This window comes from Rhea pennata, chromosome 1, assembly GCF_028389875.1.
Source record: "Rhea pennata isolate bPtePen1 chromosome 1, bPtePen1.pri, whole genome shotgun sequence".
Lineage (NCBI taxonomy): Eukaryota > Metazoa > Chordata > Aves > Rheiformes > Rheidae > Rhea > Rhea pennata.
The window spans coordinates 121,756,641-121,818,589 of NC_084663.1; the positions used below are offsets into that span (position 1 = coordinate 121,756,641).

The following is a 61,949-nucleotide window of genomic DNA, read 5'->3' on the forward strand; positions in this document are numbered from 1 at the left end:
TCCAGAGTGAATTGGAAGGAATCTCGGAGACTTACATTTCTCAAGATGCTACACAACAACAGTTGTGTGGGGCCAGATTTGGGTCCTTGCTTTGTCCTGCTGTAAAAACAAACAAACAAACAAAACCCCAAACCACATCTTGGAATGTTTCTTGGCCTCAGCTGTTTACTGTCAGTCTGTGATTTACAAGCCTCCTATGCGATTTTGTGTTGTATGCTATTGTTTGCCTGAAGAGTTAGACAAAAGGAGACGACGCACTCAGAGTATTACAGGCACATCAGTACAGGTTACCTCAAACTTTTGAGTGATTGACTTTACAAGCATCATGTTAATGAGGCTTTTTCTTTTGATCTTTTTGTTGTTGTTTTAATTTTATTCTTTAAGATAAACTCTCCTAAGCTCTGGATGATTTCAATTAAGCTCTTAAGAGTCTAAACAAAATTTCCTGACAGGTTTCTGAACTGTCCTTTTCCTTTCTTGTGCTTCTATTTCATGGAATTGGAAATATATATTTATATTGGTGTATGTATTTTATCTTGAGTGTTCATCTCAGGATGATACAACTCCCTATACAGTCTGTTTACCTTTTTTTAGAGCTCCCTCATTGTTCTTTTTTTGGCTACACACATTTAATAACATTTGGAAATTCATACCCACCTCTGAAAGTTTTGCAACACATGGCAGCTTTGAGAGAGAAAACAAGGTGTTAATGAATAGTTGGGGATATAAGTTCAAGCATATGTGTTTAGGATAATGAAATAGCCCCGAAAATTTGGATCAATGTATGGAGCCAGTGGGTTAGCTCTCAAAATGTCTTTTGGGCTGCCCTGTGCTTTCAACTATCTTTTAACTGCAAAATAGATTAACAGAAGCATGGTTCTGTAAATCATTCATTGTAGCCTCACAGAATACAGCCTACATGCATGTTAACTTCTAATACACGCAGAATCCATGCCATGCACGTTAGTCAAGATTAATGTTTACGGTTCTTAGCAGTCACCTTTTTTGTCTCCCCAGCCTGACATGAACTTCAGGTGGCAGTGCTCCTCTCCAAATCTGAGCGCTTTGTAGACAGTTCCTGAAGCAGTTTATATCCAGTAACATAAAAACTACCTAACTAAGATTATTTGCGCTTTCTGGTTTTGTTGGTTGGGTTCTGTAATTTGTCTTCTGTTTGTCTGTCGTATCTCTCCCCACAGTTAAAAGGTGCTCTTGGTATTCCATTCTGCCGTTTGCACGGTGGAGATGCGCATGGTTTTTAGTATCCATGACAGTGTTTATATAGCACTGGAGAGGGAACGTGCAAGCCACCACACAACTTGAGCAAGGCAAATGCTGATGTTCTGTATCAAAGAAGGGAACAATAGTTACTTTTCCCTGAAGGCCTGGAAAGGGGCTTGAAAGAGTCATGCTTTCATTTCTCATTTCCATGCACTCATTTGCCTAAAAGCATTTACTTTGCTTAATTTAAATTAAAATCAGGCAGGTTAGGCCATTCTAAGCTGTACTGATGTTTTACAAACTTTCCTAGAATATTCCTGAAAGTGCACTAACTTCAGTTGTTTGAGGACAGGGAGAAATGAGGGGAGGGAGAAAGAAACTCAGAATATAGAAAACAGAAGGATAATGTAGAAATTGAGAGCGAGGATGGTATTGGATTGGCTCTGGATTCATCTGTGAGCTGTAACCCAGGCTGTCTGCATAACCTTTGGCAAGTCGCATAGTTTTTTGTCTCTCGACCTCATTTTATAGTTGATGAGTTAATGGCCCCAACTTTCTCCTTGTACATCACGTCCAGTTAGAGAACAAGTCAGGAAGAAAAAAATAAGTAGTAAACAATAAAAAAGCTTTTTCTTACATCTTCCATGTTAAGCACACGTATCGTCTAGAAGTGCTGAGCTGGCTCTGGTTCTCCCAGGAGATGCAACAGTTATTAACACCACGACAAAAACTTCACATAGTCTGCACAGAAATGCCAGCACTTCTAAAATCACATTCAGGCAATGGCAAGGACATTTAGCTACAAAAAAAAATGCTTTACAACTGTTCCAAATACTTACTAGTGGAAGACTGTTAACAGACGGGAAAAAATGGGGAGGTATCCAAAACCAGCAATCCACCCTGGTGAGAAATCCAGCTGCTGGGAAGCGGAGTGGTGCTGGAATTCATACCAGGTTGTTGTCTCTGGACACTAGTCAATGGACGCCACCTTTTATATCACCCTCCCATCAGCAAGGAGGATTCAGGTTTTTTTAAGCACTTTTTCTCTTGGCTGCAGGGTAAGAGGAAGGAGCTTTCTTCTCTCAAGTCCTCGCTGAAGAACCTTTTCATAGTCGCTGTGCAGGGGAGGAACATCACTCCTCTAGCCCATTCCTGCCTCCTGGGGATCGCTGTCGGCCAGAGGAAAATCCACAAGTCCCCACTTCCTCCCGCTGCTTAGCTCCTGGTGTATGCTTGCTTACCGCTGGGCCCCGAACTGCTTATTTTCATAGTCTTCCTCCTCTATGAATAACTTTGGGATTTGCCTCTAGAATTAATTAATGCTTTCTTAGGCACAATGTTGGGAACGCAGCATGTTTCAACATCTCAGGGAAGACCCCCAGCCCCCCAAATTTGAGAGGACTATAAAAAGAGAGAACAACAGAAAAAATAATGAGGAGCACTCTCCTCGATGACAGTAGTACTTGTATGATTGTGGGTTTTTGAGATTTTGCACAATGCTTTGAGGAAAGGGGATGCTTCTTCTTCTTCTTCTTCTTTTTTTTTTTTTTTTTTTTTTTTTTTTTGGATGTTAATATTTCAGGTAACTGCTACAAGATTCCAGCTGCTTGGGCCTCGGGCTTTGTGATATTTACTGATTTACGTGCGCTGATGTTAACAGATTTGGCAGCACTTCAAGCAACAGAGTGAAAACAACGTGTTTATTCTAAGCTTCACTCTTGCCCTTTGACTCTGTAGTGGCTGCACAACTGTGACCTGTCTTCTCAGCTTCGCTCCGCCGTAGCATGGGAAAAGCAAGAGCAGCAGCAGCGGGGAGACAGCTGGCTGCCTGCTTAGAAACCTAGAAAGACATCGTTGCGTCACTTCATGCTCGGTAAGTTATCTTTGAAATCAGAAGGGTCAGGATTTTCCTTTTTTTTAATTGGAATGCGGATACTGCACACATTGATCACATAGGCTCTTCTGTATCGTCAAGCAAAACTTCCCATTCGTCAGTGGTGAGGTCATTTTTCAGCTCTAAAACTTGAAAAAGAAAGACAAAACCCACCTTTTTTAAAACTTAAAAAAGCCTAAAAAAAACAGGTCTAAAACCTTAAAAAAAGAAAAGACAACCTGTGCTGGATGCCTTTACAATCCTCCTTAAGAGGAACTGTTTGTAATCTTACTAGGATTTCTTATTTCATTTTTAATATGTATACTCTTTGAATGGAAATACTAAAACCAGGACAAATAATAAATATGGATTGCCAGAAAAATAAACAGTTTGGCCTCTGAGTGCACAGAGGAGGCAGACTGATTCAAGAAAATATTTTCTAAAAGTCAGCTTTCTAACTGTAAGAATATTCTGATAGTCGTTTCTTATTTAAAACCTGTACTATTTTGTGATTTGCTAATCCTCACATTCACCTCCATGTGAAAGTGCAAGTTAATTGACATTCTGCTTCCAAAGTGACACCGATACTAGGAAGGACACTGAAGCAATGTATGAAATATAGAGCAAAAGTGAATGGGAAGCCATAGGGGTGTATTTCTGAGGCTCCAAAGAGAGTCTTCCAACACTGGATAATGAAGTAACATGAAATAGTATTTACATGCACATGGGATGCTGGCAAAATTCTGGCCCTGATGGAGCTAATGGAAAAATTATGATAGGCTGCTGTCATGCCAGACTTTTGCCTTGTCTCTTTAAAACTCTTATGGTGAAACTCATGGGGAGGTATGTCTTGCCCAGTTCACATTTACTGTTGTAAAAGTATACATATGTGGAAGACTCACTGGTAGGGAGTCACATATGGGATTCTATCCTCGAAGTCACTAAGCCGGTGAGTGTATTTTTACACCTATTTACGTTGATTGTGCTCAGCAACTTGCATTAGGAATGTAATGTCTGTCCACAAGGGCTGACTTCATAATTTGCTGCTGTGTATATTTTTCCTTCCTTAAACTCCATCTCTGTTTCTTTATCATCGTTATTATTTTAAAGGTTTCATAACTCTTCACAGCTCCTGTTTCTTTTTCTATAAGCCCTGCTACCTCATCTTCAGTATTCTGACTTTTTAGATTTCAAATCTTGGCTGTGGTGTTGAGTATCAGGTTGCCATCTGGGGACATCTGGATAGGTTTGCGATCTGTGCGTATCCTAATCAAACAACTGTTAACTAACAAGTAACTCTTAACTATATATTTTGAGCCCATGTTTTCATTGTTCCTCTGTATTTTCCACAGTTTTGTATCCTCTGTTATTTTTATGAGTGTATTCAGTCTCATGCTATTACATAAAAAAGCATGGTGTGATTTTTTATAGTTTTTTATAGTTTTATATTCCCTTTCTTTCTTTCTTTTCATCATCCAATTTCGTGCTTAAAGAGGTAGAATAAGTTAGGTAACGTGTACACAGGACTGCTCCACCACAGAATGGAGCTTTAAGTATCTCTGTTAACACATACTGTAGCCAAAGAAGTTTACAGCATGCAGAGGGAAAAGGTTATTGTTAGTGTAACTGAATAAGTATTAGGGTTAATATATAATATATAGGTCTATGTAATGGATAGGTTTTTTTCATCATAAAATGTTCAAATGACTTGCAGATGTATGACTGCTGCAGCTGTTGCAGACCTTGTAATGGCATTAGGCTGTGACTCAGAAAGCAGCTCGTTTGCCAAAAGATTCTGGCAATGGCTACAGCTGTGATATTCCCATTGAAAAAACTGTTGTCAGCAGCAGAGATGGTGATACGAAACTGAGCCGGAGTTTGAGAAAGGGGCAAGGCTGGTGACAGGAAAATGTGGAAGTCGAAAGCTGCCACTTCTTCTTCTTCTTTTTTTTTTTTTTTTTTTTTTTTTTTGATGCTTAATTACATCAGTAGTGTCCTACTATCAAGTGGTCTGCTAGGAGAGTGGCTGTAATTTGTACAATCACTACACATTCTGGCTCCATGCAGTTTACATAGTATTTATGGGGGGGGAGGGAGCAAAACAGCAAACATGTGATAAAGCAAAACTTTGTGGTTGAGTTTTAAGAAGAGAAGGAGAGCTACAGTCCCCACAAGCAGAGAGAACTGAATCTCTGCACCAGCACAGTCTGTTGCACAAATTTTGCAGCACGTTGCATTAACTTTGCAGGCTACTTTCTGCCTTCGGAGACTATAATCAGGGTATATACATGCTTACTTAGCAGTGAGAAGAATTCCATCATCGTATGGATACACTACTGTGAAATAGTAATGTGGAAAAAAAAAAAAAAAAGAGGACATTTTGTGTTTATCTTCCTAAGTTTGATTCCAGTAAAGAAAATAATGAAGGTTGACAGCTGAAATGGACACACATTTTGTGTGAGGGATGTCATACTGAAATAGGCCTGCTGGGTCTGGTGCAGCTTTCTGACTGCTGGGCGAATGGAAAAGCAGATGCCTGATGATCATTTTCAGAAGAGAACTGGAGAAGGCAGCGCAAGAGAAAAGAGCAGTTTTGCCTGGGTTCAGTGCTAATGCTCAGAAAGCAGGGCTGAGTAAAGCAACCCCTGGAGACAGAGCTGAACTGTAAATCTCCGAAATGGCGAGGGAGCATAACACCACCAACCCCTGAATGAAGAGTGCATTTCACTGCTGCCTCTCCTCATGTTTTAAACTACTCAGGGAGTGTATCGGTTAGTTATGAAACTGACTGCCGCGGGGAGGACTCTGCTTTCTATGGAGCAGTTACAAAGCCATCGGCAATATTGTTTCTGGCACTTCTTGAAAGGTCTGTGGGATTCCAGTGTGTTCCTTCTGACACTGTTCAATGTCCTGTTTAGGAAATTAAAGCTACCAAAATACATAGAATATTATAAAAGGGATGCAATCTACATAAATGTCACTTACTATGTTAAAAAAAAAAAAAAAAAGTCAACCCTTACTCGTATGACTTATGCCTTATGCTATTAGAAGGGAATAAATTGCTAATAGCGCTCTTCTTCAGGGCCCAAAATTTCCTGGCTAGGCCAGAAAAAGCACGACAATAAAACTGTGTTGGCCACTGCCTGGGGCTGCGAGCTGAGACCTAGGTCTCCCCTCCCTCTAGTAAGCATGCTACTCACTAGATGAGGACTACTCATTCATTTCTCACTGAGATCCCCTCAGGGTGAAGCAGTGGGCAGTAGCAGTGGGCTGTTGGACCTGCCGAGAAGTGCACACCACCTCAGTAGTTGTGCACTGTAGCAACACGTTTCAGCTCCTTCGCAAGAGAATGGCTTAAGCGTGAGACTTTCTGCTGGATGCAGAATGTGATTCAGCTTGGATGTGAGGGATCTGTGGGATTACATGGACCACTTTTACGGGCTACAGTTGGGAGATTTTAAATTTCTCTCTGGGAATCTGTACCCGTTCTCAGAAATTAACAGAAATGAAAAGGATGGAGAAGTCACTGCCTTGCAGCTTCCTGGTTAGAGCCACAGGGGAGATGGGGCTGTATCCTCAGGCTACGCACAGCTTTGGGAGCGGGATGTGCCTCTCAGCACATGCCCGTGCAGCACAATGCAGCTCTGTGCTGTGCATCCCCAGCCCAGGTCTGGATGGGCCAATATTTCTCAGAGGAAGGAGCAGACCTTGGCAGGGATGCAAGCTTGAATCCCAGAGGCAGTACTGCCTTGTTAGCATAGCGCTCAGTCTCCAGCCAATTTGCCTTGCCTCTCAACTACCAACTAACCTGTGTGCAGCACGAGGCTGACGTAACTTCCACTGCTTCCACGTCCAAAGCTGTTTCACACAGAGCCAGTGTAGGGATCTCTGTGCCTTGTTGCACTGCAAGCTGTTAACATATTATCTCTTTCTCAGAATATTTTCTTACTAATAAATCTCAGAGAAAAAAAAATAGTCCCAAAAGCCTCCTGCATCTCCTCTGTCTTGTGAGTAAGGGCTGACTTAGGAATCTAAGTCCAGGAGCCACTTGCTGGCTGGCCAGAGGACATTATAGATTTCCAATTTGTAGATGGGTTCAAAACAAGGAATGGCTGTATTAATGGAGAATTCTGTCAGTGACCATTGAATAAGATGGTCTGATTGCAACTTCTGATTCAGAAAGGTGCTAAGCTGTTGATCCCCAGAAGCTCATAAGATACACTAGAAGGCAGCTGACTGCATGTTTCTGTATTTCTTATACTCATGCACTAAGCATTTGCTGTTGGCCGCTGATGGACTCAGAATCGTCTGACCCATGCAGTTGTTACGATGTAAATGTGAAAGGAAGCATTGCCCTGTGACTAAGAATTAACTACCTACTACCTCCAGACATCTACTACCTACTACATCCAGTCTGTCATGCATGCATATATTAGCTTTGTACTCAAGAAGACCCTGAAAGCATTGCTGGGAATGGTGCCCCAAACATTGGACACAAACCGAAACACAGAAAGTTCCACCTGAATATAAGGAAAAACTGAGAGTGACAGAGCACTGGAACAGGTCGCCCAGAGAGGTTGTGGAGTCTCTGGAGATACTCAAAACCCACCTGGATGCAATCCTGTGCAACATGCTCTAGGTGACCCTGCTTGAGTGCGGGGGGGGGGGGGGGGGGGGTTGGACTAGATGATCTCCAGAGGTCCCTTCCAACCTCAACCCTTCTGTGATTCTGAGATTAATAGTTGTCTCACAAGCAGAAATAGCTTATCTCACAGACACAGAGCCTGGTCCAAATGCATGACTGCCCAAAAGAGGAAGGGCTTCACCTAGATGTGGTAGTAGGCAGTCACATTTGGAATGGCAATGTGGATGTGGGCCTGGAGGATACGGTGCAAGTAATGCAGTGTGGATTATCAGGGACAGGCTTGTCTATTTCGAGCTTGTTTGTGTGTGTGTGTGTGTGTGTGTGTGTGTGTGCATATAGCAGTTTCCCCAATTCTAGACTTGGCTGGGAAGAGAAGAGGAGTGCTCGTGGAACGCCTCTGCCCTTGGCAGTTCCTGTTTGCTTTTTGATCGGCACTGTCATTTGTGCGGAGCTCAGGTTCTCTTTTGCTTTGTATTAGCAGTTCAGGTGCCTGGCTAGAGCATTGCATTAGGCAGCGAGGCACATAAACCCTTGCTGAAGGCCACCTAATCCTCTCTGCCTAACTGACTTCTACTCCTGCAGATATTCCCTTCTCTATCTTTTCCTCTGTTTCCTAAGTAATTGATTTCTTTCCTCTTCCAGTTGCAAAGCAGTGGCAGGAGCAGGCTGCCTGGCCAGCCATTCTCATCCCCTGCTACTAAATACTTTCAGATCTTCTAAGCTTCAAAATGCAGAAACCCACAAAGCAGCTGGAAGTAAATGAGTAATAGGGAGGAAAGACAGGTCTCTATGGACTGAATAAAGTGCTCTGTAGAAGCACTGTTTGAGAATCTCTTGTTAATGCTTCCTGGTTATTTTTCTCTGTGTTTCACTTTACCCAAATCAAATCTTACTCAAACCAGTGAGAATTGTTCCACTGACTTCTGTGAGAGTTGGATCTATCCCCTGGACTCGTCTCACTGATTTTCTTTTATTTCAGTTGGTTTCATTTTCTACTTCTCAGCTCCTAGAATAATGTGATTTCATTTGTAGTCCTCTACGGTGGATTCATATAAAATGTTTTCATTTCACCTTTTTTTTTAAAAAAAAATCACTAAGTGTATTGGTAATTCCTCCTCTATTCTTCTGACTATGATTTTCTACCTCTCGGTCTTCAGTCCTTTTTCCCCCCCTTTTTTTTTTTTTTTTTTGACCCTTTTTTGTGCAGTGAAGTAAATGAAAATGTCACTTTTTTTTAAGTATAACACATTTTGGAAGAAACTTTGCTGTCAAATGACAAGATACTCTCCATTTCTGGCATCATTAAAAACAGACAATTTGCCCTCAGAAGGTAATCTATTTTTACTATCTCAAGTGGAAAAAAGATACGCTGAGTTATGAAAGATGTTTGCTCCATTACTGTGGAATTCCTAGTGCAATTCCCAATGCAAAGTATTGCCTGTAGGAAAGTGATAGTGTATTTTTGCATCACAGTTCAGTCTTCAGGTTTTAACTGTATGCTGTATGTACTTTTATGACGAGCTCTTTCTTTTTTAATAGCTGTTTGTTCAAATTAACATCTCTGAGAGCAGAAAGTGAGTGATGTAGAGAATGATACTAGACAGCATGTAAAAGGGAACATTATCTTATAGAGGTTTGGGGTTTTATCCTCCAGATAGCCTAAAATTCTTTCCAAGTAACGTGTTAGATATTGGTAATGCAGTGACTCAACCATATAAACAGATGGAGCAAGTATTATGCAGCCAATGATTCAGCTAACTTACAGCTCTGGAAATTCAAATTTGATTTAACCAGAGGGTAAATGTTGAATAAGACATAGGATATACTCCTTTTTCTTTCTTTCTGTTTTTCTTTGAAGGAGCCTGTTTTTTTCTCCTGAACAGAGGTGGAGAAAAAAGCGTAGTACAATAATAGCTCATCAAAGGAACATCTTGATTACTACACAGAATCCCCTTGGAGCAGTACTGCACTGCAGTGCCAGCTCTTGGTCCAAGCCCAAATCCTGCTGTGGGACATGAGCTCTTAATTTCTCCAGAGGGAATGTTCCCAGCTGAGTTACACAGATCTGCATGATCTAGTTCGAGCAAAGCTTGGCATTTATTTAGACTGAGTTAACTCATTAATTTCAGCTTTAAAATCTTGAATGCCATATCTATTACAAAATAAATCTCACGTTTTTCTCAAGCTCCTTCTATACCATGTAAAGTTGTGGCTGTAGATGTGACTTGATGTGCATGCAAACAGAACATACAAAGGTTGCTTTTTGGAATGCTCTCCAAACAGCCAGAGGACATCTAAGTAGTTGATATGTCTTACTACATACTTTTTTTTCCCTAGGAGTGATGAAAAAAGACACTGGTTTGCTGTAGAAACTTTCCATTGTTAAGAGATCAGTGCTCAAAAACTCACCTGATTTCTACGGAAATCTGGGAAAACCCTGCTCTGTTTAGATTATTTCAATCTTATCACTGAAATTACACTCTTTATTCAGTAGGAGTTTTGAGTGCAGATGATTACTGCCACCTACATAGTCGCTAATCTCTTCACCTCTATGTAAGTGTTTCCTTTGAAAGCTTATTATGAAAGAGCTGCAAAGTATACAATCTAGAGTACTGCCAAATACCTAAAACAAGAAATCTCCTTTCTTTGGAGTAGGTTAAATGCATGTGAATGTTATATTATGCTTACAATTTTAACATTTAGAACTTGGAGACTACTAAAGGGTGTCATAATAACTCTAACTCATCTAGTAGCTGTATGTAGGATCTAGTTTTGCCCTCTAATACATTCGTGCAATCCTACTATGTGTAAATTGCAATTGAATGTGTGTTTCAGAGAACAGATTTGGGAGAGCGGCTTTTCTCATTTGGTGAGGCAAGACTTTAATAGCTTGGTATTTGCAAATACTTGGTCCAACTATGAGGAATTCTACCATATATTTGGATCTGTCTAAGTAGCCAAGGCTCTGACCCTACCAACATATCTTTATATATATATATATATATATATATATATATATATACACATATATATATATATAAAAAGCATATTATATATGCTTTATATAATAAGCTATACTTAATGAAGGCATGTCATATGTACAATGTGAAGCATGTAACAGTAATTTGAGAATCTGAGTATTTTATTATTGGCAGTTGCAAACTTAAATGTTACTGAACCTCATTTTTAAATACTTATAATTTGTAATTGTAAAGTATTAAGCTGGCATTTCATTCACATTTCCGTGCAGCTTTTTATTTATTTATTTAAGAAAAAAGCAGCCATCTCATCACTGCCTCTAAGTGAGCACAGCTATATCAATGGATACTTATAGCATAAAATCACATCAGTTGCATAATAATCCTTATAAAATGTGTATTATGGACAATTTCCTCATGATAACTGTCTTGAGATAGCCTCTGTTATAAGGATATGTTGTACTGAACACTGATCCTTTTGCAGAGTTGACAAGGGGCAACACAATATGTTTGGACAATTAGAAATAGAAAATAAAAGGGTACTTATCTTTTCCTATGATGTTTTTTTTTTTTGTTTGTTTTTTTCCCTTTGTATTATTTTTCTCATTTACTTCTTCATTCTTTTCTCCTGCTCCTCTCCTAGTTTCTTTCTATTTTTCTGAGTGTTGCAAGCTTCTCACAAAAGCCTTGTAACTTTTAATGCTTTTCTTAAATGTTCATCTCTTGGAGCCATTTCAGCCATCATATTTTTTAAAAGCAAGCTTCTTGGTTTTCAAGTCTACAGAGGCTGTATCAGGGAGAGCTGAAGATAAAACGAGAACCAGTGAACTCCTGACAGTGGTTGTGAACACTGCATTCAGTGAATTTAAAGATGGACAGCTGGAAGGCACAAGTTAGATCAAGAGTGATTTTTAGGTTACTTTCTTAATGGAACAAGATCATTGGTATGACCAGTGTGGTCATACCATGCAGGTATAAGTATATTTTGGGGTATACCCATGTGATTTAATTACATTTGAACCCACTGACTTACAGCAATACCACATTAAAGCTGTCAAAAATAATTTAGTTCCCATAACTTTCATGACAATAAGTAGTTGAGTAGAAAAGAGGTATTGTGCATCCATTGAATGATGGAAAGTCTGTATCATGAGCTTAGGCAACAGGGAGTTCACTGGCTGAAGAGACTCCTTATGGACACCACCACTTCAGAAGTTTCAGTCAAAGCCTGCACTTGCTTAGACCCCAAAATTAATCAAATATGAGGCACAAATCAGTAGGAAGCCAGGCTTTCTTAATTCCAGTGCTTGAGAATCGCATGCTTTAAGATTGAGGAAGCTAAAACATATTTATATTATGAAAAGAGAAAGAGACTGAGGAGAATAAAGGATGGAAGAAGTTATAAAGTTATAAAGCTGACCAAGAGGTAGGATTACTGGGGCCAAGGGAAGACAGCAGAAGAGAAATTTCTGCACCTGTTGTTGGGGAAGAAGCTGGGGAAGAAGCAAAAGAAGGAAAATCAAAGCAAAGAGAGAAAGGAAAAATCAAGCTGTGAAAGGCACCCAGAAAGGCTGTGAGGATAACTGAGAGAAGGGATTGAATAGGAACTAAATTAGTTTGAATTTAATCTCCTCTTTTACAGACAAAATCACTGAACGCCTGTCCAAAGAAGTGCAGGCAAGCCAGAAGGAGAACAAAGGGTTTGCAAAGTGAATCAAATTTGAGGAAGAGGCTGGTCCAGGCATGGGAACCAGTTAATATGAAGAACTGTTTAGTGAATGTGTCAGAGATAACGAGAAAAAAGTGGTAGTAGAAGTCTCTTTGACTATAGGTATTCTATTAGAGATGTTATATAGTACGAGAGCTGAAATAGAGAATCTTGTGAGTAAGACAAAGTAAGAATTGTATTATTCAATTTTTTTAAGTTATTCACAAGAACTTTCAGACCTGATCCACACATGTGAACACTTTGGACTGGCACAGTTCATTTTCTGTCCTATTCTCTTTGCAAGAGGTACAAGTTCTTTGCATACTCATGAGCCTTGTATCCATGTGGTTCTGACCGTGTAGGGGAAAATGGCTAGAAAAGGAACTCTTGAACAAGGCTTCAAGTGGTCCAGTGAGAGGATGAAATGACTGTTTGTGACTGGAGAAATGGTGGCAGTATGCACAGAGCGACTATATTCCTGGAAACCTAGAGCAACTGTACCAGCTAAGCAGGGTCTTGACACAGTAGTTATACCCAGAGGACTGAAGACAGACCTGGCTTGCAGTAACATTTATTTAGCCATTTGTTTTAATAGCAAGATCTTTTTCAAGTGGCCTGGTCCTGGAAAGTGTTATATAAAATAAATCAGAGAGTTTTCTGCTGTTAAACCAACAGAAAGACGGGGATGGATCTTGAAAAACACAAGGCATTTCTAGTATGTGGAGGCACAGGATAATCAAGTACATTTCCCACCTCTATTCTGCAGAAGGGCTACAAAGTCTGGAACAAAACCCATTTTTGTTTTGAGCTGAGTTTCCTAAGGAGAGGAGACTTTCTGTCCATCAGCTTCTTCATCCCCTTGATGCCTTTTGCATCAAAGCCTGCTTGGCAAAGAGGGGAGGCTGCTAAGATGTTAAGGTTCCTCCAGTGTCATGAGAACGGGCAGCAAAGAGATCATCTCAGTGAACCCACTGAAAGATGTAAATTCAAACCCTTTTTACACGCTACAGAATCTATAAAGAGGGAAACTCTAAATGCTCCACAAGACAAAAATCACAAAGCCACAAGGCAAACATCTGCCATAAATCACACTTTCCTACTGCCCTGCTTTTCTTACTACTTACTTAAGAATTCAGTTTAGGTAAACATACTTAATGCTAATGAAATGGGAGTAAAAGCTACCATGGAGTACTGCTTTACTGAATGAGATCTGTGACCAGCACCTTCTCCTTTACTATTTCTTGAGGGTGGTCAGCACTGGAAGGTGGGATCCTGCGGGGCTGTGGGCGTGCTGGCTCCGTCGCCCCATTAAGGGAGTCTGCAAAGGGACCCGTGTCAGGAGGAAACTTGGGAGCAGGAGGGCAGGCGAGGAAGGGGCATGCTTCAGGATCCCAGCAGCGGAAGGGGCCTGTGGGAGTCACGAAGGCCCGTCCATGTGCAAGCGCCGGGTGCTTGCCCCGGCCCCGGCCCGTGGGCAGGTGCAGGGCTTCCCTCCTCTGAACGCGAACTCCTCTGCCCAGCCTTAGGCGGGATATAATCCGCTCCCGGAGCTGCACCGCGACGCCGGCTCTTGGCTTGGGGACACCAGCTGCTGCCCTGCCACAAATGGCAAGCCTAAGGGGAAACCTCGCTCTGGCTCCCTCAGGAAGGGCTCTGGCGAGGGTCTCCGAGCCCTTCGGGGAGCCCTACCGGGATGACCGGGCCCCAGCTCGCGGGGTCCCCAAGGAGAAGGAGGCGGCTCGGGACCCCGTCACCCTCCAGGCCCCGGGGCCTTCCCGCCGGGCTGGGCGCCCGGCTGCGGCCTCGCTGGCCGAGGCCGGCCCCCCGCAGCCCCTGCGACCCTGCCCGTGTCCCCGGGGAAGGGCAGCACCCCGGCTGGGGGCCGCTGTGGGCGGTGCTGCGGCGCCGCCCGGCCCGGGGCACCGGGCGCCGGACGCGGCGAGGCGGCGGGGGGCGCCCCCGCGCCGCCTCCCCGCCCCCTCCTCCGCGGCTATCGCCGTCCCCCCCCTGCCGCGCCGCTTGGTATCTTCCTCCTCCCCTCCCCCCCCAGGAGGTGGTTTCACCCCCCCACCCCGAGCCGGGGGAGGGCCGCGCTCGGGAAGGCCCCGCCCCCTCGTGCATATTCATGAGGAGTGAGCCCGGGCGCGCGGACGTAAGGCGGTGGCGTGCGGCCGCCCCGCCCCGCCGCCTCGGCGGGCGCCGCGGTGGGCGTGCCCTGCGAAGGCGCGCGCCCCGCCCCCCGCGGTGAATATTGATGAGGCGTGATGCGCGGCGTGGTGTCGTATCGGGTGGCGCGGCCGGCGATTGGCCGGGTGCGTGTGTGCGCGGTGACGCGTGTCGCGGCGGTGCGGGTCCCGATTGCTGCAGCCGCTTGTCAGTGTGACGAAGATTGGCACCCAGGTAAGCGCTGTCACTCAAACCCGCTCCCAGCCAGCCAGCCAGCCATCCATCACGGCGCGCCCGCCGCCGCCGGCCGCCCGGGCCCGGCCGCACCACCAGACCGGGGGTGGCGGGGGGGCGAGCCCGGCACACGGAACAGCGGGGCGGGGGGGGGTACCCGCACTGCAACTAGCCCAGAGGGGGGTTAGGGGCGGCGGCGGGCAGGCGCGGGAAGGGGAGGGGAGGGGGAGCGAGGAAATTTCTGGAACAGCCGCCGTCTAACCGTTGTCTTTGTGGGCGCGCGGGCGGGCAGGCGGGGGCGCGCGCGCGCCGCGGGCCGGGCGCCGCGGGGCGCGCGCGGGCGCGCGTAGGAAAGGGAAGGGAGCCGGGGCGAGCGGGACAGCTGTTGGGCGCCGCGCGGAGGGGACGCGGCGGCGGCGGGGCGGGGGCGGGACGGGGGCGACGGGAGGGAGCCGGCGCGGTGTTTAAAGGGCCAGCGCCGCGCTCGGAGGCATTCGCGGAAGGGGTGGGGGAAGAAGGCAAGGCGGAGCGGAGAGCCCGGGTGGGCGATGGCGGCGGCGGCTCCGCGGAGTCCTCCTCGCCCCCTCCTCCCGCAGCTCCCCCCCACTCCCCGTGCCTCCGCGCTGCTTTGCCAGGCGCTGGCGACCCGGCTCTGCCCCGCGGAGCCCAGCCCAGCCCAGCCCGCGAAGCCCTCGGCTGTGGCGGAGATAAAACTGCCGCGGCAGCTGCTGCTGCCGCCGTTGCCGCCTCCCCTCCGCACCTGCCCCGGCCCCGCCGCGGGCGCGCGGCCATCGCCGCGGCCCGGCCCGGCCCGGGGTGGGGAGGGGGCGGTGGGCTGCAGACGGCCGTTGGCCGCTGCTGCGCGCAGACCTGGTGCCCGGCGGCGGGGGGGCGGTGCCGCCCGGCCCCGGGGTCGCCGCGACTCTGCTGCTTTTCCTCTCTTTCATAGAAAGCAAATTCTGTTAGTGGCAGGCGCTTGGGGCAGCGTGTGCAGTGCTCGTGCGGGGTGGTTCCTTTTTTTTTTCCAACAGCCCCCCATTTTTTTTTCTCTTTTATGATGTGACCTCATTGTCTCTTGGCTCGATTGAGTGTAGAAGCTTCTTGACACCTAGACCGAGGCTTCCTTAGTGTTTACGCTGCCGCAATTAGGAGCTGAAACTTGACATTGCCCAGAGGCCCTATTTATGATGTGTGTAAACAATAATAAATCAAGTACTGGTTTTATCCTGAAATATTGCCTCAATTAGCGACATGTCCAGGGTCTCCGTGGAGGAGTCGATAGCGTTCCCTCATTCCCATAACACCATCTGTATGGCCCAGAGTTCATCAATTAAAACTATAAGTGGTTAACGCTTCTGTGTGATACTTTTCTGTGTAGTTTATCTGTCCTGTTGTATTATTTTTTTTAATATTTTTGATGTAAGTGGGAATATACCATGTCATTTTGGATTTAACAGTATTCTTATCTGCAGCTGCAGTTTGTGACCCCTTTTTAGTTAGTTACGTCTAAGTAAATGATTAATGTGGTTTGGGGGAAGGAGAATGAATCTCTAGATCTGGTTAGATACGCTTATAAATTATGGTTTTGCTCTGCTATGAATTACTTTCTTGGTGTATGTAGTTAAGTGCTGTCCAGGCAAGATAAATTTTTGTCCTTGTTCCTATTTGGAACATGATGTGTATGTTCCATTTACTAGATCACTGAAATAGAGAGCATGGACCATATGTTCTGGTTTGTAGATGTTGAAGAACACTTGAGCCAGCATCCTGTGGAGAATAGGGGGGAGGGTTAAGGTCATTTTCTGTGTATGCTAAAAGTCTCAGCTGATTGAAGAAGTCTCTTCACAAAATCGTGCCAGTTTATAATGTGCCAGTTCATAATGCTGCTTAGAATATTCTTCAGGAGGAAGAAAATGGTCTGCACATTTTTTTTTTTTAACCAATTTAGTTTTCTGGATTAGGGAAACTGTAAAGACTCTAGCATAGTAAATGCGTGTATCTGACTCTCATCCATACTAGGAATACATCAAAGGTTTTTCCCTTTCCTGCATGGGGTATAAATTGTCCACAATTTGCGTATGCTTTGGTGTTGCATTGCTTTAATTATATATATGTGGTTAAAGTGATAAAGCTGCACATAGGGAAGTGCTGGAATCGTGTAATCCATGTTAGCTACATGTACATATTTTATGAATTATACTGAACTAGGAAGCAAATTGCTGTGATTGTGTCAGAAATCTTCCTATACATTTGTGGACTTTGTCATCACTAGGATATAAAGCAACAACAAATCTATTTTGGATGCTTTTTCTAGGTGGTTCTATAAAATAAATGTACAATTGCAGAATTACCGTTTCCTGAATTTGTGCCTTGCCATATAGAGTCATTAAGATTTCAAAAACTCTGGAGAAACAAAAAAATTCACGTGTATTCAGTCTGAAGGAACAATTGCATACTTTTTAGAGTGCTTTTTATTATTATTTTTATTATCCAAGTAAATGTATATTTTCAGTGTAGAGTGTTACCGATTTATGTATTTTTTTGTCATCTTATGATTAAAGTATCACATGAAAACTTCAGTGTAGGTTTCATGGTGATTTCTTAACATAAGCTTCAATTGTGTGAATAGCTAGATGCATAACCCCTTTTAGTTCACTTGCAGGATAAACACAGTATGGTTTAGAGGATATTTCGCTGCACTGAGACTTGAATGACTGATTTTATTCATTTTCATTGATCTGCTGAGTGATCTTTTTGGAGGGGAGCATGTATTTTGGCGGTACAAATTGAGTAAATATACGTGTCTCATCTGAAGTGGATCTTATTTTTTAGCTAAAGCGGTTTGTTGAACTGGAAGTGACCTTGTTACCATTTCATATGTCCTAATAAGAGATTTAAGAACTCTTAAAGTTCTATGTATGTTACCGCTACATGTTGTTTGTTTGTTTTTTAATTTGAAAGCTTCACTTTGGCATGTCAAAAGTTAGTTTACTTGTTTTCTGTAATATCAAAGACAGAACTTATAGCTTTTATTTGTATTGTTTTTCAAGCTAGATAGCACTTTAAAGATGTGGGTTCATTTTTTAAAGTATTCATATTTAAAAATAACATTTTAAAACTGAGCCTTTGCAGTTTTCCATTAGTGAAACAAAAAGGAGTTTAGCGTGAAGAAAATAGAAATCTTAATTCTAAATACTTGAGTCTTATAAAATGGATATGTATCTGTTAGATGCTGTATTTTATTTTTAAGTTTTGCTTTCAGACAGTATTTTTTTCCTGCCTTGCTTTATCTGTACTGTAAATGCAGTGCTGCAATGTAATAATTCTGATTGTGAGTATAGCAAAATTAGAAGTGTTTAAAAGCATTTTAATTTCTTGGAAGAGAATAATTCTTTCACTGTTACTAAATCACGTACTAGCAGCCAAGTGTGAATGATCCAGAGAACCAGTTTTGTGATAGTGGAACTGCTTGTTCTCATCGCCCTGTTAATGCTCTGAATGAAAGGAGATGTAGTCCAGAATGTCTTTCAGAATATTATTTAGTGATACGGTAACCAAATAATACTTTTGCAGAAAGCACATGTGAGAATTTACAATGAAGTTGGTTCATATCTTTACTTTGGTGTAAGTAAGACTGAATTTGTTTTGTTTTTTGTATAAAATGCAAAATTCCAGAAATGTTACTTCTCTCTTGCAACAGCTAGTTGTTTCAGTCTCGCTTGTTACAAGAGTCTGTGGATTTACAAATGCTAAGTCTTCCAGGGGATTATTTTACTACTGCTTATACTGTATAAAATGCAAATCAACTTACTGCTCTTCTAAGAAGAGAATTCCAAGAGCAAGAAAAGAGCTGCAGATAGAATTCTTTCCTTCACTTACTTGCTGCCAGATGTTACTAAAACATTTTACTCAGCCCATGATAGCTCTCCCTAACATAATTGCATGTTGCTAAAGTAGTGGAGTTTCTTCACTTCATTCAATAATACCATTATCTGTGATTACATAGTGTGTTACCATAGAAGTGACTTCATGTCATAACTATAGCATATTGATGTTGTCAGACACAACCAGAAGTGGGGGGTAGAAAATAAAAGTAATGATGCTAGGAATCTGGAAAGATCAATCTTCTGTTAATGGAGCATTGTCATGCTATTATAAAGTGAGTAAAGGGCAGTAGCTTGGTTTCTCTTCCAGCAGTTTGGAGATTACTAAGGTCATGTGTCTTACTGAAGAATAGAAAGGAAGTCAGTGTTAGAAGTGGAAATAAAACTTAGGCCTGCTTGCCTTCACATACTTGCTTATCAGTCTTCAAACAAGCACTTGGGTTTTGTTTTTATTTTTTTAGTGTAGCAACTACTCTAGGCCATGATGTTCTTACTTTATATACATATATGTATAAAACACCTATTTGCTTTAAAACAGGAAGGCCATTTAAATATATTAACTGTCAAAAGGTGATTTTAGAAAATGGGAGAGAAATGACTGATATAACTGCCCCTTAAGCTCATACACTGATAGTGCTGTACCTGTCATCTGCGCTTGGCAGTAAATTCAAGCAAAAAAAATAGAATATGGCAACATACTACTGGTGTACTAAAATAGGGGTCAATTTTTATACCACCAAATTTTATTTCGCTTTGTTTTGGAGTATTTGGAATTGTCTCTCTTTTTTTTTTCTTGAGGACATAGGGAATTAAAAACAAAATCTGTCTATACTTTACATCCTGCTTAACATTTTTCAAATTACGTAGTACAAGAAACAAAGGGAAAAGGGTATTGTAATATTTCCTTTTGCAAAATAAAGTCCAAGTCTTTCATATTTATTTTCCAAAGAAACAGAGGGGGATTATAAAACAAAAAAATGGAGCTTATACATGTATAAACATGCGTGGAGAATAGGAGGATGAAAATGTGTGTTGCTTTTTCTACGTATGTTTTATTACTGAATAAGCTGAACTTCCAGGTCAGTCTTTGATCACTAAATTCAAACATATTCTAGGCCATAAAAGTAGTAATACCAAGAGTAAGGTTACTTGGTTATTTTTTCTTTTAAGATGTTGTTTTCAGTTGCTTATATCTTACGCATCATGGCAAATTTCAGTATGACTATGCTTGAGCAGGGTTATTCCGGAAAGTTTAAGCTAAAATGATTCAGCATTTTGAAAATTGACATTAAGAGAAAGTAAATACGTTAATTTTAAGGGAGGAAAGATGTTTGATTGGTTTATTTAAAGAAATATCTGCACTTGAGATGTAGAACTTAGAAATGCAGAGAAGAGGAAGAGCATATGGCTGTTTCTAGAAAAACCTTAACAAATTAAAAACGCTTGAAAAACTGGTTCATGCATGTTACTAGGCAAATATTTATTAACTAAATTATCTGCATATTCCATATAACGTGAGTATCTTCCTGTCTGTTGGTCCTTGCATGTCACCTGACTGTGCAGTCATCATCTGGACCAAGTAGTTAAGCATGATGCATCACACAGAAGTAGGTGATGGGTAAGTGTAATCCTAAATAGTTTTTCTTTAGTTGTGCTTCTCCGCCAACCTGAGTGTTGGGATGAAGATGGATGTTGAGGGAAGAGGTGGGGATGGTAATTGAAGCTGTGTGGAAATGCAGTAGGTCCAGAAGCCTGAAAAAGATGGTACTAGCAAAATTAGTAACTGGTCAGAAGCAGAGGCAATGAGAGAAGGCAAGAGCTGAGAAGGAAAACAAGCTGAACATTCATGTGGAAGGAACAACAGGAAGGAATGGTGCAAGACTGAGCAGCACAAGGATATGGATAGGGAAAACGCGAGCATGAAGAGCAATGGCAGCAGGAACAGAAGAGTGTATAATGCAAAACATTTTCCATGCGAAAAATAATTGAAGTAATTGCTTCTGGTTCACCATTGCTTTACTGTTTACCAAATAACTGTGGACAATGTAGCAGGGGAAAGGAAGAATTTTTAATTAATTAAAAATTTTTTTGAAAAGAAAATTAAGAATTTGTGTTAAGGCCTAAACAGCACAGCAAAATAAAGTTTGTGTTTGACCGAATTGTAGAGTCAAAAAAAAGAAATGATGATGGAAAAGTCAGTCACCAAATGGAATCAGATTTCACAAAGGAGAGGTGTAGGAGCACCAATGCTTTGTCATTTTAGTTTATTTATTTAGTCCAAGTTAATGACTGGATAATTCAGAGGCTCCAAAGTCAATTCAAAAAGTATTCCGAAATTGAGAAGGTCATCAAAACAAAATCATTGACAACAAAACATATTAATCTTGATGAAATGTTTAAATATAGAGAGATTTTTTGTAAGTATTTGGCATCTTAAGCGTATTTTAAATGCAGGTATTAGTAGACTAAAACTGTTCTTTTTTCCTTTAATTGCTTGTTGATGTCATTAGGACAATTTGCCATAGAAAGAATCATTCAAAGTTTCTGAAATTTTTAAATAAAAATGTTGAAAGACATGAATATAAACAAATAATATTTTACGTAAACTATTTGCTAACACTGAATTATTTAATAACAATAAAGCCTAGGGAGATAGGTGCTCATTTGGTGTCTTCTTTATGAAAATAACTGCAAAATGTTAAGCACAAAACAAGATTCATTTTGATCACATTTTGTTGGGAGTTGATACAAATCAGATTAAAATTGAATTTCATGTTGCTTTGCTTAAATTCATTTGGAAGGGTAAGATAAAATGAGTGCCTCTCTCCCAGAATAAGAGATCCACATAGAAGTTTATGTGGACTTTCTTTAGGCTTAAATAGCAGAACAGAATCATGTGTCTAGCATACATACAAACCTGTTGTTTATCCACATGAAAAGTCTTGGGGAAATATGGGAGGAGAAGTTTAGGATTTTTTTTTATCTTGAACATTTTTTTATGAAATTTTATTTGAAAAAGTAATCAGGAAAGTCATACCAGAATGAATTCTAGCAATGCAATTGTTAATGTGTCCCCTCTGTTAATGTCTATTTTTTTTAATAATCTTTCTAATACAGTCCCTTTATCAGTATAATAGCAAGTTAAGTACTAAATAGTTTTTTTGATTTTTGGAGCCTATTGGTTAGATCGTGAGAAAAAATACTACTCTGTTCTGCCATAAGCAGGTATGTTTGAGGAATCATGATGTGTGTTCTAGGGTTCATAGGCAAGAACCGTAGAACTTCAGTTTGCAGTGTTGAGAATACAGGGAAAAAATAGCTAAAGGAATCTTCATTTACTGTGTGGGCATTGGGAATTGATGAGAGAGTGATGGGAAGTATTTCTGCTCCATAATACTCTAAAACCTTACCAGTTTTGGAGCAATTAGAGAATTGCTTTCTCCCATGTTTTGTTTTCCCTTTTTAACCAAAATTTCTTTCTAGTCCCTTTGTTCCTTACTACTACTTCATGGAGTTAATAAAGCAGCATCAGATTACTGAGGTGCTGTAGGAAGTTTCTTGAATTTGAGAATCTTTTGATGATTGCAAGAATGAGATTTTAATTCTCCAGATGGTAGGAAAACAACGTCAGGGTTTCCTTCTGCAGTGCTATGAGTTACCTGGAGCGCGGATATGAGGTGACATTCTTTTGTCACTAGATGGGCTAGGATTTCTCATCTTGATAAGGCTCTTTTTTGTTTTTAGATCTTTGGTTTGTAGGACAGGGTCTTTCTATAGCAGATGTCATCCATAAATCTTTTTGTTAAGAAGCACTGTGGTAAATTGGAGATTAAAGAAACATGATGATGCATGCTCTCCAAGAAATCCGTTGATGTAAGCAGAAAGCTATGATATGCATACTTTATATGGCTTCTTATCAAATGGAGTGGCTTGTAAAAAGGATGATAAAGATTAGTGTAATAACAAAACAATGCGTATAGCATTGGAGAGATCTTGCTGAGTAAGTCAGTGTCGCATAGTGTATGTTCAAAATTCCACTGGTAAAGAAAGTTAATGACAGGTATTAATGTAGCTTGTATATTTGAAGAAATTCAATGTTAGCAGTGGATTTTAATTTATTTTCAGTTTCTTTAATACGCAATTCTTTTTTAAATTTAATCTCATATTTGTCTTGATTAATTTATAAATTACTTGATTGCATCACCAAGCAGTAAAGGGAAAACACAAAGTAAATTTTACTCCAATAGAGTATCATGTTTGTGACTTTCTTAGGGCTTGTCTCCTAGGGAAGCTGACAGCATAGCTGTTATATAATAACTATTTAGCTCTGTCTGTGTAGTGTAACTCCTTGAGGCTGGTTTAATATTCCTAAATAAGAGCATCATGATTTTAAAAGTGTATTTCTAAATAATGACTGTACATCATAAGTACATAAGATAGAGGAAATGAAAGCCACTTTGATGCTGAATAAGAAGGATTGCATTCCCATTCAGCACAATTATGTGTATATCAACTTCACATTAGCTTATATGTCTTAATTTTACTGAATGTATCTTTGTAGGCAAGTTGGTGGAGATAGGCATCCATTGCAACAAATGTTGAATGAATCTCTGATGACATATTATCATATATACTCTACATATCGCTTCATTATTACTTTCTGAAGCCATGAAAATAGAATTTTTTTAAAGTAAATATTTGTATATATGAGCATGTGCGTAAGTCTCTCTCTTTTTTTTTTTTTTCTTAGAAGCTGACATGTGAAATGAGAGAATGACTGAACAGAGAGTTCCTTCTTATTTGACCAAACGAGGTCATATCTTACTTTATAGTGAAAACTTCAGTCGTTACTTCCAAGTAACGAAGAAAGCTGTCACTGGTTATGGTTTCATAGTTAGGTATCTTCTTCATGATGGAAACATGGCTTTAAAGCTTGTCTATAAGGGGGATAAAAGGAAAAAGAATTGGCAATATTAATTTCAAGTCTAGGCTCCACAGTGCCTTGGTAAAGATAATATCTCCATCCTTACATAGGTGTATCTGCTTCTCTTGACCCCCACTAAGGTATGTGGGAGGGCATAACCTGCAAAGTCAGATCTTTGTTTTCTTGTCTGATATGTTTTAGGGTAGACATTGTTGTGTTAATTGTGTCAGGTGTCTTTTGGAAGAAGGCATTGCACTTACTACAATGTCCTCTGGTTCCTTCTCAGCCAAAGCCTTTCCTTTGTAGCATCTTTCACATGGCCCTGCATTTCTTTAGTACTTCTCACTTTCTGCCCTTGGTGTCTCATACAACAAGGTCTAGAATTTAGCCTATTTCCAGAGCTTCTGGTGACGGCTTTTTAGGCAAGGGCTGTTTTCTTCTGTAGACCTGAAATATTTTGAGTAGTCGGAGCTGGCAGCAGTGGCACTCACTATCAGATCTTTCCTACAGCTGCTTCTGAATGAAGGAAATAGGTTTTTTCAGATTACAAAGACAAAGTAGTCATCCTTTATAGCAGTGATCTGAGCACAGGCAAGGAACGGACAACCTCTGTTTATCTGGATATGATTAATGTTTGGAAGATTTTGTGAAATGAGAGGTCCTTTATTTGGAAATTGCCCAGTAAGTTGAGGTAGGTGAAAATAAGTATCAAAATTAGAGATGATAAATAGTCTGGGAAGAAGGAAATAAGAGATATATCACCTCTTGGGAGAGAATTAAGAAGCTCCGAAAATGAGAGAGCTCATTCTTTGGGGACATAGATCTTTGACAGTTGAAGAGAAAATGGTAAGAACTAATGTGTCAACTTGAAGACTTTGAGGCTTCAAAACCAGATGTATCAGGTCAGACTGAAACTCCTTCTAGCTCAATATTACATCTCTAACCAATGACTAAAGCAATATACTGCCTGTAACTCTCCAAACTCTCTGCCAAACCCTCCAGCTTGAGGGTTTCATGAGCCTGAGATAGCACTGATGTGTAATATCCCTTAACATTTTGTTTCTCTGGGAGCTGGTCAAAAAAACTCCAAAAAACTCATTGCTTCTATACTACACATAGTTAAACTTTGGTTCTGAAATATAAGTGGCAACTTCATTTCACTTTTTAAAATGTTAATTTGGAGTTATTTTCATTCCATTTCTTATACAGTTGGCAAAACTGGAAACATAAGAGCTTTGTAAGAAATAATCAGATTAAAGATCTCGGCTGTGCATTTTATCCATAGTATCACTTGGGGTGACCTTTCTACAATGTTAGTGTCTGTAACCCACCCCCAAGCTAATTTTGCTTGCTGTAAACTTGGCTAAATACGTCCACCCAGATAATCGGCTCTTTGGCTAACTGCTGGGTTTAATGCTTTTTAGAAGTTGTGTTTTCTAAATGCATTTTCACAATCTTTGCATTACTATTCTTTAAAGTAGCTTTAGGACATCAAGCTATTGAATGTAATTTAAATTTTCAATGATAATTTTCGGAAAGCTTTTTAAAATGAGTGAATAATTCTGTAATAGTACCTGCCTTCTCAGAACGCATAATACCAATAATGGCTTACACTCCTCTCTATATTCCGTGGGATTCTTTCAAACATTTACTTGATCATATTGATAATTATGATACTTTCCATTGTTGCTATCAAAGCATGATTATGAAGGAGATTGAAATTAAAAAAATGACCTTTCTTGGCCCTATTTTTAATTTTTACCTTCCTTTTAAAAGGAAGGATTTCCTTTTAAGCACTCTTGAGTTGTTCTTATTTCATTTCATAGTTTTATTTTCAGATGTCTCTTTCTAGTCTAAGCAGACAGATGGTGAGCCAGAGAGTAAAATATAAAGGTTCTATATTCAACACAAAGCAATTCAGCAGTCCAAATGTTAGCCTTCTCTTGCAGGCATCAGCAAAGAAGACATAAATATGGAGAATAAATTGAATAAGAAAAGTGAAAGTGCAAACAAGAGCATGAGATAGAGAAGGCAAGGAACTAGAGAGTTAAAAATACAAATACCTTGTTTCAGTCACTTTACTTAAACTCTGAAATAAGAGCATAATAAAACTAAAGTCTTGTTTTAAATGGTAGTCAGTCTCAGGAAGTATGTTCTATATTGTTGTCTCCTTCTGAATCTTTCTCCGTTATTTCCTAGGTTTCTGTCCACTACCTTGTGCATCAGTGGAATTTCCTCTGCTGGAATGAGATAATGGCATCTTCAAGCTGTTGAAAGAAAGGGGTGAGTAGCTTTCTCACAGCCAGTATTTTGTCTCCTTTAGAAAATGGCTTGCAGTGGAAACATTACACCTTTTGATGAAAGTGAAGTCGATGTGTCAAACAGGCTGGTTCTGATTTTGTTTCTATTCTGTTTTGTGTGTGAATATAAGAATGTGCGTTATACAGCAAATGTCAGTACTCAAATAAATAAGAATGGACAAATAGCATTAACTACAGTTAGAGGAAAAACTGGTGATTGGAAGATTCAGTATGGCTAAGTACTTCAAAAGACAGTATATAGGGAAAAAGATTATAAGGAACAATTACATGTTAACAAGTCTGTTGGGTAGTTTCTTCACAACCCTAAGACAATTAGTTGTTGGTTTATACCCTGGGGCATAACTATTTATATTTCTTATAAACATCTGTTGTAGCTTGTATATCTTAAAAATGATAATACCGGATTCCAACATCTTACTTGCACCTTATGTTAACATTACTGGGTGGTCCCTTTGCTTTTAATTATGAAGGAATAAGTAGACCAACTGAGGAGTGATGTACGTTAAGTAATCACTTTGTGTACATGTTTCAGCTCACTGTTAATCTTTTTTTCTCAGATACTCTTAACTTGCCCAAAGTTTCTGTGTTTCTAATTGTGATTGCTCTCCTTAATTTAGCTTCTTCTTTCTACTGCATCTTACAGGTTTGTACTTATTTTTATTAAAAACTTGATTTTTTTTCCTTTGACTTTGTTTTGCAGAGTTGTAGTGCTTTTATGAATTCTTTTGCTACAGCTGTTAGTGGAACTTCTGAATGCAATTCATGTATCAGCTTCCAGTTTACATGACTTTAAACATTCCTTTGGATTTTCCTCGCATGTTGTTTACAAAATAAATAAAATGAGAGTTAATTTTGCTCTGCATGAAGCAAGCTGGCTGACTCTCTCAGCCTCAGTTTCTTTTTGTTTTTTGTAACTCTTTGAATTAAATACAAATGCACTGTTTTCCTTCTACTCTCAATTTCTCTCAGGAAGAATAATTGGAATTTTTAAAGCAAAGTTATCCAGAAACCCTGTGTACTTAGGTCTACTACAGATACCTTAAGCCATATAGTATTAGATATAGCTGCTCTGGTTAAAGATGGTCCTGCTGTGAGTTGATAATCGCCATGCATGAACCAGAAATTACCACACTAATAGGTCAGCCAAGAGCAGGGGTTGTATGAGTGCACAGCGGTCTGCTGCAGACAAAATCAGCTGGTTTACATCATAGCCACCTATAACAGTGGGTTGAACTAGCCTGGCTGACTTTACATAAAAAGGATCAGAAATCATTGACATATTCTTGTGAGCTCAGTAGTAGAACTGTGGAAATAATTAACTCTGGCAGGCTGGCAGTGATAAACATCTGGGAGCGATAGCAGCTCCAGCTAGCATCATTGTTTATAGAAGGAACGTCCACTTAGGCTGTGTATCTGCTAACTAAAACTGGAGACTGTATCCTAAGTGAGAATATAAAAGTCAAATGAAAGACACACCTTTTCAGTCATTTTTCTTGAAGTCTAACACAGTTTGTTACTACTACTGGATGATGAGGAGATATTTCTCTTTAGTCAACCAAAGTAAATCCTCAGTTAATTGCCTCAGTGCAAATATGTGTTTAGCTCAGTTTGTTCTTGATTTGCCATAGTTGTCTTCACTGAATTTCATCAGCTGTTATCTTGCTAACAGCTTAATCTTCCTCTCCTGTAATTTTAAGTCAAAAGCAAAACTCTTATGGGAAATATAGCTGGAAAGGCTAGAATAGCCTATTCTAGATAGGATTAAAGCCCTTTTTTGGTGAAATAATCTATGGATCTAGCTCAAAATTGTGTACCTCTTCCTTCTTTCCTTCCTTCCTACCTGAAATTCTTGCCATGTTTTATCTTCTTCAACAGTTTAAATGCATTACCTTCAGGTCTTGTTGCTTTCCTCTTCATGTTTTTCTTTGGGTCACTAATACTATTTCACAGATCTGTTAACTTTAAGATACTCTAAAGAGACCATGCTTAAACTCTTTACCTCTTCCTATTTCCTCATTTCTGATTAAGAGCTTCATCTTTCTCCCACAGCTACAATTTCTTTAGCAGCCATTTATGAGGAACTTCTTAAACCTCTATAATAATCACTAAAAAACATTTACTGTTTTTTCCTGTTACTTGATTAATTTGACACATCCAAATGATTTCTGTATATTAAAAGTTCTGTTTTAACTTTGAGGATAATCTGTTTGTACTTCTGTTATCACAGTAAGAAATAAGATGTATGCCCTTTGGGAGAGAGAAAAGCAGTTTTTGGAAAGATGCTTGCACTTTGCTATCATGGCAAATGCTGATTTAAAGTTTAACTTCAAAAGATTGGGAACTATAAAAAAGAATAATTCTGATATACTTCTATCAGAAAGAGCATTTATGTCTTCTCTTGCCTATTTTTTTTTTCTTTTTTTGGTGGAGAAATCAGTAAATTTGGGGAGTTTCAAAGAAATAGATACTGATGTAGCAATAGATACTGAATGACAGTTAACTTGAGCCTATGAAAGCCGTTCGAGCTCAGTGGGGCTCTTCAGCAAATACAGTTCACAGCGGGATTCAAGCTATAAAACCAAGACAAATGTAGCAAGAACTTTTAAATGGTTCTTGTTGTTTTTGGTTCCATAATGCAATAGTAAAACACCATAAATGACACTCATGTAGTTTATTTCATGTCATTTAATGTGTTTGGATTAGAAGCTGTAAAAGAACTCAAGCATTTTTTGAGCTCAATCCCCAGAAAATAGGATAAGGCTCACTTAAGAAGTTTCTGTTTTTATAATGCTTTTTTATTTTGTATTTTATTGTTTTTGTTTTCCTTGCAGTGTTTGTGTAAGGTGAGAACATTTTGTTTGCACTTTGTTTTGAGAGGAAAATGTATACAAGAAGCAGGGGCCTTCAGTGATCGATCTTTTCACTGTTTTCTCATTAATATTAATGGCAACTATGTAGAAGTTGGAGGCAGAATAAAGCTTATATATTTGTGTATGATTAATAGTCATGTGACTAAATGACAAAACAAAAGTTCAGTTTTGGCAAAAAAGAAATCATTAATAGGAAACACAAAAAATGAAACCCTGAGTTTTGCAAACCTGAATAACTTAAATATGTTTCTCTGGCTGAACTAGGAGTGTAATTAAGCTAAACTAAATCATAGAGCAGCATTTGAGAGAGCAGATCAGACGATTACTAAAATGAAAAGGTATTTCATGATCCAGTTTTAGGTATTTTTTTTTAAAGTAGGATTAGAATTTATCGTAAGTTATTTAGTGTATAATTTCACATTTTAGAAAGCACACACAGCTTACAGTGAGGAAACTGTAAGTCAGGTTGTTGGGGAAAAGTATTGTATATGAAAGGTAAAAGACAAAATGTTAGTGGAAGTATAAAATGCAAGAAAGATTATTCAGAGTTGTGAAGGTGAGTTAAAAGGAGCTTCATCTTTTCCTAAGAAAATACAAGGATTGTGAAATCCTCTTCACCCCCACTGTGGGGGAGTGGGTACAGGCAGGCATGGTTGTAGTAGTCTAAGGAGAAAGCTTGTATAAAAATCTGAAAAGGTGTTCTTCATACTAGTGCTAACATGAGGTTAAGGATTAGGGAAGGGGTTATACTTTGTCTGTCTGTTCTGTCAAGATTTTTGTTCAGTGATAACATAGCTAAGTGTGCATCATGGGGAAATCCAGAAAGACTAGTAAAGCTGTATGACGGAAAGAATATTAGTGTCTTCCTCACTTCCAGCTTGTGTAAACAAAAAGGAAAAAAATAGAATATTAACATTTTGACTAGAGGTACTTTAACTCCATGTACTAATATTTTATTTTTGGTGTACATTAAAAATATGCTCAAACAGCAGAATGTCACAATGTTTCCATGCGTGGGTTTTGGCTTGTGAGGGTACAGTTTCTGCCAGGCTGTTCTTAAGAGACTTGTGCCATTTTGAACTAAAAACATTGCAAAGGACTCTCTTCTTACGAGCTATTTTTTGCCTCCAAAACCAAAAAAAGCCCCATATTCTAGGATGAGTTCCCAGACTGTAGCATACCTTTTATCTAATGCTCCACAAACTACCTGAAGATGGTGCATGCATGTTGTCCACAGACGGCAACCATGCAAGTGCCTGGCCCGGTGCCAGAACCAAGAGCTGCCCTGTCTGTTCGTGCTGGTGGATCTCAGGGTACTTCTGTGTGCTCAGGATGGCAGAGGCTCCCACAGAGTAACAGCTTGTTAGCTAGTGAAAGATGATGAAGTAGTCTGTAAAGGAAGCCACAGTTAGAGGGTCATGATGGACTACTCTGATCTTAATGCTGTAAAAAAGGGTTTAGCAGTTATGCTTAGGAAACCCATTTTGAATAGTTTTGTACAAATTAAAGCTCAAGGTTTGTCCTGAGGAGTTACAACTTGTCTGTGTGCCTGAAACTGTTAGGTAAACAGAGAAGGGAATCTTGAAGCAGACTTCCTAACGTTTCCTAAAGGAAACGTTTTACTTGAGACTATTATAATCTATAGGGGAAAACATCAAGAATGTAGAAATTGTTCTTCAAAATGGTCGCACTTGGCAGTTGTATACAATGGTGAAGGGAAGATTTGAAAACAATTGGAACATTTTGTAGTGATTAAACATATTACCAAAAAAATAGTTTTAGGCTGAGATCTGTAGCTGATGAAAATTCTAATACCTAGTTCTGTGTTACTGACGGAACTGGAAGAGAGCTGAAAAACTGGAAGAAATTCCTGGATCCAGTCTTTTACAAGGCATGAGCTCTGTCTTTTTTTTTTTTAATAATGAATATTTTTATAGTAGCTAAAGCCTTAGGACTCCTACTTGTCAAGGAAAGTGGAGTGCAGTGATAATATTTAACAATAATGGCTTAATGAATTTTGCAGTTTTGGTTTAATGCCTGATAATCTGCCAAGAAAGAGAAATGTAAGTTGTTAGTTTGATAGATAAACTTTATCTAATGTTACACTAATTCTTTTTTCTCTTTTTTGAACATATTACTTGAAAAAAAATTTAACTCATCTAGACCCCAAACTACAGCTAATGTTTAGAGGAAATGCCATACATAAACTGCTTGTATCATAAATACCAGTATAATTAGCATTTTCAAAGCATCAAGTATCTATAAAAATGAGACTTCTGAATTACTAAGTCATTTTTGAAAATAGATAGTCATTTAGGCCCAGTTGTTTAAAGGTAGTTAGGCATCGTTCCAGTCTTTGTTGGTGCTTAGATGGCTTAGATAGTAAACTTCGGATTTCAGAATTTATTTGAGACATAGATTTCTGAAGCTATTTTCAAGCATTTTGGTATATAGGATTCATACTCATAATTAAATAGTATATTTCTGAACACTTCATGTTTGGAGTGGCAGTTGTAGACTAATTATTTCAGTTATCGTAATGTTCAATATATTGTTAGCCTTTTCAAAACACAGAAACATAAAACAGAAGAGAGCTAAGATTTATGAATGACCTTACAATAAGCTAGTCAGAGTAGTACAAAAATAAATACTTATCTTTACCTGAAGTTTGTGAATGTATCAAGACCTCATCCTTATAGTAGAAATCTTGAGTTAAAATTTGAAATGGTACAGCAAACTCTATGGATGAAACCTGTGATTTCCAACATGGCATTTTTTTCTTGAGAGAATGCACATAACTATTTCATTGTCAATAAACTATTTTTCATCTTTTAAAACAGGATTCTAAGTAACTTTTGTAACTGACATCTTTTTTTTTTTTTAGAATATTTCTTCTCAGTTATGATGATTTGACATAATTAACATTTTATTAACCATGATGGCAACACAGACATTAAGTATAGACAACTATCAAGATGGACAACAGGTAAGTATGATTTTTCTTTCTCTATGAATTAATATAATTAGCAAGAGAAAGATGTAGTGACTTTTCTTTACTGTCTACTTTGACATTATTTAAGTTTCTCATGTTGGTTGTAAAAACAAGATCTTTAAAGTGACAAACTAACATCCTTTAATACTTGGACGCTTGTATTAAAGGCTAAGCTAGGCCTTGCATAACTTTGCTTAACTTTCAGAAAATGGTTAGACAAGGAGTTCTTCTTCGGAAGCCTCCCATCAGCTTCTTCTGAACCTGATTTGTCCTATGCTGTAATGTTCCTATTTTAAGGAAAGTCAAATGGTTATTCTTAATATTTTCTGAATGGACTTTTGTGCTCTTGTGCTTTCTGCATTCACAATGACTTTTAGGCAGTGACAGACATGTTGGTCTTAAGCAAGTGAAGTATAAACTTAGTTATCTAGAATTACATGGCAATGACTTCATTGGAGTTGCTGCAGTCATGCTGAAGACTGAAAACTGGTAAAATACTTCACTCTACCTCATTAAAAGTAGCAATAAAAATGTTGGTCAGTGATCTTTCATGCTTTTATTTCTGTTAAAAACAGCTAGAATAATGAAACACACTCAGGTATGTCTGGTCATGTTTCTTTTTTGTACAACAGGCAGTATATTGCAACAATTTGCATAACTGAATTAAATTACTGTTAACTGGAGACAAGTCATGCCCTGGCCTGTACTCTGAAGACCCATTTTTCTGTTGCTATGTGTCAGCCCTAAGCAGTAAGTAGAAGTACTTCTGTCAGCAGATGGCAACAGTGATGAACAGTGAGAAGAATAACAGCAATTATTTCCATCTCATAAACAGATGTTGATCAGAATGCAGTCTGGGTTTACTTATTTCTGTATGTTTGTTTACAGCTTTTACTGCAATTCTAACTTCTTGTTCTCTTCTCACCTAGGTTACATCTTTTACTTTATTCCCCCCAAAATACATGCCTTCCCCAGCATGTTGGTTAAAGTAATACTTGCTTTTGTAAAGAACTAGTTGGGAAGAGGGAGTTTTCTTTCCAGTTGTTTTGTATCTTAAGCTCTCGGTGATACAGATAGGCAGATGATTTTGGTGCCTGTTTCTTCTGTAGTTTGGAAATGCCCCACAAAAAAAGAGCTTGCAGTTACAAGGGAACTGTTTCTTTCTTCCAGTAAGATCTCCTCCACTTCAAATTCTGCAGATGTAAGGCTCAACATCTATAATCGCTTAGATGAGTCATCCCCTTTTATTTTGCTCCTCCTTCCTGTCATTAGCCAAGAAATGAGTTCACTAGTTACATTTTCTTGCAAGCACTCTGGCATAAAAATCATCTGTGCTTGCTGAAGAAGGTTTTTGCAAAGCAGGATGCTCTGTTGAGTAGGATATTTTGTCACTTATTTAGTTTCCTGTTTAGCTAGAAGGTGGCTTGACCCTGTCAGGTAATAAAGCACAAGCCTTTCAGTTCCCTCAGTCCCTTGCTGGGACAGTGTAAATTCTTTTTGCTTATGTTGTGTGGAAATAGATGAAATTCTGTCAGCATCAGATTCTCAGAAGGTTTTGGAGGCCAGCTCTTCTCTCGAGGAGTTGTTCCTGAGAGGTGACAGGATATATTTCATGGGAAAAGAGGGCAGATGAATGCCTTCTGTACACTGAGTTCATTTCTGAAGGTGTTGATTCTGAATGCATGGTGATCAGAACATGATCAAAACAAAACTTGTTAGGCTTAAAGTAGAAGAAGATTGCAGTGACTTGCTATCTTTGCATGGATGTAGCCAGTATTAAAAGGGGAGAAAACTAAGATTGTTTCTTCTGGTTGGTTTGTTTATTTGCTTTTTTGAAGGGAAGTTATGACTCTCAGGCGGTCAGATTCCTTAGGATACCTTTTAACCTAAAAGATTTTTAATTGGAAGTGATGGAAAATCCATTTGCCAAGCCTTAAAAGCACCTCCAAAGTATTCCCAGCCCCCTCATGCAATTTAGGATGTGCTAGGTAGAGGCTGTGGCTCTCTGGTGGTGTTCCAGTGCTGGCAGATTGTGTGATGGTGCTCTGAAATAGATCTGGTGGGAAAAAAATCTGGTTTTGTAGACAAACAGTTGAATCGAGTGCGCGTTGACATCTGGAGGGGTAGAGGGTAAACAGGAAAAAGTCAGAAGAAGGAAAACAAAAAAACTGTCCCTCAGAAGAGGAAAGAGGAGTGTTCAACTAGAGGCACTGCTAATGGAAAAATAATGTGAAACTTAAGCTGTTGTTGACTCCAGTATGATAAACAATATTAATGTGAGGTTTTCTTCAGTGCTATCAATGTGACTGTAGAAATACACAACCTTTAAGAAGTTTAATAGGACTGTGTATTCTTTTCAGTAATATTTTAAAAATAGGTATATTTTTAAAGTTTTTCAGAGGAATTACTGCTGTTTCTCTCTCCTTTTTTCCTACCTTAATACTGCAGTTCCTAATTGCTCTGCTTATTTGCAGACCACCAGTCCAGACTGATCGTTTTTCACTCTCATGCAGATTTATTGTTTTATACTGACATCTTTTACATGAGGTGATTAAATTTGTTGTGTATGAATATGTGAATTGCATTTAGATAAGCTGGCATACATGTGACTTACAAAAATACTTCTTAAAGGCAATTGCTTAGATTTTGTTTCCTCACAAATTGCACAAATGTTTTCATTAAATGAATTTGTAGATGTAGTTACTGTTGTTTCCTCCCATAGCAAGATTTCTAACTTGTTACCTCAATATGTAAATTTGAGTGCTAAAGCTCAGTAAAAATTACGTTCTTCATCACTGAAAGATTGAGAGAGATAGAGATGGAATATTTTGTTTTTTTGTAAGAAAGTGGATATTTTAATGGACAAGAAAAACTAGTTTCAGAATCTCTTTACTTCAGTATCACAATATAATGTACAGTAAGGAAGGAGAAAGAAAACTTGGAGTAGAAACTTTCCTTCGTGTTGTTTTCATCACAAAGGCTCTTTATGCAGGCATCTTCATAAAGTTTTTGGAGCAATATACTCTAGCCTATTACAAAAGCAGCCACTTGAGAGACAAAATATTTTAACATTCACTGATATCTGTCATTCACATTTTAAAGCTGTGTGTTGAAACTTGAAGTGACTTTTACCCATCAAAAAGTGTTAAAGATTTTTAATAGAGTTTTTTTGTTACTGCTTATGTTTTTTGTGCAACTGCGAAGTCATACCAACCTTCTGGCAATTTGGTAGCCCTTTGCTTTGCTGTTTACTTAGAAAACAGTACACTTATTTTTTACATCAAACATACAGATTTACTAATAACTTATCCTCCTTTTCCTACAGATGCAAGTAGTAACAGAATTAAAAACGGAACAAGATCCAAACTGCTCTGAAACTGATGCAGAAGGGGTGAGTCCTGCCCCTGTAGAATCTCAAACTCCAATGGATGCAGACAAGCAGGCCATTTACAGGTAGTAATGGACTTGTGTTTTGAAGTGTAGAGGATTTTTTTTTTGTTTGTTTGTTTTAATTGGATGATCTCTTGGTCATTTTTCTCAGTTTGCAGGGAAAGAATCAGATTAAATTAGTTTCTTTATCAGTCTTTGCCCAAGAAAAACTTCCCCTTGTTATAGGATTCGTTACACTTCAGCATAGTATCAAAGTTATTCTAAATATAGCCACATTTAAGGAGAGAGTGTAGTGTAGCAACTTATTCAGGCTATTGAACTATCATCACTATTTTTCATACTGTAGTTTTTATCTTAAATGTTGTGTTTAATTTTCATTGTAATTATCAGTCTTTACTCCTTTTTCTTTACGATTGAGAATCTGTTGCCCAGTAGTTAGCTCAAACTGGATTTAAATGTTGATGTAAAAAAATATTTTGAAATCTTCCAATGTTAAGCACTGTGCTGAGCAGTAAGTGCAGATTTGATGAGATTTCAGTATTCTTTCATTTTAATTGCTTTATAAAGTTGTAATTACTGCCAGTGAGCAGGTGAAAACTGAAGCAAAAAGACGTAGCACAAGTCTCAAATAAGTGGATAACAAAATCATAATTCTGCTCGGAGCCAGCCTAAATGATCGCATAGGAGGTCTCCGCATACACCATATCTACTATTCTCAGTTTTACCAATCCGTAAGGCATTTTGTGATATGTAAATAATACCGACATTGTAGAATAAGCGAATTTAATCAGATTTGATAACTTAAATCTAGATTCATCCCATCTGTAACTGTTAAACCCTATTTCTAATACACTGTATAATATATCTCTTGCTACTCAATTATAGTAAATAAAGAAGTATGCCATAGATTTATAGCTTGGGATTGTTCTATTTAAATATTTATTTTACTGCTTTACTTGTATCTAGATTGTACAATAAATGAAAAAACAAACTTTCATCATTTTCTGCTATAGCCAATTGTGTTACTTGCGGTCTTTTCCAAGACTTGTCTTTCTATTTCTTGCACAACTGACTGTTACCTTGGATGAGATAGATATTTAATTTTTCAGTGGTGTTTGTATAAGTGAAATACTCATACATTTTAACTCTTACTCTAGGCACCCACTATTTCCCTTGTTAGCGTTATTATTTGAAAAATGTGAACAATCTACACAAGGTTCAGAAGGCACAACTTCTGCTAGTTTTGATGTAGATATTGAAAATTTTGTAAGGAAGCAGGAGAAAGAAGGAAAGCCGTTTTTCTGTGAAGATCCAGAAACTGATAATCTGGTAAGTATAAACTGTTCATTTTATTTCTTAATGTTCACCCTTCTTCCTAATCTCTTTTCTCAGCTGGTGCTCATAGTTTCTGCACAGATATTTCTTCCTACAGGGGATTTTTTTATATATATATTAATGCTGAAAAACATTTTCTGAAGTTTATTCCAACCCCCCCTTTTTTTTGTCACCTTATGTAAACTCTTATTAGATCCTTCACAGTTGTTTCTTATATGGGCTTCTAGACTGGCTGAGATCAGTGTATAAGAAATAAGCAGAAATACATGCTCACCATAGCCAAATTGATCCTACAAATCAATTTTAAGGTGCCAAACATACTTTGTATGTTTACCAAAAAAATGTAATCAGTGGCAGTTATTGCAGCTGTTTGTTTGTTTAGGCTGGGTTCTAGTTAATATTAAAACAGAGAAAGTTAAAGAAGAGCTGTTAGGAGCTTGCGAACTCTTAAACATTAACGGATTTTTGGTCATATGCCGTTGTCTCCTTTAGACTTCCTGGGGTGAAGTTGTTAGTTAGGCTGTTGGGGTGAAGTTGTTAGTTAGGCTGTTAGTGTCTTACTTGAATCATGTCTCTAGAGTAAACATCTCTTTTGGCTTTCTTGTAGTGCTTGTTTCTGAACTGTCTACTGCTCTCCTCCTTTTAGAATCATGTGGCTACTAGATTTTATCATGTTCAAGAGTTTTCCGATTATAGGGGTCAAGTGTTGATCTACGGGATGGTGAGGTTTTCTTTTTTTCTTTTTGGTTTGTTGTTGTTTTGTCATGAATACCTGGCCTCTTAAGGGGATTGTGTAATAGAATGAGTCTGCATCTTAGAGCCTACCTCATAGGAGAACAGGCTACTTAACGTTTACATTCACAGACAAAAAATTGACAGGAGCTGTAAACATCAATCAGAAAAAATAATGTTTTTATAATGGGTATCTAGAAAGATTTAAGTGTGCAATTAATATCCTATGTGGAAGACTAAAGCAATGTACCTGGTATAAACCTTATTTTTGGTTAGAAGTTTTTATGAGAGAAATGTGAGATACTGCTTTGAATTGATGGAAGTGTTGCAGTGAACAGCATGTTAGGAGGGACGTGTACGGTTGCAAAAAAAGGGGGGGGGGGAGTAAATTTTGCCTGCTTTTGCAAGCAGACTGAATAGTCATTTTGCATAACTTGATTTCTTTCCAAGCACTTCATGACTGACTGTCAGTGTCCTGAGTTCTGGGAAGATAGTTTTGAAATACTGTCATGAAAAATAAAGCTGAAAGCGCCTTTGTGTGTTACTAGACCAGTGTGAGAGGAAAGAAGACAGAGGGGAGGACAGTATGTTGTAGAGTCAGGCAGGCTTTTACAACTCTAGCTGAAGAGGCTTAAAAAGTTACCTTCTCAACTACTTGTTATCTCTTTTTAGTTGAAGGTTACAGTGCTCGTGACTGAAATATCTTAATAGATTGTGTCAATGCTCTTAGTCTATGTAAATATGAAGTCAGGTTAGTTTAAATCCTCTTTATGGATGCATCAGGTTAATGTAACTTACTTTGCACTAGTCCACCTGCAGTAGTACTTCTGAAAAGTTCTTACATCTTCAGTGTGGAGCTGATGACTTGTATGTTGTCGTGAACCACTATAGGTGAATTTTCAATGGTTTTGCTTGTTTGTTTTGCAGAAGATTTTGCTCAAATTGGAAACATTTTGAGGATCGAATAAGCTTTTGAGATAGAAGGTGACCCAAAACAATGCACTTTAGAAAGATGGGAAAGCAGCTAAAGGAGGAGTCATAGGCTTTTAGATGCTTTGGAGTACCTTGTGCCTATTAAATGCATCTCTTCCCAGTACATAAAGATATACTCTCAATATTAATGTGATGATTTTCAGTTTATAAATGAAGAACAAGTGTTGTCGTGTTTGCCAAAGTTATAACCAGAACAGAACTTAAACCGCAGAATTTCAGTTTAGTATCTTAATCTGTAGATCTCCATGGAAAATTTTGATGCAGCCCACCTGACTAAGATTTACTGATTTTTACAATGACTTTGTTTTCCAGATAGAATGAAGTTGATATAAACACTAAAACAGTTGTATGGATAAACTCTGTAGCAAAATGACTTGTTACTGTAGGAAGGAAAAAATAGAATGTGAAAGAGAAAACAGTAAGGCAAAGGGAAATAAACCATACTTTCCCTCTTTAGTTACTACCCTAGTGTTAGAAGCAGTGGTGTGGGGTACTTTGTTTCTTTCCTTTGAAATGTCAGTGGAGTAGCACTTTGTTTGTGATATACTTCTAGCACAGTACAATGACTGTCTTTTAATTGTGAGCACAAATAAGTGCTTCAGAATGGCTATGAGGAGATGGTCCTGTTTCAGTACATGAAGAGCGTGGCTGTTCCATTAGGGTGCAGAAATCTTTGGAGGTTGATCTGCACTGGTGTCATCATTTTAGATACTTTTTGGACAGGAAAAAGTTCTTGCAAACTTTCAAAAATGTTTAATGAGGGAGAAGGGGATAAATGCTTTAGAGACACTAGTTTCTGAGGAAAACTGCTAATGAATGCAATTCATCATGGATGTCATGTTGCACATGGTACAAGATCTTGTGGGACCTTTGGTTGTTAAAGCAGTGAATTGTATACAGAATTCACTAAATAATGTATCAGTTTTGGGATCTTGTAGTTTGACCCAAATATCTAGAAAGTTGACTACCAGGTGTACACATAATTTTGGAATAGCTTCTTCCTTCATCCTTTTCACTCTGCAATATGTTTATTGATTTTTGCCACTGCTATTAGTGGCACCTTCTGAGGGCTACTTACATATCAGTTGTGAACTTAAAGACACTAATAACATTTCCTATGCTTCCCCCCCCCAAAGACTTTTGTGAATACATTCACCTCCAATTCTTTACTCAAAATAAAAAGTTTCACATAAAGTAGGTCTGCTGACTTGCTCAGCCTCAGGTTATTTTCTTCATTCATAATCTCTGAATTCAACACAGATGTACTGTTTTCCCTTATCTCTTTGTTCCCAATTTCTTTAGACAAGAATGTCTGGAGTCTAATAGTTGGAACCTAATAGTTCTGGTTCAGTGGCTGAGGGAAGGGCACTGAATGTTTGTCTCGACTTCAGCAAGTACTTTGACGCTGTCTCCTATAACATACTCATAGACAAACCGATGAAACACAGGCTAGATAAATGGTCAGTGATGCGGACTGAAGACCGGCTGAACTGCTGGGCTCGAAGGGTTATGATCAGCAATATGAAGTCCAGTTGAAGGCCAGTCACTAGTGGTGTATTCCAGAGGCTGATACTGAGGCTGATACTGTTGAACATATTCATTAATGACCTAGGTAATGGGACAGAGCACACCCTTAGCAAAGTTGCAGGCTGTACAAAATTGGTTGATACACCAGAGGGCTGTGATACCTTTTGGAGGGACCTCAACAAGCACAAAAAAAAGAGCTGTCAGGAATTGTGTGGAGTTCAACAAAGGGAAGTGCAAAGCCCTATACCTGGGGAGGAAGAACCCCATGTTCCAGTAAGGGTTGAGGGAGAACCATCTGGAAAGCAACCTGAGGGTTGTGTTCACATAATCCTTCTTCCTGGTTGACCTGTTTCTGGTTTTAGTGGTGACAAAGTCACTTGGTTTATCTGGTTCTTACAGTTGTTGATGGGCTGCACAAATCTGGCTGACTTTTCTTGGAATGGATGAAGTCTAGTGTTTCATGGCACAGCTATGGTAGGAGGTACCTAACTATGACAGCTGAGGTCATTGCTATCTTAAACTGGAACCACATTGCAAACTTAGCTTGTCCTTGGCATGGGGCTCCTGTTCTGTACTCATATTGTTAGCCATGCCTTTCTGTTACCAGATACCAAATGAAATCCGAGTGTGACTTCTCTGCCTGTCTTGGAGCCTGGGGGCTCTGAACAGCTGCCATGATGACAGGCTGCTCATTTTGTCAGGGGCAGCAAATAGAAGAGCCAAAGAGTTTCTTCAAGTTGAGGAACAGCTAGTCCATTCTTCAGGCTGTTCTTCTGTTTGAAATGTTAGTCCTCGCACAGAAAAGACTGTAGCTGGGTTTAACGGCAATTTTTTCTTCCTTGTGTCGTATAAATAAAATAAATGCATAAATTTTTACACACATTTAACAATCTCTGTTGTAGAGGAAGGATCCTAAAGATATGTTGTTCTTTTGTTACTTGTTTTCTTTTTTCTCTTTGTAACTCTAGTGTTAAATAAATCATGCATTTGAAGGGAGAAACTAGCAGATACCGCCAGTTAGAACAAGCTGGAAGGGTGGAGTGAGTAGGCTAGACAACTGCTTGCTCTCCACCCGTGCTCTTACCTGATTCTGGTGGAGTCAAGCAAATAAGGTGTAAGTGCTTGTTCCGAAGTAATCATTCAACTTAGAGCCAGAGCTAAGCTGAGATGAATCAAGCGTTTTAGTACTATAAAAAGCAACACTGAAGTCCTATCAGAACAAATGTCACAAGGCTGCCTAATGTAAGGAGATTGGCCACTTATTCAGCTCGGATTTCTTCTTTTTACTTTGTGTGTGTGTGTATGGGGGGGGATTCCTTGTAGATCTCAACTACTCTGGCTAGTTTATGTGATGAAACTGAAGCTGGTGGCTCCAAGACAGAAGAATGCCAGTTCAGTGTCTCCGCCAGTCTTAACTGGCTCCATGCCGCATGTAGACTAATTCACTAGATACCAGAAATTCTGAATTGTTATGGTTACGGATTGCAGGGGCTTTTATAGATGAATGTTAGTATCCTGGCAGTGTTTCACACTGCGTAGTCACTTAAAGTGCATTGAATATCCCCCCCCCTAAAAGAGTTTGTTTTGCATCCAAAGGAGCACAAGATGTTCATCTGGGAGGCAGAAGACATTAGGTCAGCTTGGCCCGAAAGGAAGGTCATTAAAACCTGTGTTAGGTTGTGGTAACCTGAGCAGCTCTTAGCAAGCTACAGTCTAGATTACCTCTTGTTACTTTGATATTATGATAGCTGTTCCATTTTAAATTAATTGGTGGTTTTCTTCCTTAATAGTATAAAGTATTTCAGCACTAGGAAATACAGTGAGAATCCACTGGAAATTGTATTTTAAGGTCTTGGTCCATACATGGTTAAGCCTGGCCTGCAAATAGGATTTCAGTCCCTTTTGATTATCCTTATGGAGGGATTCAGTTCTTTCAAGTTACAAAATCAACAGATTGAGTTGGTGATCTTGAAACCGTATGGCAAAGGGCATACCCTTTGGCCCTTGTTGACCCAAATGATCAACATAGAAATAGTGTCACTCGATCACTTTTGCAGTGTCTTACCCTAGTCTGACTTTGACGTGCATCATCAATATAGAGAGTTTGCAGTGAGATGAATGGGAGCATTGCCATTAATATTGATGGCTTCTGGATTGTGTCAAGGAAGTGCTATTAGGGCTCAGTGTTTTTAGAAGGGCAAGAATTCCTTAAAATAGATTATAAGAATTTGGAAAGAGAGACAAAATTGGTACTTCCATATGCAAGGTTTCTTCCTGACTTGAATTTTTCAGGTATTTTGTTTGTGACATGGCAGGTGCTAACACTTTTATTTTATTTTTGTACAGCTGTTGCTGTGTTCCTATTTATTTGTTACGTGTGCTTTCATGTGATTAAACAGAGATGGTTTGGCCTTAGCAGTACTGATGAGGTGTACTGTACTCTGTGACCTTTGTTCATCATAAAGGGTGAAAAGAAGGATGAGGCATCCTGGTTTAAGGATTTGTCTGAAAAAAACTTCTTTTTTTTTCAAGCTTGTATTCAAAACCGCAGCATTAAAAAATAAATAAATAAATAATGAAACTCAGATCTGCGTTATAGTTTCTCTGAGGCTGAGTGAGGTTTCAGTTGTTTTCCTTTATTGAAGAAGTATATGAGATATTTCTTTTCAAGGAAGAGCATATCACAGGAAAATGCAAAGTTGAGTTTTGTGATTGATTTATGATTAGTTTTGATGTGAATTAAATTTTCACTTTTTGTGTCAACCATCAATGTGAAACTAAAGCTAAACTGAAGAAGAGACTTTTTTTTTTTTCCCCAAACGAACATTGATAAATAAATGATATAAATATGGGTAATGATTTAAGGAAAAAAAAAAGTCTGACTAAACAAAACTAATTCATCACTAATATAGTCAAATATTGTGTGCCCAAAGGTATATTATTTGTTACCTAAGGCTTGGTCCAGCAAAGAGTGGATGGGAGAGGCTAAAGAACTTCTTAAGCATTCACTAATGCATGTACTCTGTGTTGGTCTGCCACATGTAAAGGATTTTATAATTAAGTGTTTTGGTCTCTGAACCTCTTCAGCTATTGAGGCATTACAGGATAATCATTAGTAACTACAAAAGAAACATAGGTGACCCTTTTTGTTTGTTAAATCTGGTTAAATTTGCATAGTTTGTTAACTCATTTATGTTTAAGGGCAATTTTAAAGGTATGCACTGGAGAGGGCTGTTGTAGAAGATTGTCATCTTATATACCTCAGTAATGGGCCATTACACTTCTTAATCCACAGGCTTTTGGTATTAAAAGCTCCTAAGAATTACTAGGTTTTAATTTGGAATAACTGCCTCGAGCATATAGCTCAAGTTTTTCTGCAAATGTGCTTTTAAAGGTTTGGTCTTTTACGCTATTAGAAGGGCTCAAATTTCCTCTTTTTTGTTATTTTTTGTGTGGAAGTCTCTTGTTTGTTTTAACATGCAGTTTTCTAGACTGAGTGATTGTCATGCAACTGGAAAACCTCTTGCAAAAAAACCCATGAAAATATCTGTGGTAATGAACGCTAAATTGAAAAGCTCTCATGAGGAGAAGGGAGTCCACCCAGAAGTTTGCCAGCCTTCATCTCCTTAAGATACCCTGAATAAAAACTGCTGCAGCTCCCAGTTGGCTTCTTTAGTTAGAAGCAGTCAGCAGGTGATGTAGTAAGGTCTTATTTCTGGTCACTGGATTCAGTGCTCTGGCCAGGTAAACAACTCTCTGTATGTGACAAATCCTTCCAAATAACGGTAAAATGAAGCTATGCACTACGTTTTAAAATATCCATTCAGTTTCATAAAACTGAAAGATATTTTTCTTGGAGATCTAGAAGAGGAAGTAGATGTTGGGGCTGACACACTGGATAAAAATAAAATCCGTAGTTATTTTGCCAGTCTCTTGCGTGCATATTTGAATGTCCTGAATTTACTACTACACCATCAAAATTGACACCATCTGGATTTAGTTTTAGCTTTTGATCTTCTGCCATGACCCTTACTATCACCTCTGCTATTTTTACGCAGTATGTAATACCACTAGCTATCGCAGCCTACAAGTCTTTTTCTCACAGTGAGCAGATAAGGATTCTCATCGTCTACATGTCTCATACTTCATTTTTTGTTTAACTGAGGATTTGTGAAAAACTGTTTAGTTACTACAAGCATTGCTGAACAAGACGACAGACTTTTGAACCTCTTCGTTCTAATTTTATACAAAAATAAATGCTAGAGGGGTTTTGTTATGGAGAAAATGACAAGATGTTTCCTGTATTGTTCCCCCTCAGCCCAGCAATCTGTGTGACAAGCTTAGCCTATGTCACAGAAGGTTCTTCTCGGAGTGTGTCAGGTTCATCTGTACACTGTCAGTTTTCTTGGTTCAGGGTGTAACATGGAACTGAACTTTATGTTTCTGACCTGTAGCTCAAGACAACTACTGCTTACCAAGCCTGTTCCAACCATGTCTTTTAAATAGTATATCTGGATGGGACTATTTCCCTTCCCTTCTAGTCGTGTGGTACATGGCCATGAGTTATATGACAGTGATAAAAAGTCAAATGGCTGTGTGGTCTCATTCTGCTCTCAATGCCCACCTCGATGGTGTTCAGACTTTCTAATGCATCAAATGTGACAGGGTCAAAAATTATATTTTACTTGTTTTGTTTCTTCTGTTTTGTACTTAAGCCGTGGAACAGTACAGGTTTTATATGTAAATGTATTCCTTTCGCATTTCAGAAACATATGATCAGTGCTCTAATAAGCAGTCTGCAGTTAAAAACTCTGCTTAGATTGGGTGGTCTTTGTTACCGGAAAGTAGTGCTTGCTTAAATCTCACATTAAATATTTTTTGAAATTAACAACTATTTTCATTTTGTTCCTATTGTCTCCCTAGATGGTAAAAGCAATCCAAGTTCTACGTATCCATCTGCTTGAGCTAGAAAAGGTTAATGAACTCTGCAAGGATTTCTGTAGTCGCTACATTGCCTGCCTGAAGACAAAAATGAATAGTGAAACTCTATTAAGTGGAGAGCCCGGAAGTCCTTATTCGCCTGTGCAATCTCAGGTATGTTTCAAACAGTTAGGTGGATTTTGCTTAAATTTCCTGAGGAAGTTATAAATACACTTATGTTGCTCTTAGCTTGCAAGTGGAATTTCTGCCATTTCTCTAACTTTATCAAATCTGTTAACATTAGAAAGAGCTGCAGTTGTGTATGTATGTGTATGTGTGTGTGTGTGTACATGCGCCCGTGTGTGCCACTGTGTGGTGAGCAAATTTGTTGCAATGCTTAAAGGATCACTTTTGTAATTGGCACCCAGTGCCTATTAGACATCCAGTCCTATAGAATGGTCCTGACATGCAGAAGTGTTTGCTACATGTTCTTCTCGGTCTTGTGACTTAAATTTCACTATCTGCAATCATTACTGAAGTTTTGATATCTGCAAATGTGGAAAGGAGAGTTTGAAGTGAGGCAAAAGTAACTTTTAAAAGATGTTTTTGTATGGCTGTAATAACCTTACTCCTGTAGAGTCAGGAAGAACTGGATTTTGTGTGTGGAAAAAGTAGAAATTATTCATACATATTAAGGCATGTGTAAGAGTTTGCATGGTCGGGGCGAGTAAGAGCTTTCCTGAGTTGAATAAAATATTAAACACCTTCAATACATACTACATTATTCTAAAGTTGAAAGATGTTAGGATAATAACTGAAATTCTAAAGTTTTGATGCTTGTAATAAAAGCATCAAGGGTCCATTTCATCTGTCCTTTTTCCCCTGTGTGTTTGGAAACTGCTTTTTTCTTAGTATTCATATACCTAGAATCATTTCCCTCTTAAAACTTCTCCAGATAATTTTATGTCTTTTCTAACAGTTGCTTTCATTAGGATTTTCAAAGATACTGATTGGTGGTAATGAGAAAGTTAATGTAGGTAATGATGAACCTCTAATGAAGTCTATTTCTCTTTGAAGTTAATCCTGTGTGTAAGCCCCCAACATGGTTTTAGAGCCGAAATTACAAAAGCATGCTTTATCTCCTTTTTTTTTTTGGAAAAAAAAAAGGCAGCAACTAATTGTTTTATTTTTCTAGCAAATTCCAAGTGCCATTGCAGGCACACTCAGTCCCCAAGGGATTATGGTGCCAGCATCAGCATTGCAGCAGGGAAATGTAACTATGGCAACAGTAGCAGGTATGACACAGTAAAGAAAAACTGGCACCTTGCTCTTCATTTTGATTTCTTTTCTGGTTGTTACAGAAGATACACAATTACTTTTTTAAATGGTTTTTTTAACTCTAATAATGTACGAAAAGTTGTTGTTATTATATAGTCTAGTGCCTTACTGGTTTCTGAATGTTAGTTTAATTTCCGTGTATATCAAGTGCATATATGTGAGTGGAAATTAGAGTTTAAATTATTAATACAATATTAATATAACTTTAAGAGAAATTCCTGTGCAAACTACTATTGTTAAAAGTAATTTCAGAGACTGAGGTATTTTTCAAAAACAAAAATCTATTTGACAAAGACATGCATTAGTTAAAATACTGAACTTATTAGCCTTTTCCTGCTTTACGCAATTTAGAACTGTACCTAGAAGCCTGAAATCCTTGAGGTCTAGGTTTTGCTCCTTTTGAATGGAAATGGCATTTGAACTGGAAAGTTGTATCTTGCTTCTAAGCAAGGTTTAAAAACCCCAAAACTTAAGTACAAATGCAGGAGAGCAATCCAGTCCTCTCCTACAGTGTAATATTTCAGAGAACTTATCCTAAAAGACAGTTCCTACTTTGTGGCTTTGTGCCCAGGACTTCCTATGCATTCACCAACATGCTGTCATCTTAGCTGACCTGAACATCCAGGTGTTACCAGCTGACTGTCCCAACCACTCGGCACAGATAAATGGCTTTTCAGCATAGAGTCTTGTTAGCTGAAGAGTAGCCTAGCTGCAGCAAACTTGATAGCCTAATGGTCATGGCATTTTCCTTTGAAAACAGAGAAGGTTGATTTGAATTCAGATCTCTTATTTCCTGAGCGAGTATTTTAATTGATAGACTGCTAAAGTTGATGTTACTCCCACTCTGTCTTTTCAAAGACAGGAGAGAGCAAAATGGAGATATCTAAACGGAACAAATTAAATTTTAGTTTTGTGATTGCTGTAAGTCAATCTGAATGCTGGCTGAAGCTGAAAGGGGTCATTCTTCCATCTACCTACCATTGGCCCTTCTATCCTGACGCTCCTTTGTGTGGGCACTAGCATTTCTGTAGCGGCTCAGTGAGTGACTGAGAACTATATGGCCAAAACCGTGTCTATTTTTGCTAGGTCACCACACAGCTGCACAGTTGCAAGTGCCAGCACTAGCAAGATGCAGGTGGGAAGAAGGGAAGGACTGCCTATTCTAGCATTAGCCTGCACTTAGATCAGCATAAAATTATGACCAAATCACAGCATTAGGCATCCATGTCTAGAAAGTGTTTTGGGTGCTGTGAATCACAGTCTTTGAAGTTTGTCTAGTTAGACACTTCAACTTCAGAATTGCAAAGACAACTCTTCTTTCAGTATTTGCTATTAGCTCACTTCAGCATCTTCCGTTGAACATGATGAGTGTTGTGGGGCTTTTTGGTCAGTGTCAACTGACCCCAACCCCATCCCTTAATTCATTGACTTTCTTTGTAAGGAACATTATTGTCTAACTTGGATTTGTAAATTCTACTTTTTGGGGGCTCAGGTGCCTAATTATCAGTCACTGCAGTGCAAATATTTTGACACTAAAGAATTCAAAGTCATTAGAAGCATTAGATTTAACATATCTAAAATATAAGGAAATACAATCAAATTTAGCATATGTTTTTGTAGATGGATAAATTTCAATGTAACAAAGAACACATCTTGCATGTCTACTAGAAAAAAATAATTGATATATTATCAAAATTGTAATATTGCCTGCAGTGATATGTTTATTTAAAGAGAATGAATATTTGAAGTGCTTTTTCTTATCTGTAATCATTTTGTTGTGTTTTTTTGTTTGTTTGAAGGGGGGACAGTGTACCAGCCTGTCACTGTGGTCACTCCACAAGGCCAAGTGGTGACACAAGCACTGTCACCTGGGACTATTAGGATCCAGAATTCTCAGGTTTGTTTCATCAGCTTTATAGAAAAGTGTCCTGAGCTCAAATATCTCTCATTGTTTTTTTTTAAGAGTTTTGGTTTAAATGTGACACACTGACACAATAAGCTTTGTGCAGAAGTGCATAGTAACTAATGTAAAATTAGTGCAAGCACTGCAATAGGAATTATAAGTTTTATGACATGGTATAAGGCCCCAGAGAGATCTCCATTGACGTAACAGATTGTCATAGTTCCTAGCTGTTTACCTCTTTTTTTTTTTTTTTTTCTTGATGTCAAAAAAGTGTTTAAAAGTGTTTGTACATGAGTAATTAAAAACCAGATACCTTATACTGGCTAAATAGTGAACATTTTTTCAGTGATTAAGGCCTTTCTCGCTGGTGAGCTAGGTTTATGGCAGTGTGGATTCATTATAGTGTAACATGAAGCCACTGATGGTTTTAGAAGTTGGACTTTTTGTCACAAAGGTTGTGGCCAGTACTGTGAAATATATGTAGCTTTGAATTTTTGTGTCTTGAAGTATTCTACCATAAGATTTTCAATATATTGAGTTGAGACTATGAGAGACCTTCACATAGTGCTCATCAAAGCATATCCTAAGAAGCAGGGGCTGGCACTCTTTTGGGGAAGGTTCTTTAGAGTTGGATCAGGACAGCCCAGATTAAAAAATAAGGAGAAGGAAGCATGAAAATGAGACAATCTGAAGCTATGGAAAACCTTGCAAACTTTCTCTTAGAGCAGAAAGCAATAAATAAAATCTTTTAGGAACCTGGAGCCAATTAAAAATGTGAATCAGGAGGTATCACCCCCATACTATAAAAAGATCTACTGGTAATCACTGAGTGCCTCTCTTTTCTTCTTCTTTCTCCCTTCCCAATCCCCCCAAAGTGTTCTTAGAGTATTCTTACCTTCTTCTTACTGGCATGTATCTACTTGTCCACGTTCTGCCTTACAACACGTGCACTCCTACCCTTAGATATCTTTTGGAAGGAAATATGAACAATTAATCTCCTAGACTGAAGTGTTCTTGAAGAAAAATGATTTTTATCCTTCTGATAAGGGGGAAAAATAAGATACTATGTGGAAAATACTATCTATTGATATATAGTGAAGGGGAAGTTGTTTTTATTTATAAGCTGTCTGTGGCTTCTCTTGATGTTAATAGGAATCTCTAAACCCACCTATACCTAGGTTTGGGCCTGTATTCTTTGTCAGCTATGGGAAATCCCTCTTCAAATTCTTATTTCAGTGTTTTAGAATACTGTAGCAGTAGGAAGGAAATACTAAGGGAGAGCTGTTGAAAGTTCATTACAACCCCTCCATATTATAAACAGTCTGTTTATGATGCAAGATTTTACATTGGAAAGAAAAATATGTTCCAAATATATATGTATGTGTATATAAAAACACACATGCGTGTGCACACACTCCTAGCTCAGAAATTACTTTAAAACTTGTTTTATAAATGGCATAGACATGATTAGCTTGAAGAAACTGTTCTTTGTTTAAAAAAATTGAAGTTAAAATTGATGGAGTATCTCATAGGCAATTTGTGTATTATTTCTTACTAATTTTGCCTAAATACTGAAGAACATATCTACTGATGTTCACAGGTGGTCTTTCTTTTACTTTTCCTACCTGTGTGCAAAGTATTTGGTGAACCTGTAAGAAATGAAAAAGGAAACAGAAGTGAGAGAGAAATATAAACCTCTAGAGAAATAGTAACAATGTTGTAAACTGAATCAAGAATTCTGCAGTCGCCTGAACCTTTTCCCCTTGATAGACCTCTGCATGTACCTTCTTGCTCTTTGAGAATTTAGATGCATTTATTTAACTGGACCTTGTACATCTTTGAGATTGTAGCACAATAGTTAATTTTACTAACTAAAATTAGTTACAATTAAGAAACAAAAGTTACGATTAAGGACTTTAATTTCCATACTTGCTTATATCTGCACGTAGTCAGTATATCAGGTTGCCAATTCACATTGCATTTTACACTTAACTTCAGCATGTGCAAATGACTACATAGGGTGACAAGTCTGTCATATTTACAATGTAGCATAGAGCAGTACACAGGCTTATTAGCCTGAAGTCTAGTATGTAGGTGGATTTTTTTCTAAATTATAGTAAATCACAAGATCACATAAACAGCCTGACAAGAGCTGCAATTCTTAAAACAGAAAAGTTGCATAAAATGTGAAAACTACAGAAATCTGATACAGCATTTCCACTGGATAAGGACACTTTGGAATGATACTGCAAGAAAGCTGCTATTGCAAGCTTTCCCTAGCAAATGAAGTATCTTTTTATAACCAGTGTTCCTGAAGCTTAGTTTCTTTTCATTCCTTCTATAATTGAGTTATTCATATATTAATACAAAGTACTGCTATTTTTGTTTTAACTTCTTTATTTCTTCTCAATTTATATTTGCAGCTTCAGTTGCAATTAAACCAAGATCTAGGCATCTTGCATCAAGATGATGGCTCGTCAAAAAACAAAAGAGGAGTTCTTCCCAAGCACGCTACAAATGTGATGAGATCTTGGCTTTTTCAGCACATAGGGGTAAGGACTGAAGATGATCAGGAGTCACAGGGTTTCATATAACTTTTCATGTGATCTTTTATGATTTTCTTCATGAAGAAGGTAAATTTATTTTACAGTTTTTTGTGTAATCCCAGTTCAGTTATTCTCAAAATCATTCAGAGTCGTTCCACAGAGTCTAATCAGTTTATTATTTTAATAAATATATTACATTTGCACCCCATGCTTTCAATAAACATTGTTAAAAGAGTTTGTTCTTATTTTCAGTGTTTTGAGAAGCAGTGCTCTCTACACCTTACTTTATTGCACAGTGAAAATTAGTTCCATGTATATAAGTATGTACATATAAATATGTATACATCTTTTGTGGAAGAGAACTTCAGATTTTGGGAGATAATTCCCCTTTCAACAATTCTTTTGACATAGTGCCAGTTGTGTTCTTACCTACTTGTGCTTACAACAGAATGTCTTTCCTTCATAAAAATATTTGTCCTTGAAGGATAAATAGGTCTTTTTAAGTTATATTATAGTGTATAGTTGGTGATTATTTTCTGTCTTTAGCAATTGATTTTACAGTAGATAAATGATACAGGAAAACTGTACGCACATCTCTGTTACATGCACTCTTTTCATCCATTTGTTTCAGGGTAGCTTTATTTAACTAGAAGAGGTTTGTCAGTACTCTCATGTGACATTGCCTTTAGACAGCATAACTAATCAGATCTTATCACATGCTGTGTTGCCGATAGGTCACGCTGTTTAATACTGTCAGCAATGAGAAGCTTTTTCTTCTGAAATTGACATCAGCAATTTAATGGTATCGTATACACTTTCAAGGGTAAAACCAATTTGTTTAGTAAATACTCTTTGTTAATTTATCTTATCTGTAAAAGTTTGTGAGATTTCTTCAGTTTGTTATTCACGAGTCAGATGGCCTTAGTCTAGCAGCTTCAATCAGCTGCAAGAAAGGAGTTCTTATTTTTGATGAGGAGATGAAATGGAAGCTTACACCTTTTTTATTTGCGTTTTGTCCTGTTTAGCATCCTTATCCAACAGAGGATGAGAAGAAACAGATTGCAGCACAAACAAATTTGACACTACTCCAGGTTAACAACTGGTAAGACCAGAAATGTCTGTTACTGTCTCCACATGCTTGCAGCACACAGAAATAGTCAAGAATATAACTTGGACATCTGGAGTCGAACTTACTGTACCTAGTACATGCATGTTATTCTTATAATACACAAGCCATATTAATACTTGTGCCGTTTAAATTCAATAATGACTCAGTAAAACTTTGCAACACTAAAGAGTTTAATTTTTTTCTATAGCTGAAGGGATGGAAACGCTTCAGGTTTTTTTGCATATAAAGAGATTCAGGTTAAGAGGATTTAGTCACCTGTGTAAAGGCTCTGAAAAATGTGCACTAGTAATCATGGTTGCAAAGATTTAAAAGTTACTGCCAACAGGTATTCCTTCTTCCCTTCTGTGAAAGGGTGCTATCCCCTGAGCAGTGATGTCCAGATGGAATGCCTCAGTGCCTCCACTGCTCGCTCGTTTTATGGGCTGACATCTTTTAATATGTCTTATTTTCACTAGAGATATAAGACGCCTATCCCTGAAGAGGAGGAGCAGGGGTGCCAACATGCATCCTATTCTGCTCAGGGTATTGATTCCTAAAATTGTTGCAGCTAAGTCCAACAGGACTCTTCCTCAGATTTCAAAGATGATGCTGGCTACATGACTGCAATGGGGTTCATTGAGGAAATACTTGAGATAGTGGCAGTGCACAAACTCCAGAAGTGGAGCAATATAACTATGTCTACATAGCATGGTGATAAGAGAGCTCTTTGGTACTGGGAGTTGACTAAGTCTCTGCAGAGCATTGTATTACACTGCATGGACCTACCAGCTCCACTCTGCTGCTTTCCACTGCAGGTAAAGTTGGGTCCTCAACATGTTTTGGCAGATTTTGCAGGGAATGCTATCCACAGTCACAAGACAACTTCTACTTCCTGCAACAGCTAGCTACAGTGAAATTGATTCAGTTAATTGCTGGTAGCCAAGTGAGATGTGGGTTAAATGTTTTCCTGTTCAGTAGTTGAAAAGGGAAGGACAGCAGTTAGCAGTCAGTAAACTAGTTGAGATCAAGGAGTGAAAAGGAATTGGGAAAGATCTGAAAAACGTGTTTGATATGGTCTCTTGGATCAGGAAATAGGCCTGGCAAAGCCAGGGAGCCAGTAGAGTAAGTCATACAGGAGCTTAGCAGATTAAATTAAACCAAACCAAACAAGTTGTTAAGGAAAGAGCTAGATTTTAGGTGATCCCTTGTAAGAGGAGTCTCAGCTTTTTTGCATTGTGCTGTCAGCAAGTTTTCTGGTGATTAGTTTTTAATAAGGTCCTGAAATGTGCATCTGTCATGTTGTTTGCAGAATTTCTTCCGGGGGGAGGGCGGGAGAAAGGCTGCTAGCAGCAAGACAAAAGGCCTACTTTCTTAGCTAGTTTGACAATATCAAAGGATGCCCGTGTTTCGGGAGCATTTTATTATGTTAAAAAATATCAAGCCCTACCTGGTAGGGAGAAGTGACATTTTGCAATTTCGATATTTCTGATTTAGTATATTTTTCACTATATACTTGTGAAGCTGAGAGAGAGTACATTTAAAGTTATCTTGTCGTAAGTATTTCTTATCTTTGATTGTGTTTAGGTTTATCAATGCTAGAAGGCGAATTCTTCAGCCAATGCTGGATTCCAGTTGTTCTGAAACTCCAAAAACAAAGAAGAAAACAGCTCAGAACAGACCAGTTCAGAGGTTCTGGCCTGACTCCATTGCTTCTGGAGTTGCTCAGCAGCAATCTAATGAGCTTACAATGTCAGATGGTAAGGAGAGCTAGCTAGAAAACAGATCATAAAGTTAATTCCTCTGCAACATGGAATTTGAGTGTTTGATATGTTTGTTTGTTGGGAGGCGACTTCTTGGTATTTCTGCATGGCTGTTTTTAATTGGAAAAACAACAGAAATATGGGGGGGTGGGGTTTATCATCCTTAAAATTGTTTCTATGCTTGGGGGGGGGGAGGATATTTTATTGGAAATTATGTTGAGAAACTTGCTTTTATTTCAAAAGTTACAAAATGATGTAACAAAAGTTAGATGTGCAACTACATTCTCTCACAATGTGGATATACGTCAGTATTATTCTGTTTGATTAGCAATATTGGACTGTACTTCCATCTTTGTGATTCTCCATCCTGTTCACATTCCTTTCAGTATTGCTAGAGGGGCTGAGCATTTGCAATTCTATACATGCCTCATGTGTTTCAAGTTGAGCACTGAGATGCAGGGAAGTACAATAGAGCTTCCAAAGATTTTAATTGAAGTAACTTTGTTAGCAACAGATCAAACTAAAATATTTCTCTTTCTTAAATTGAATCTAACTGCTTTAATCTCAGGACCATCCTTTTTCTTTCCTGCAGCCTGCTGCTTTATTACAAACTAGAAACAATTGCAAACTTGTAGCAGCTTTTCCCTCAGCCTCTGCTGGATCTGACAACAACTTTATTCATTTAAGACATCTTGAACGTCTCTGAACACTCATTTTTCTGCAATAAATTAAGCTGCAATACTCTGCAAAAACTATCTTGCAATGACTTGAGCAGAGAAGTGTTACAATGAGTGTCCATAGCACAGCTAAGTTTAAGGTTTTGAGCCAGCTTTAATTCTGAGACATCCTAATATTTAAGTGCTTAACAACCTAAATAATGCAGCTTTTATTTAATGCAATTCCTTAGGTTTTCTTCCTATGGATTAGAAACAACCTGTGTTATATATAACTCTGTATTACTTAAAAATAGTAAACCAAGAAAGATGCTAAAGTGTTATGATTATGCTTCTCCAGGTGCTGTTGTAACAATTACAGCTCCAGTCAACATGAATGTAGACAGTCTCCAGTCTCTGTCATCCGATGGTGCTACTTTGGCTGTTCAGCAGGTTATGATGGCAGGGCAAAGTGAGGATGAGTCTGTAGACAGCGGTGAAGATGATGGAGGAGATCTCTCAACGACAAATATCAGTGGGCTGGTCTTGGATAACAGCGATTCTCTGCAGTAGGAATCAAGACAGAGTGACAAAATGCTTAGGAAAAAGAACTGACTGACTGTTTTTATAGTTTGCACAGCAAACATTTTACACAAGTTTTATTTCTAATATGTTTTATATGTAGATATAGAAGGGTGCACTTTTTTGTATTTCATAGTAAGCTTAAAGAGTGTTTTTGCAGGTGCAGCAACTTCTTTCAAATGTGTTTTTTTCATTTCATTTTCTTATTTCAGAAAATTGTATCTAGTAATATAAAGAACCACATAAGCACCCTTTTGTTCTCTGAGGAATTGGAAGTGCTGCAATTTCTGAAGAATTATGCAGTTTCAGTAAGTGCTGTTATTTAACACAGCTCTTGATGGGCAGATGATGTAAATTTAAAGCATGTGACACTAGTGTGTGGAACTTGATCATTAAGTTAGATGCATATATTTGAAAGATGCTTCTGCACCTTAAAAACTGCTAGTCTGAGGTGGACAGCAACACACAAAAAGAAAATGGTGATGTGTGATTCAGTAGCGAATGTATGGCAATTTAAATAAGTTTAGTTTCTCTCATAGTCAGTGAGCCTGTTTATCATTTGCTATAAAAACTCCTATTTTTACCTTGCCGGGATTATTGGATAAAAAATATTTTTATAAATTCAATAGGAATTGGGATGACGACTGTATTAAGCAGGAGAAAAACAAATTTCCAGAGGGGAAAAATGAATGTTTAGTATTCCTATTTGGAAGGTCTGAAAACTGACCGAATTTAATAAACAAGACTACAGTAGCATTCTATGATTCTCAGCTATCCCATAGTGGTATAGTATATTTGATAATAGCATAAGAACAGCCCACTGTTTGATGGGATTTTGATATTGTCAAACTTTGATTTATATTAAGTGTAAACTAGTATTCAAATAACATTAACGCTGTATCTAAACTTGTATCTGAAGATGTTTGCAAAATGAGTATTCAGGTAAGTAAATTCAAACACCCACAACACTTCCAGCTATTAGAGAAGTTTAACAGTTTATAGTTTGATTCTAAAAAATGAAAAGTTGCCTATTATATGGTGATGAGTTTTGCTATCTTTTTGCTATTTTATTGCATTTGAAATATTTTTTCCCCCAGTACAAAAAGAAATAATTTATGGATTTATATAAAGTTTTCTCAAAGCTGAAGGTCACTACGAGAATATACAGCAGGCTTATTAGAGTAGGAGATCCTTGTGTGTCCTTTAAAAACTGAGATCTTGTGATGAAAGCACATTTTTTTTTTGTTGTATGTGTGGTAATAGACCATTTCTTTTTTTTTCCCAAAGTTTGGAATCTGTGTCTGTCTACCCGTGAACACTTGCTTTTGGAACTTTGAATTTCCTGTTATTAAGTATAAGTAACAGACTCCAAGAGTCTCATGGTATGATCAAGGTCCTCTTTTCTTCCCAGTCCATTTGTCCCTCTCTAGGTTTAGATCAAAGACAGAAATTTCTTCTGATTTAGACCAAATCTAGTTGCATTTCTAAAATGACAGGGAAAAGGACAGGGGAAAGCTTTTAGAATCTTAGACGTTGTATTTGAACAAAGCCCTTTACCAAATGCAAAGATTGAATACTTAATTTTTGCTTCACAAAATGCTCGGGCACATGCTTAGATCTCATTGATTTCAATAGGATTAAAGCATGTATTTTTTTGACATGCTGAAGTGCTTGGAAGTAGATCTTTAAAGACTGTTTCACAAGGCAATTTTAAGTCAGTATGAAGAAAGATTTTAGAAAGAAATGCCATACTAGTGACTAGTAGCTGTTTTGAAAAATTGGTGTTGGACTTTACTCAGCACAAGTGATGTTTCTGCAATGGCTTTCACTTACTCCCAGTTGGGGGGATTTTGCTTCTTGGTTCAAATGCAGTAATGATCTACTTCAGCCAAGTTTTGATTTCTAAAGAATTTGTTTTATTCTAACTTCTCCACTTCGCCACTAATGTGCCATGCTTATTAAAGAGCATAGTAAATGAATAATGAAAGATTTAATTAGGAAGACTTTGGCATAGCATAACTAACTCAATGGCTTTTGTAAAATCTAGTTTGACCCCAAAGTATTTAAAAAGACAACTATTGTGTACGAATCATGCTCCTCTGGAAATATTCAACCTACTGTTCCTACAAATGATACCTGAGATAATGAGAACCAAGAAACAGATTCTGTATTTTTCTTTTAAGTTACTTTTGTTTAACTCCTCAAGCACTTTGTCACCCTCACAGTTTCTATTATATAATTGGTTTTGTTTGTTGGTTTGTGTAGGGGTTTTATTCAGATACCCTTGTTCATAATAAATAGTATGTTAATTCTAGCACTACTTCTAGCGTGTAGGAGATGAATAATCTACTTCTCGGTGCGTACAGAGCTGTGGACAAAGATGCTTTTCCAGATCAACCTGGGCTAGAAGAATAGGCCATTGCTCACTTTGTCCTTTCCCTTTCTGACTAGCGATGTTGATGCCTCAGATCTACCAGGGAGCTTTCCCTAGCCTGCCCCAAGGTGGGCTGGGGAACAGCTCAGCCAGCGTATCTGTGGCTGTAGCAAGCAGTGTAGGGAAGGGCAAAAATGATCAGAACTTCTGTGGTTTATAGACGTATAACAGGCATTTGCCTATTCTTCAAGACTAACAGAATTGAGATCTTAAAAAAGAGAGGGTATTGATACCATTTAATCTGTATACACCTGGCTGGAAGAGAATTCAGAAATATGTGTAGTTTATCTCACATCTTGAACTCAGTTGGAAACAACTGGGCTTCAGGGCTTGCAAATTGCTGAAAGTTTAATTTTTGGAACAAATTATTGTCTGATTAGTTGTTTTATTTTTTATTTTCCTTTCTTTTTTTTCCCCTACTTGCAGCAGAAGCTTTATTTTCCTGAAATATTTGCAACTTTATCTTCAGCTTGTGTATAAATACCTGGAAAATGAAGCTGACTGGAAAGTTACTGTGAAAGGGAGAAAAATAAGTAGTTTTATCAGCAAATCAGAAAAAAAACCTAGCAAAGTGAAGTGAATTATTAAAACTGAAAAAAAAATTGTAATCCACGATATCGCAACATATGGAACTCAAACCTTCTCTTTTAATTCAGTTAGAGTAAGTTTTCTTTCCATGACTTCAGAAAGAAAGAAAAGTGATATTCTTCCCTTTTTATTATATAAGAAAGATTGCTAGTTTAAAGGAAGCATCTCTGCTCCTCTGCTCTGGAAAGATAGACGTTTATATTAGACAGTTAGTTACAAAGTCTTCATAGGGGACCTAACTTTAAACTTTAAAGTCACATTCATACATAACAGAAGAGCTAGCTTGTTTTTAAAATCAATGCAACTCTTCTGCAATTGTGATCATGGAAACTCAATCTCAATGTAATCTGGATCATTAACCCCCAAAGGGGTTCACAGTCCACTTTTTCCAATATTTCTATAGCAAGCAAGCCAATTTCCTGTTATTCTTTAACGTTAGGAATATTGCAATTAGTAAATCAATTCCCAATTGATCAGTGTATATTTAAAAATGATTATTCCAAAGAAATAATCATGTTAGAATTAAACACTTAGAATTGGCAGGTATGGCTCTGACTCTGACAGTTTCCTAGTTCTGGATAGGGGGCCAAGAGGTGTCCAGCTAACCTCGGGGTTACTCCATAAGGTGATACCTTAACTGCAAGAGAACTGCTCCCTTCTTCTGGACCCTGCTTATGATGAGAAAGCTTTTGGAGGGCCCTCTGGCTTTCTCCTGCCTGCATGCCTTATTTCCTTCTGAAACCAGGGTAGGGCAAGGGGATTAGAAGAGCAGGAGCATGTGTGGAGCTGGTGTGCACCAGGTATTCTTTGGTCAGACTATGGCCAGAAAATGCACCTCGATCAACGAACTGGACTGTTCCTACTTCCTGTGCTTTAAAAGTAACTTCGAGTTTATGGATCTTCTTGAGCAGGGCCACAGAGACTTAATGCATGGATAATACACCTATTTGTTTCTCTGATCATGTGGAATAAGAATTAGAAGGCAGGTCAACTTCCTGACTTCATGAACTTGAAAGGCAAAAGGATGAAAGAAGGTCTTTTCAAGGGAGGATAGTTTCATAAAAGCTATTAGCCTTGCAGCAGTTAAAAGTTATTTTGAAAAATGAAAGCACATGCATTTAATTGGGATTAAAGTTAATTTAAGATCTGTTTTCTGAAGCTACGTTATCTTGGGAGAAAAAAATGAATAAGCATTTGTCTATGCAAGATGAAAGTCAAAAGCATGTTGTATGAATCTGCCATTTTTAGATGCTTTATTGTTGTCTTTTTGGCTCCTGTTACTTTGAATCTTTTAAACCTTTCAGCCTTAAATTCAGCTTAGTTTTAGAGATGAATAGGCAAATGTCTGAAATGCTGTTGGAAATGTAACTGACCTTCATTCACTTGTGAAAATCCTGCATGTTAAATAAGAGAAGAGAAATGTTTTGGGTCCCTAGTAATAAATTCAGACTATCACTACCTCCTAAAAACAAAGCAAGCTGGCAAATATCCATGGAAAATACAAGTTTAACTGTAATGTTCAAACCAGTCTTACACTAAATACACTTTGCTAAGTCCTAAAATGACTTGATCACCCAGTATAAAATATAGTAAAATTGGCGCTGGTGCGCTCTTAAATGATTTCTCAAATCATATTACTTGATCATTGTTGTCTCCTGAAAATATAAAATCTGTTCTTTTTCTGTGACTTAGTTTAGAATAAGCTGAGTGATCACAGCTGTTTTGCCAGAGAAAAGCAATGTGGGAGAAAGCGCCTTACCAACCTTGTAGACTACTATGAAGATACTTAAATGGTATTAATAGAACCCGATGTTTTCAGATATTGATGGAAGTGGCCCATAAAAATTTTCAATGGTTTAGCAACATCAGGTTTGTACAATTGACAATCTTTAAAATGTGAAGCCTGTATTAATTTTTTTTTCTCCCCTGGAGAGGTTGTTAAGGGATTTTGTGAAGCAACTGATCTATCAGAAGATAAAGATCAGAACATGCTTCATGGATGATGTATTTTTACACTACTGCTTTTGTGAATTTAAAAACGCATCTTTAAAGTAAAGCATTTACATTTCATTAGCAGTACTGTTTGGCTGAAACACATGTTTTCAAGAAATCTTGAGCATAGTTTCAAACTAGTTAACCAATTCTTGGCCAAGAAGAGTCTTTGGCCTCTCTGTTTGTTTGGGTTTTCTTGTTTATGCAAATACAGAAAAATGTTTACTAGTTCTTAACAATACGGGAATTTTTATTATGCTTTTGTAATGCAGGAGCAGTTTTGAAAGAAAGAATAAGCAGGTAAATAGCCCATAATGTGTGTGACTTCTTTTGTTTGTTTCAAAATTGTTAATTAAAATGGCATGGACATCGAACTTTCAATAATGGTTCCAAGCATATATGGTACTGACTCACTTGAAAAGTAATGCAAGTCCCATGTGCTATAAGGCATTTCCAGTAATTCTATGTTTTATTAGATCAGAAATATTCAGAAAGCGAGCGGACTTCTAATAAGATAGTTGCAGCAACTCCTCTCCAGCAAAAAACTCAAACTCATTCCTGCAGTGGGTGGGAATCTCATTCAGCAAAGAGGAGGACAGACATAGCTGCTCTGAAGATAAGATGCGCTTCTGCTTATCATTGAAGCGTTGTTTATTCCCGCTTCTGCTTCCCCAGGATCTGGCGTGCCGAGATCCCCAGCCAGTACATCCCTCAGCCAAATCTGCCTGGCCTTAAGGGTCCAATGTGCCTGTACCGCTCCGAGGTGGTGCAGTCCAGCGGCGCTGTGCCCCGCTCTGCTCAGCAGCGCATCCCGCTGGTGTGGGTACCTCCAGGGAGTCCTGGGTATTTCATGAGCCAGGTCAAACCGTTCAGCTCAGCAAGCCGGGTTCTCTCTAGGCCACCTGATCAGCTCTGCAACAGAGGTCCTCTTACTTTGCTGGACATGCAATTATAAGCATAATTGGCAATTTTCAAATAAAATAGTCTTTACAATTATTGGTTTACTTCAGAACATGCTTCCAAGGTGATTTTGGATCATACATTATTTTAAAAGGTTAATTAATACTACAGACATGAGCTGGACAAATACATGTTCATTTCTTTGACTGACATTAATACAGTACCTGAGAGTAGCATGAGTTAACTCCTGGGAATACAGTTGGCAATAGGTTCCAGTCCACTATTTCCAGAGAGCAGATTTTTCCGCAGTGTGAAAAGAATGAACAGTAAACTTCTAAGGAAGATCCTTTCCCCTAAATTACAGTCAGGACAGTGTATTCTCCAGTCTTCTGGTCAAATGCCCTCAAAGATGATTCCTTCAAGATGTTTCGTGAGTCAGAACCATAATCTTAAGCAACTGATCAGCCTGTTTGCCTTTATGGAGCACCTGCTTACAAAACACTCAGTGATCTTTTATTATCCAACTTCAGGCTGTTTGGAAAAGCTGTCTTTGTAGAAAACCAGAAAGATTTTTTTCAGTCCAAAAAAGAAAATGCACAGCATTCAACTGTAAAATGAGCATTCTGCAAAAAGTAAGAAATAATGAACCTATATCGAATGCTACATTATTTATTCAAAATCCATATTTAAATTCATACAAGTTTAGAGTGTGTGAGGTATGCAGAAGTAAGCCGGTAGTGTATTTTAAAACAAAAAGCCCTGCACCCTTTATATACCTTACTATAATAGAGAAGCCACAGGACCTTCTTAAGGCACCTTTGGTTTGTTTTCCTGATGCAGCAGAGATGTGATCTAAAGCTTATTGAAGCACTTAGGGCAAAACTCCAATGGATATTTCATCTTCTCTGTTTTCTTTTGACTTTTAGGTCGCAACTAAAGGTCAGAAGATCAGGCCTACAGGGCGCTTCCTGACCGTTGTTCCCAGTACATCTTCTGTTATGTTTCTAACTGGATCCCGAATATTCAATGATACATAAGCTAAAATGTAAATATGCTAAAAATATTGGCTCTGGAGACATTTTTTGTTAAGATCCAAACACTTTTAAACTTAATGCTTGTCATGAAAAATCTATAGAGCATACTTAAGAAATTGTTCGTGTGTCATTTTGCTTATACCTGCCACTCCCAGAGCAACCTTCCTCTCTGAGCTGCAAACTGCAAAGACCCTCCTTTAAAGTTTTATGTTCATCAAATGACATTTAGTTTTTAACCTTGTCTGGTCTTTCAGATTTAGACTGCCCTTATATTTGGGATAGGCTAGCATTCATAATGACAGGGAGATCTATTATGTGTACGACTGCTTAAGCAAAATGAGTTTCTGTGAAGGTACTGACTTTCTCGGGTATCTAGGAGTATATCTGGTTCCAGGGGA

The 61,949-nt window shown here is 38.3% G+C and overlaps 1 protein-coding gene across 2 annotated transcripts; it reads left to right on the forward strand.

Moving 5' to 3' along the window:
• Positions 1-2,964: 2,964 nt before the first annotated feature.
• PKNOX1 (PBX/knotted 1 homeobox 1) lies at positions 2,965-59,932 on the forward strand. Of its 2 annotated transcripts, none has more exons than XM_062599268.1 (12): positions 2,965-3,094; positions 25,833-25,916; positions 31,709-31,810; positions 35,142-35,269; positions 36,364-36,535; positions 44,717-44,887; positions 45,909-46,008; positions 47,851-47,948; positions 50,378-50,506; positions 51,526-51,602; positions 53,193-53,365; positions 54,383-59,932. In XM_062599268.1, exons 3-12 carry the CDS (start codon positions 31,760-31,762, stop codon positions 54,592-54,594), a joined length of 1,311 nt encoding a protein of 436 aa, XP_062455252.1. In that variant the 5' UTR covers positions 2,965-3,094; positions 25,833-25,916; positions 31,709-31,759; the 3' UTR covers positions 54,595-59,932. The 2 variants fall into 2 exon arrangements, with proteins under 2 accessions (XP_062455252.1, XP_062455261.1); XM_062599277.1 differs by lacking the exon at positions 2,965-3,094 and adding an exon at positions 14,766-14,825.
• The last annotated feature ends 2,017 nt before the right edge of the window (positions 59,933-61,949 follow it).

What these genes read in the sequence shown, in the direction of transcription:
- PKNOX1 (XM_062599268.1), top strand. Translation starts at nt 31,760, where the DNA reads ATGATGGCAACACAGACATTAAGTATAGACAACTATCAAGATGGACAA. An exon ending in ATCCAGAAACTGATAATCTG is followed by an intron (nt 36,536 to 44,716) that starts GTAAGTATAAAC and finishes TTGTCTCCCTAG; the next exon opens with ATGGTAAAAGCAATCCAAGT. An exon ending in CTACTCCAGGTTAACAACTG is followed by an intron (nt 51,603 to 53,192) that starts GTAAGACCAGAA and finishes GATTGTGTTTAG; the next exon opens with GTTTATCAATGCTAGAAGGC.